The following is a 72089-nucleotide window of genomic DNA, read 5'->3' as shown; positions in this document are numbered from 1 at the left end:
GAACTTTCAGCATAAATATAAGGTCTTAATTAGTAAGATAATTAGAAACACAGATTTTTTCATCAGACGGGTCCAATCCTAACAAAAACTTGATGATACAAATTAAGTGAATGATTGGTCATGTTTTTAATCTCCATATCTATTTTACGCGAGTTTTCTTTTTCTTTTTCTTTTTTATCTTTTTTTTTTCTTTCAAAAGCCACAAAGATGCCGGTAAAAGTGGCGATCGGGACAAAAATTAAGGGGCAGCCAATGACGATCAGAAATGTCCACAAATGATCTATTGAGACCATTTAATCATTATTTTTGGCCAAAATTGATGCTAGAAAAACCCACATCTGTTGTAGTGTGGTATGTAATCCTTTTTTATTTTTCTTTGAGTCTCCTTCAAACTTTACTTATTTTTTTAAATTTAATCTATTTTATGCACGTCTTTTCTTTTCTTTTTCTTTTCTTTTCTTTTTTTCTTGTTCTTTATAACAATCTAGCTAGCTCCATCTAGTTAATGATAAATATATATATATATATATATATATATATATATATTGTTAAAGAAGGAAAACTACTATATATAAATGTATATCATGTCTCTAATTGATAGATATGTTGATAATAATATCTTTTGTGCTTGAAGTTATGTTTGTAATAGTACAATCTATTATATAATAATACAATCTATTTTTGTATATTGATATATATCACAATCTATTATGAAAATATATAAACAAATTCTTTATCATTTTGATAATAATCTCATGCCCTCCGAAAAGGTAAATTTCTGGATTCGTCACTGTCCAAATTAGTGTTGGTACGGGGGACCAAAACAAGATTATTCGATGTATTGACTTGTCCACTCCAGTACTTCGTCTACTCGAGGTTATAAAAGAGACAAGATATATATCTCTTTGGAAGTTAAAGAGTTTCAAATGTTTGGTTTGTTCACATTTTTCTACGTAATTTTGGCACTTCGTCAACGGCGGCCTTGCTCAAAATTCCAGTCCAACAATCGGCTTCGCAGATGCTACCAAGTTTTTCCATTCACGTGGATTGAATTTATCCAGTACTGTCATTTCAATTGGCTTCGCACTTGCTTATAAAATGATTATTAGGTGAAATTATGTGGCAGTGGTGCGCTTTGAGAATAATATCAGGACATCAAAACACGAATAGAGACTTAAAGCATGCAGTCTCGCCTCAGCAAATCAGCACATTGAAAAAACACATGATGAACATTCAAACCTGCACGAACAGAGAATTAATTTATGCAACAACTCCCAGCACGTACAAAAAGTCTCACACGCATTATCGAAAGCTAGCATCCATGACGTTCTCCTAACATTTTCTTTCCTTCTGAAAATGTGATTACTTTTCATCTTAATTTCTTGAGCCGACAATCAATACTGAAACATTATGACTTGATCAATTAAAAACTGATAATAATATTTTAATTATATATATTCTAATATTTAGAGGGAACGGTAGATATAAAAATAAATCAAATTAAAAGATGACTTCATGATACAATTTTGGTAATCATGGATCAAATCTTATTAATAAATGAAAATTAGATAAAATTATATGATATCCTCTAACATTTTTTTCTCTTTTCGAAACTAGGTTTCATACTCAATCTCTAAATTATTGAAACTAAAATAGTATACCTTATCATTAAGGGGAGAACATAATAAATAATACTCAATTATAACAATTAAGATATATATAAGCTCAAATTTTCTGTTATTGTTATGATTGATTCTGGATCGGATATGAATTGTATCCAAGAAGGATTAGTTCCCAGTAGATATTATGAAAAATCTACTGAAAAGCTATCAGCGGCAAACGGCTCTAGAATGAAGATCAATTATGAGCTAAGCAATACTCATGTTTGCCAAGATAATATTTGCTTTAAAATCCCTTCTGTTCTAGTCCGAAATATGTCTGATAAAGTCATATTAGGAATTCCTTTTATCTCTGCTTTATATCCTTTTATTTCTGACAAAGACGGTATCACTACTGGTCCTTTTGGATAGAAAGTGAAATTTACCTTTGCTTCAAAATTTGAAATCGACACTGATAAGAGTTTAAAATCCTTGCTTTTAGCAAAAAACCAACATTTGAATTCCCTTCAACAGGAAATCAAATACAAAAAGATCTCTGAACATTTGTCTAATCCTCTGCTTCAATCAAAAATTGCTGATTTTAATCAGAGATTAATCTCTGATGTTTGTTCTGATCTTCCGAATGCTTTTTGGCATAGGAAAAAACATGTTGTTTCCCTTCCTTATGTTAAGGATTTCTCTTAAAAAACATTCCCACTAAAGCTCGTCCTATTCAGATGAATAGTAAAACTTTAGAATTATGTAAACAAGAAATCAAATATTTGCTTGCCAAAAACATTATTAGACCTAGTAAGTCTCCTTGGTCATGTGCTGCTTTCTATGTCCAGAAATATGCAGAAATAAAGAAAGGTAATCCTCGTTTAGTGATTAATTACAAACCTCTGAATAAAGTCTTAGAATGGATCAGGTATCCCATCTCCAACAAAAATGACTTAATTCAGAGATTGAGTGATGCAATAGTTTTCTCCAAATTTGACCTTAAATCAGGATTTTGGCAAATTCAGATCTGTGAGTCAGATAGATACAAAACCGCTTTCACTACTCCCCTTGGTCACTACGAGTGGAACGTGATGCCCTTTGGTCTAAAAAATGCCCCTAGTGAATTCCAAAATATTATGAATGACATTTTCAATGCCTTCACGCATTTTACCATTGTTTACATTGATGATGTTCTAATATTCTCCAAATCCATTATGATCTCTGGAAACATTTGCAATCGTTTCTTGATATCATCAGATTAAATGGTCTTGTTGTTTCTGCAAAGAAAATTAATTTGTTTCAAACCAAGATTCGTTTCCTTGGTTATGATATTTCAGAAAGCAAAATTAGACCCATCAATCGGGCTATAGAATTTGCTAACAAATTTCCTGATATCATCATTGATAAAAATCAATTACAAAGATTCCTTGGTTCTCTCAATTATGTCACTGAATTCTACCAAAACATGAGAAAACAGTGTAAACCATTGTTTGATCGTTTGCATACTAATCCTCATGTTTGGACAGATATTCATACCAATCTCATTAAACAAATCAAGGCATATGTCAAGACTCTTCCATGCCTTGGTATCCCTACTCCCGATTCATTCAAAATAGTAGAAACAGATGCCTCAGACATTGGTTATGGTGGCATTCTGAAACAAAGAGTTTTACTAGATTCTTCTGAACAGATTGTTCATTTCCATTCTGGAGTCTGGAACCCTGCACAGCATAATTATAGCACTATTAAAAAAGAAATACTTGCTATAGTATTATGCATATCAAAATTTCAAAGTGATTTATTAAACAAAAAATTCCTGGTACGCATTGACTGCATGGGTGCTAAATATGTATTAGAACAGGATGTTCAAAACATTGCATCTAAATATATTTTCGCCAGATGACAAGCTATTTTAAGTGTTTTTGACTTTGATATTGAGTATATTAAAGGCTCTGATACCAAAAAAGAGCGGAACATGAAAGAAAATGAAAGATAAAGAGAAGATGGAGAATATGAGGAATAGAATATAAAGAAAATGAAAGATAAGCACGAAAATAAATAGCAAGAACTAAACGTGAGCAAGAATATGTTGTGCAAAAAAGAGCGGAACATGAAAGAAAATGAAAGATAAAGAGAAGATGGAGAATATGAGGAATAGAATATAAATAAAATGAAAGATAAGCACGAAAATCAATAAAGAAAATGAAAGATAAGCACGAAAATAAATAGCAAGAACTAAACATGAGCAATGACAATGTTAACTCGTGAAAACCATTTAGGGGGAATGGAATGGCAAATTAAAGCAATCTAATTTTCTGAAGAGTTCTCTTCATTTTTTTCAGAACTAGAAGGTTGCTCATCCTCAGAAGAGATGTTATGATCAAACTGTTTATCAATTTTAACACATAAAAGCTCTTGCTGTAAAGCAGAGTTTGAATCTTTGAGTGTATTGACCTCAGTCTTGAGTTCAATAATCTCTTTTTTGACTAGATTTACTTCATTTTGTAAATCTTGGGTGGAAACTTCTTTAGGTTTTTTCTTCTGAAACCTTTCTAAAGTTTCTTGAAAATTGATCCTTTGTTTAGGAGGCTCTGACTCAGGATGAGTCAGTATGTTCTTGAGCTTAAGAAGGTATTCTTGTTTAAGTTCTGGATCCTGAATTTGCAAAATCATAGTTAATAAAAGATTTTCTTGTTCTTCACCCTTGGATTAAACATTAATTGTTTTTCCTGTAGGTTTGCAACAAGAGTCAGTGCAGTTACAACCAAGCTTTATAATGGGAGAATCAGAAGATCCAGTTTCTGAGTGATATTCTGAATCACTAGAACTGAATTCACTCATGTCAGAGGAAGAAGCTTTCATTTCCATGAGTTGGAATAACTCTTCTTGATCAATGACACTAATATTCAACGCATTAAGCTTATTTTTGAACTTGTTAGGTTTCTGGGTACATTTATCAGCAAAATGTCCCTTCTTCCCACAATTAAAACATTTTCCTTTTGAAGCATTTTGGAAATTCTTCTTTTTAGGAAAGGATTTCTTGTTAGGAGATTTTTTGTAAAAATCATCACGGGGTTTTCTCTTATAACCACCACGAGGTTTGGAAAACTGTTTATAAACTGCTTGGGCTTTCGTCTAGAAGGAGCAATAAGAGGAAGGCCATATTGTTCACAAAATGTTCCCATTTCGTATTTGGCTTTCTTACTATTTTTCAATTGTTGACGAAGCATACGTTGATCATTGCACATACTAATACCAAGTTTCTTAATTACACTGAAAATATCACCATAAGTGAAATTATCGTAATTAAGAAATCCTGAAATATCAATAAGTTCATCCTTGACTTTGAGAGCAAAAAGATGAGATAAACCATCGATGAATTTTTCCTTCCAGTAAGGCTTCTGACTGTCGCTTCGAAGCATTACTCTGGAGGTAAAAACATCTTAATACCATCTGTAGTCAGACATCTAACGGCATCGCAGATTATTTAAATAATCAGAAACACGATTTGTAATATTAGAAGGAGTACCAATAAAATGCTTAATACTAGTATAGATTAAAGTATTAACACCATCAAAAGGAGTAGAGTTAATAGCAGGATCAAAAACAGGAAGTCCATTGTCATCTTTTTTGACGGCATGTTGGATTGCTTCTCTGGTCTCCGGAAAAAGGTGTTTATCCCACCAGTTACGGATCATTCCAGTAAAACCAGTGGTTAAGATAACAACAATATCAGGTTCTCTAATATTATTATTAATGTAAGCATTTACAACTAAAGACATTTTACTCATGGTATTTAGTATTTCTTGTTCAGAAATTCCATCAATATTCCATTCGTAAGTTTTATCAGCTGAATAAGAGGATTGAGATTGGAAGATCTTTTCTTCGAATTGTAAATCAGGGGGGGTAGGTTTTGAATACCAATTTCTTGTAAAGCTCATTGGATTGGGTTTAGATTCAAGACCAGCAAGTTTGAAATGATTCTGGTGGAAATTCTTTTCGAGTAAATCAATGTTTCGTACAGTTGAAGAATCACTTTCGGATGAGGCTTCATCTGTAGTTTGAATAAAACCATCTTCTTCCTCTTTGTTGGTCAAAGCATTAGAGGATTTTTCTGGTTTACTAGAGGAGGGTTTTTCAATCTTAATATTTTTAAGCATTTGATTAATTTGATCAAGGGTTCGGGCTTGTTTGGTTTTGGGATCAAAGATTGGCCTTTTTCTGTTAAAACAAGCAAAGAATTTTCAATAGACTGAGAAACAGGTTTTGAAGATTGGATAGAAATTGGATTTTCTATCTTTTCTTCGATTCTATCCAGTTGTTGTCCTATGGTTTGGAGATAAGTATTAGAAAAATTATTCTGTTGGATAATTTTCTTAGTTTCAGACAAAACTGTGTTAGTTTCACGATCATTGGACTCAGCATTAGGTGCTTTGAAAGGTGAAGCAGTTAAATCAACACCTAAATGGGAAATAATAATTGCCTCTGAAGGAGGGTGACTGGACTTAACAACAGTCCTTCATTCTTCCTTGACGAAATCAGTTTTTAAAACATTCAAACTATTTTTGGAAACATAGTAATTTTCAAAGAAATCAAAGAAGAGAATATGTTTTTGTTTGGTATTCATCTCTTCTTTTCATTTGCGTTTAACACGTGATTTTTCAAGATCAGAAAAAGTCGCATGATAAGTTTTTCTCTTATCACGGTTTTCTTTTGAATTGTAATCTTTGAACAAAGAAATTAGATCTATCTCAAAATAATTTCTATTAATGACATTAAGCTGACTAGGTAAAGGAGCAATAGAAGCAGCCATATCTGAAGCTGTAGGAGACAATGTTGAAGCATCTTCATCATCCTTATTAGCTTCTTCCTTTATGGATTTGCCTTTAGATGTTTCAACAGCTTTGGCTGAATAAAAGGCAGAGGTAATTTGAGAGGACGTAGAAAGCCCTCTCATTTTTAAATCAGAATTATTTAAAACAGGTTGAGCAACTTTTGCAGAATCCTTAAGAAAGATATTGAGATTTTGATCTCTTCTTTCACAGTCTTCTGCTGCAGGATTAAAAGAAGATCTAGATCCAGCAAAAGAGTTTCTTCTGAAACTTGTCGCCGGAGTATGATCAAAGCTAATTTTGACAGTACCATCTAAATATTGTTGAATATAATCAAGATCAGGTTTGGTAGTTAAGATGGGAGCAGGTGAAACTTCTTGGTTTAGGATCCATTCATTAGGAAGAGAAATATCTTTCCAATGAATCATTGTTGGAACCTTCATGTTAGCATCAGGGGTAGAACTTTGGATTAACAAAGTTTTTCCTCTTGTAGATTTTAGAACAGTTTTGGGATTTAGAGTTGATTTTAAAACCCTGTAATAAATTCGGTAAATAACAGCAAGGGGTTTGCTTCCTTTGACCATATCATAACCAGAGGTAGCAATGTCTAAAGTTAAAGCTTTTAGAATATTTGGATCATTCAAAGCAAATGGTAAGTCAGGAAAACAATCAAAGTAAACAGGACCATTGAACAAAGAAGATTGAATCATACCAAGAATGCTATATATGACACAATCTTAATCATCAAACCAAAATAAGTTTTATATGTTCGTGCATTACAGATTTTTTCTAGCTCAAAGATATAAAATGCATGTCAACATTAATTAATAGTTTAGGGTGCAAAATGTAAATTACATCTATTAATTAGAGTGTGAAATGTATTTTCCCTTCTTTTCTCTTTATGAAATGGAGGATAATTTACTTTTTTAATACCTTATATCCAAACAGAGAAATTGATAAAAACATGAGATAGGGATTGACAAGAGCCAAAGCAACAGAAAACATTTGGGTGAAGAAGCATAATATCATGGTCATTCTACAGAGAAATAGTTTTTGTTAGTCGAAGTAAATCAAAGGGGAAAAATAATAATTATAATTTATTACGTGTTTTTTAAGGGGCCAACGCTTTACGGTCTAAAAACATCAGGAGAAAGTAGACTGATCCGAAGCAAATAGTTCAAGACTTCATGCTCTATATAAAGGTGTGCTCAAACATCATGAGTTCTGCAGAATTCTAAAAACTTCTCTATATTTGTAAAACTCTTGTACTCAAAGATATTCAAGCTGTGACTTTCGCCCAAAGTTCCAACTTGTAATTAAGTCTTTTCATTTATCAGTTCCAAAACTATATATTTCCTCAAATCTTATTATCTTTTTGCTTGTTTTCTTATGTTATGGTATGGTTTACATTTTGAATCCTCCGTAATAATACTCCAACTGATACGAGAGTAAAGACCTAATACTTATGGTGACAAAATTTGGCTTAAATAGGCCAATTGATCTGTTCAAAACAATTATAAACATGTCAATATCTTGTCTACGCGTGCTTCACTTGAACAATCTGTATAATTAAACAATTTTCTTTAACTATAATTAAAAGAGATTTAAAGCTCTAAGACCAGGTTAGTATTTTTTTATTTTCTTGAAACTCTCAGTAATTTAATGTTAGTACGTTGGAATGGATTCGTGGAATATGGTTTTTTATTTATTTATTTAGATGAATTTTATGTGATAATAATTCCATTTTGCTTGGATATTTATATTAGCGTTGAGAAGTTGGAAATGGGTACTAATTTTGGTTATGGGCATCCATCTTCAAATTGATTTTGCTGCTGATCTAGTTTTGAATACGTACATATATTTTGATACAAGTTATGTTTTTTTAAGATATAAAATTATGTTAATAAGTTCAATTCAATCCATTTAAATAAGAATTCAAAATGGATTCAAAATGTTTTTAAAATTATGTTTTTCTTTTTTTCCCCCAAGGAAGAGGACAGTATTGCTTAATTCCTTCTAAAGAGCCAAGTAAGATTTTTTCCGATAATTTTACAAATTGACAAAAATATCCATCATTTCTGGTGAAAATCATAGCCGCTAATTTGACAAAATTTTGTCACAAAAAAGTCTATCAAAATTTATTTTTTCTAGCAATGGATATTCACCACAAATAATCTATTTTTCGCCGCAAATACTTTTGTCTTTTCTAGAATAATTTCGCATTTTGGAACCAACAAAATTTATTCCTAGTGTGTAGTTGTTTTTTTTTTCTGATATTTATTTCTTTTATGATAGGTAATTGCTTACTAATAAATTTAAATAAGATAAATTTGGGGAAATTTGTATTTGTTTGCCAATATCATTCAAATTACCTCAATGTACATATTAGAAATTCACCACTTTTTCGTCTTAAGTTTTACACAATACCATCTAACATAACACAATGGAATGTAAATTTACAAGTGGAATTCTTTCTTCATGGGTTCAGCTTTGATTCCATCTTTGACAACTTTTGAAATGTTTTTGCTCTTTATTTCTTGATACCTTAGTTCAATTCTATGAGAAACAAGAATACAAAACAGATCATGAGGTTTTGGATTTATATCTAGATACTAAACATGCCTAGTGAAAGAAACAGAATTATGAACTAAACAAACCTAAAAAAAACAAAGAGAACACACCAAAAAATATAGATTCTAATGTTAGGATTATTTTATGCAAAATTTTTATAAATATTCTAACACTTCGATTCTTCATAATGAAATATCTATACATGCTCAACTTCCACGAAGAACTCTCGTTCTATCTACTTCCTTCCAGGCCAATCTTCAACCCAACACACATAAAGTCAAACATATTCCTAATTTTGACCATGTTTTTTCACATAGCCCTACACTTGAATGCAGCTTCTACGATGGGATGGTGGAGGTCCTATACATGTGAAGAGAGATTTTATAGCTCATCTCTCACTATTTTGATCGGTATATTTGTGATGTTATGTTTGGTCATCAAGAAACAAAGAAAGGCTACAGCAACTCCATTGCCACCAGGTCCCTATGGCTTGCCAATAGTCGGGTACCTTCCGTTTGTAGGTACAGAACTTCATACAAAATTTGAGCAACTGTGTGGGATCTATGGCCCCATTTATAAGATTTGGCTTGCAAATAAATTGTGCATTTTTATCAGCTCACCCTCGCTAGTTAAAGAAGTTGTTCGTGACCAAGACGCAATATTTTCCAATCGTGATGCTAACATAGTTGCACGTACTCTCACATATGGTGGAGTTGATGTTGCTTTTTCCCCGAATGGTCCTGACTGGAAGATGTTGCGGAAGATATTTGTGAGAGAGATGTTAAGTCCAGCAAATCTTGATTGTAACTACGCTTTAGGAGAGAAGAGGTAAGGAACACTATTAAAAATGTGTATGACAAAATAGGCACCCCCATAGATTTTGGGGGTCTGCGTTTGTAACGGTGATCAATGCCATCATGAACATGTTGTGGGGTGGCACGCTACGTGGAGAGGAAGGGGCTAAGTTTGGAGTAGAGTTTAAGCATATCTTTGGGGAATTAGTGATGATTATTGGAAAACCAAATGTTTTGGACCTTTTCCCTGCTTTAGCAAGTTTTGACTTACAAGGGATCAAAAGGAAAGCAAAGAGAATTTCTGAAACCATTGACAAAGTACTTGATTATGCCATTGACAAACAGATCAAGAGTTTAGCCAAAGCCAAAGAAGAGGGAACGACAAAGACAGGACAAAAGGACTTTTTGCAAGTTCTCTTGGAACTAAGGGAGCAGGAGGACGGTGCACCATCAATGAGCATGACCCAACTCAAGGCTGTGGTTTGTGTGTGTGTGTGTGTGTGTGTGTGTGTGTGTGTGTGTGTCTGCCTTTTTACTTTTGTATTTCATTAGTACTTTAGAGCTGAACACGAGGGGTTGAGTTTGCCATTTATAACTTTAACTAATTCATGGACATCCAAACTTTATTTTGGTTTGTTTGTTTTTGTTTTTCAATTGAGTGGATCACCTTACTCTTGTTTAAATAGGATGTGGTGGTGGCTGGATCCGACACCACAACAACCATGTTAGAATGGGTGATGGCAAGGTTGTTGTAGCATCCAGAGATAATGAGAAAGGTGACTGAAGAATTAACAGAAATCATGGGATTGGGCAACTTAGTTGAAGAATCTCATTTGCCCAAATTACATTATTTAGAAGCGATTATTAAAGAGACGTTCCGTTTGCACCCATCTAGTCCTTTCCTAATAGTTCGTACTCCAAGTGAATCTAGTATCATTGGAGGGTACCATATACCCAAAGGTTCTAGTATTTTCCTACATGCTTGGTCTATACAAAGGGATCCAAAGTATTGGGACAATCCATTGGAATTTAAACCTGAGAGGTTTCTAAATGATGCTTATGGTAGGTTTGATTATTCGGGCAACAATTTTAAGTATCTTCCATTTGGATCAGGGAGAAGAATATGCGCAGGGCTTACACTAGGGGAAAGGACACTCAAATACATCTTGCTTCATTTTTGCATTCCTATGAGTGGAAATTGCCACATGGTTCAGAGATAGAATTTTCTAACATTTTCGGTGTTACTACCAAGAAGAAGAATCCAACCATTGCAATTCTGACCCCAAGGTTATCCAAGTCTGAGCTCTACATAGAATAGTACAATGAGAGAAATATACTCTATTGCTTTCCATACCAGTACCTTGTATAAGGCATGTTTATGCACAATAACTAGGAGGTTTTGATGCTTTTCACTTCCTACAATATAGACAAAGTAATGATGGTTTCCAAATAATGTCATTTTGCTTGTCTGCAAAGAGGCTAATAAGTACACTCACCTGTATCTAGTTTTGCACAATTATTGGCCTATGAATAAAATCTTACTTTGGTGTTTCCTTTTCTTCTTCTTTTGCCCGTCTGGCTTGGTTTTATAGTAAATAAAGTTTTTTTAGGTGTTTTGTATTGTAATATTCATGTAAATGAAGTCTGCATGATCATCTTCGTCGATTCTAAAACATTGACACAGATAAAGCATCTCCATGATTTTTTTCCCTTTATTATGCCAAAATGCACAGTGCAGTCTACCAATCATGCGTTAAGATACACACCTTTAGAAATGGAATTGTTTTTACCCTAAAGCAAAATAGCCAAAACTTTGGTTAGTTGTATAAAGAGAGAGCAATAAGAGTAGAGAGTATCATGGCTAGTACTAGGAAACCTTCACTATCAGAACCTCAATTCCAAGTCAGCAAGCTGTGTTCTCTATTCATTCATTAATTATATTTTATTTTTCAATTGGCAAAAAGGAATTTGTTTCTTTCATTAGTTGCCAACAACTTCTTTTACGGCATCCCAAATATTCAGCTAATCAATGTTAGAGATTGTTGAGAAAATATCAACCACACAAAATAATGCGTAGCATATGTTATTAATATAGGAACTTTACAGAGTTCTATTAAGACTCTGTTACAATGGAAGCACTCGGGGAAAACATAACAAAGTCTAATTGATCATATTTTCTAAATAGGATCATAAATCTAAACCGCTTAGTCAACCTAATCTGAAATTTTTGAATTAACCGACCCGAAGTGAAACAGAAGGAAATGGAAGAATTTCGTTTGAGTTTTGAAATGATTCGGCTAAATTGGTTAATACTTGTTAACTGAATTTGACGACCAAACATCACCATTTTAGTCATTTACTCAAATTTCTTCCTTCCAGACTTCCAGCAGACACTCAGTCCTCTCCCTCATGATTCTCTCAGTCTACACTTAGCCCTCTCACTCTTACTTTTACTCGCTCACACTCTTTCTCACTCTCCTCTCCCTTGTTGCAAACAGTCTCCTTTCCCTTGGCCCTTGCAAGACTCAATCGAAGCTCACTTGCCTTACTAGCTCTTTCTTTGTGTTAGAGGCCCACTCCTTATCACAGATCGTAGCTCCTTGCACAGATTGCAGCTTACTCGATATCTAACTCTCTCGCTCTCTTTGTATCTCGGTCTCTCAATCTCTCTCTCTCTAATCGAAGATGGATGATCTAAACCGTTAGGGTTCTTGAGTTTAATATATTGAAGAGCTCCATTTTTTCTAATTAATGAGACTAAACTAATAATGCATGTACAAATTAAAGCTACCCCCCTCTCTAGTCTCAATAGTGCATCTACAAAAGTCCAAGAATTAAAAATACCATGCATTTTAATGGGTCCACTAGTGCATTTTAGGTCGATTTTGTGCCATTAAAAATTTATCGAGAATTGGTTAGAAGGATTTTTATTTTTTTTGTATATAATGGTAATCAAAATTTTTTCTTCTAGTATACTTATAAAAATAAAAAGTTTAAAAAAAAATCGGGTCAGAATACTGATACTCTTAAAAGGTACCCATAAGTAATTAATCAAGTAAAAAGAAACCAGCTTTTTCAGTTCAAGTTAGAACATGTTTTTTTCTAGTCAAGTGAATATTCCTACTTTTAAATTTTGATGACTTATCACAATCGGATTCTTTATCCTAGCACAAGTCCAATGAAGTGGAAACTACATTGAGCTTGGAATGGATTGTTGTAAAGTTTGATGAAGAAAAGGGCTTGGTAAAAATATATGCTAGGAGATAGAAACTTGGTCTCAGTGAGTTTCTTGGCAACCATGCCTTGATAAAGTGAAAATCAATTTCTACATGCTTTGTACGAGCATGGAAAACTAGATTTGTTGACAAATACGTTGCATGCTCTTATGTTGTCACACCATAAGATAGGGGATTGTGAGAATTTAATACCAAGTTCCTGGAATAAGGATTGAAGCCAATGATTTTCAGCTGTTATATTGGCCAACACCTTATACTCAGCCTCGGTGCTTAGCCAAGCCACTGTAACCTTCGTTTTGAAGTTCCCTAAAATCGAATTCTATTCTAAGAAAATACAAAATCCTTTAATTGATCATCTATCATCACTAGAGTCTGCCCAATCAGCATTTGAAAATGCTTGTAGAATAAAATTTATAGATTTTCAAATATAGAAACCATAGCTGATTGTCTATTTTAAATAACGAAGAAGATGCTACGTCGCCTGCCAATGGGAAAATTTTGGTTTGTGCATGAATTGAGATAATTTTTTGAATGTGAAAGCAATATATGGGCAAGCTACTAATAAGTATTGTAAGGCCCCAACTATGATACAAAACAAAGTAGTGTCACTGAAACCCTCACCATGAAAGGCACTTAGATCGGTGGGACCAGTTATTGGAGTGCCAAATAGCTTGGCCTCATGCACTTTTGTATTTTTTAGAAATAGAGTAATATATTATAATATATTATTATATTTATATTATATCATAATATACAACATATATTCAATAAGAAATGTTCGAATGTGAGCAAAAGAAATGTTCAAACGTAATTTTGCTCATGTTCAAACGTTTCTGTTCATGTTTGAACATTACTCGTACTAACATTCAAACGTTTAATGTATATAAGCTGAAAATTGAAACTTTTAATATCATTTTGATGTTTATCTCCACGTTTCACTGTCTCACGCCACCACTAAACTGTTGCCGTTGTCAAACCCCACCACAATTGTCACAAAAAAGTAGGCTTCCCTATTTTTTTCTTTTACAGGAATTTTTTACAAGTTTTCGTTTAAATTTTCTATAAACCAAAACTTAGTGGTGGGCGGATTTCCAACTCCATTTTCCAGCCACCACAAGTTACCATTGGTCAAATGGCCACCGTAGAAAAGCTTCTTAAAGTTTACACTTCATTTCTACAATGGCGTATGGCTACTTAGGTTGTCAAATGTGATTTTCAAGAATGGTTATTCCGTACCATAACATTTGAACTTTTCATCTAAACCTTTGAATGTATGACATTTCAAATACTTAGCCGTTTTGCCTTCCACATTTGAACGTGTATTTAGTATGTTCACATATACGTTCGAACATACTACTTTTTAATTTCATCATCATTTTGCCTTCCACGTTTGAACATGAATATTGTACGTTTGAACGTTAATTTTTATATTGGAATGCATAATGTTTGAACGTACCACAATTCAAATTCTAGTTGTTATGCCTTTAACCTTTGAACGTGTGTATTATATGTTTGAACGTTAAACATATACGTTCGAATGTTTTGTTTGAACATTCAAACATATGTTATATTATGTTCGAATGTTAATATAGAACAGTTTAAAATTACTACGACAGATGCATCAATTATAGTACTAATATCTTTTTTTCTTTTCTATTTTCAGGATATGACTCATCCTTTGCATACCAAGAAAAGGGAGAGGGAATGAGCCACTCAGAACCCTACTCAGATCGAGGCTCATACAGTTAATATATTTCTTTTCTATTTGATCTGAGTGTTGTTTACAAAATTCTATCATATTTTGTATTTTACTTTTAATATATGTAAGGAATAATATTATTTAATATATTTATTATTTTTTAACTTCAATTCTCAATCTTCTTTAATGTTAGATTTTTCAACTTTCATATTAAATCACTGCATTTCAAATATATATAAATATATATTTATGATAAATATATATTACAATTTTTTAGACTTGTTCACAAATTATGCACTATAAGAACCACATAATTTTTAAATTAGAGTCATATTTAATTTAAATATAAAATTAACATTCGAACGTTAATAACTAACATTCAAACGTTGGCGCCAAATATTTCACGTTTGCACATAAGTAGCCTCAATGTTTGAACGTCTATGTGATGCTCGAACATAAATTTTCCCTCCATTTGAACGTCAAAAAAATCTCATCTATCTTTAGTGATGGTTTTCAAAAACCGTTACAGAAAATGCTTTTTAGTGATGGTTTGGACTGTCATAATTTCTCGACTGTCACTGAAAAGCAATTTTGACATTATAGTGCCTAGCTTTGGCAACATTTTATGATGATTAGCTGTACTAAGATTATGCTACCATTTGGCTTGAACTCATATCATTATTATTAATGAATTGGAATGTTTTTAGTTATTCTAACATAAATTTTATTTTGTCACCCTTAATTCGCTTGGAATATTGCATTCTCCTAGTTACATGTATAGGATGTATGGCATGTTAACTGTCATGTATGGGGGTATGTAACCTTGTGTTACAGGTCCCAACACTCTTAGTCTTCATTCCATCCCAAGCAGAGGTTGGGGTTGTCACACCTCGTGACTCCAAGCGAAGACATCCCGGTGCTCCATAAGGAGCTATTGCATGACACCCCTCATTTCAAGAGTCACCCTGGTGCCGATCCTAGTGGTGGCTTCCAAGCAGCTCAAGTCCAAAAAGACCAACTCTAGCAGCTTGTTTGGCTCCACTTTCCTAAGCGCTTACTCATCCTGGATCTCACTATCTGCCGAGATGCACTCAGTCAAAGGTGGAAGGATGTTCTGCAAGTTCTTCATTTCTTCCTCTGTGTCGCCTCCCCCTCCAGCATTCCTAGAGCCTTTGCATTTGTTGTTGCTTCGCTCTATGTCATTTTCGGCTCATTGCTGGCCCCTCCGAGCGCCTCATTCTCCTTCCTTACTAGTTGTTCCATTGCTGCTAGTCTTGCTTCCATGTTTGTCGACGTCACTTCTTATTGTCCCCAAGTTGTCTAAGAACGGGTTGTCTTAGGCATACGAAGGACGTCTGAAGTCTACAGAGATCCCACAAATGATGCCATTGTTAACGTCATGTTTCATACAACTTTGGGCCATGCTCCAACAACTTGGGTCTTCAAACTCTCACTTGCACACTTAGAGAAAACACAGAGAGCCGGGAGCATTGGTGGAGGCCGGAAAGTCTCTGATACTTAAGTTAGTGTCACCTTAATAGTTTGTGCAGAGATTAGAAGAATCAAAGAGAGTTCTTCATACCTAGGGATTGATTTTTATACTAGGTTTTGGGGGGTGGGCTGCCCATATCTTGTGTTAGGGGGATATGTCCCCTCAACTATTCCTTTGGTCATAATCCTTTAATGCAGCATGGCTCTTGGGGTGGTGCAATCAATGCAACATGGCTTCCTGTCTCTTTTGTCATGCAGGTGCACTCAGTCAGACTCCTCCTCACTTGTTGTCAAAAGATCAAGAGCTACCAGCTTTTCCCGTCTACCTACCTGCGTAGGCTCTCTAAGGCTAGATGTCATAGGGGGATGCCGAAGTGATGTGTCCCCTCCTTCCTTACATTTTGGAACTTCTCTTGTGATTTTGGCCATGGGCCAACCTCAGCTTCAAGGCTGAGGAATGGGCCAAGAGGCCTCCTAGCCGAGCCGAGCTTCTCATGTTTGGACTTGTCTTCTAAGCCTTCAACCCAAGAGGAAAAGTCCCCTTACAATATTCATTATTTTTTCCCCTTTGATTTACATTGATTAACAAAAAGTATTTCTCTCAAGAAGGACCATTATGATTCTTCACCCTAATTTTTTATGTTGGTTTGGCTCGTGTATCCATATCTCGTGTTTTTATCAATTTCTCTGTTTGGATATAAGGTAATAAAAAAGTGAATTATCCTCCATTTTGTAAAGAGAAAAGAAGGGAAAATACGTTTCACCCTCATATAATTAATAGATGTAATTTACATTTTGCACCCAAAACTATAGTTGATGTTGACATGCATTATATATCTTCTTGCTATAAAATATATATATATATATATATATATATATATATATATATATATATAAATATTTGTAATGCACGTATAAAACTTAGTTTGGTTTGATGATTAAGATTGTGTCATATATATTATCTATTTTAAATTTTTTACATATATCTTAATTATTATAATTGAGTATTATTTATTATTTTTTCCCCTTATAGGGTCTAATATTTTAGTTTCGATAATTGGGAGATTGAGGATGCAAACCTAATTTCGAAAAAAGAGAAAAATGTTAGAGAATATCATTTAATTTTTTGATTTATTAAGATTTGATCGATGATTATCAAAATTGTGTCAAGTCATCTATCTCTATAATTAGATAGAATATAATAAAATAATTGTTATCCTTTTTAATAGAAGTCAAACTGTTTCAATATTTTTATTTGTCAGATGAAGAAATTAAGATGAAAACCACATTTTTGAAAGGAAAAAAATGTGCTGCAGTTGAGAACAACTTGTACTGTTATCCACTCAGTAACATATCCCAAATAGATAATGATCTCAGTTTTTTGGACAACGAACATGATGGCGAAGAAAGCAATGATCTCTTATCCAGCTAGTGGCCGAATATAGAAAATTTTGAGGATGTTGACTGCTAACGCCCATCTTTGTGGTGGGGCCTTTATAAAATAATTTTAAGAAAGATGATGGGAATTACCGTTCGTTTAAAACTTTTTTCCTTTCATGTCAGGATACAAAAGATTTCATGTTTATAAATTAAAACGTGTTTCTTAATTTGAAAAGAGTTACAGCGGTAAATATTAAATTTTATATTTAAAATTCATTCGTACAAAACATTGTGCCTAGGTTATTCGTCCTAACACGTACACGTACTGCTCATCTTGTCCCTAGGATGGCACACAAAAACTAAAATTAATCGAGGACTCGTAAGCATTACTTCATATAGTTAAAATAGATTAACATAGGTTTTCGGTCATGCATTCGTCACTCCATACATACTATACATAAGACATTCGTTCATTTAAAACATTTCGAGACGGAGTTTTTCTTGAAAATGATTTTCTTTTGTAAAATGTTTCTTTTCTTTCATAAAACATTTCCCCATGCCTCGTGCCTTCATTTCTTAAAGAGTCTGAGCATACATGAATTCTTTCTTAACATGCATACATTCTTTCTTATCACTTTTATTAGTCGTTACACACTGTTACGCCCTGTGTATTGGGGTTATTGGTCCTTTAGACCCAAACTCCACTCATGGCCACGGGTTAGGAATCCCTTTCCGTCAGGGTGCAGCACTAGGTACACTACCAGTACTACTTACCCAGCATTGCAATTTGCCCATTCATTTGGTACCCATTCATTCATCCATGTGGCCGTTACATATTTTCATACATTAAAACTTTCAGTCATTTCATTCATTCAGTCTTTTCTTTTAGTCCTTTCGGTCCTTTTCATTTGTTCTTTTCAGTCCATTCAGTTCATAAACATCATTTAAAAGCATAGACTTAAACCTCGACATTTAAAAGCAGTCTTTGAAATCATGACGTAAGCATAGTTTAAAACATGAATCCATGGCATCCTTAAACATCATCTTTCAACGCATCATTTAAAACATTATCTTTCATAGGGTCATTTTAAAACTTCAATTTATAGGGACATTTTAACACATTTTATTCACGTCCTTTAAAACACTACTTAAAGCATGAGGCATTAGCCTCGCATTTCATTTCGTGAAAATATATCAAATACTTACTACATATAACATCCATTCACATACATTCATTTAATACTTTAGGGTGCATAAAAAGGGGCTACCAACAAGGGCTGTTACATGCATATACTTAATACTTTGGGGTGTATAAAAAAGGGCTGCCAACAAGGGCCGTTACATACATATACTTGAAAACTTATACCTAGCATTCTTTCTTAAAACATCATTCGTGTCCTTTCGTAAAGGAAAAGCATTCCATTTTCATTTTCATATCTTTTAGAAAACTTTAAAGAATATGAATATAATACTTACCTGGACTCTATGCCATACTCATTTCATGCAGTTCATTCATGTGCGTGTCAGATGACAACCTACATGCATACACATAACCTTAACGTCATTCTCAATCTAGTACATAAGCAACTAAACTAGAAATAGAACTACATCTCGCTTGGAAATGCTCTCCTTCTATCTCGTTCCCTTACGTGTCCCTTACCATGCTAAAACCTTTGGGACCACTTACAGTCACTACCTCTTCCAAACTCAACGTTCTACCTCAAGTGCTCATCTCCATGATTTACTTTAGAGTTAAAACACTAAGACCTTCGTCTTACTCTCCCGTTAACCTCATTCCAATGCATGACTCAGACCGACTAAGTCACGCATCTCAATCATAGATGGTACACCCGTCACTTCCTTCACGCATCCTAGCACACACTAAATCCTCATTCCCACCCATACATGCCATATGACTTTAAGCCAACTCTGAGACTTAAACATCGTGTAACCATGCTTAGAACAAATTACCCATTATATATGGTAAATCTATCTAGTACACGTGTCTCACCAGATGCACATGTACTTTACCCCCTTATCACCTAAGATCAACTTATATCCCGTTGAACGCCTGCTTGTATAAATAAACTCCATACTCTGATACCAACTTCTACTCAAACCCGGTTAGCAGGACCTTCCTACTTCCAGGCCCTTTACAAGTTCATCCCAATACTTACACGACAAGACCCCATTCACACTATACCCCCATCTCGTCACGTAGCTCGAGACTAACCTCAAGCCACACCGTGACACCCATCACTATGACAGGGTCACTTCACGACTACTTCGGGACACTGTTCCATAGTTTCCAACACTACCCACACGTTCTACGCTCCTCAGCTACACCATCCAACCTTTGTGACATGCCATCTAATGCATCACGACTTCACTACACGAAGTACACTTCACGCGAACTCCCTTCCATTCATACTATGCCGCACACTACTACGACACATGCCACACAGTGCATTGCTACACAACATGGAATACACGCCACACGTACTCCTTCACAACACCACACTACACCACATCACTACTACAGCACATACTTCACACCCACACTTCATAGCACAGTCCACAACACTACATAGCACACCACATAACTACGCCCAACACTTTACTACACAGCGAACTCCACAAGCAACCAACTAACTTCCAACATAAATAATGAGGGAGAGAGGGTTATACCATCGTCGAGCTTAACCCATGCGTTACTCGCTGTCCAGCATGGCCAGTGGCGTCAGAAGCCACTAGCTTGGGCGGTAGTGGTCACCGTTGTGGTCACTGACGTGACCTTGGAACGGGGGTGACCTTGGAACGGGGCTACTTTGGGTGGACAGATCTAGGGTTTTGGCTACTAGATCTAGGTTGTACGAGGGTGGCCAACATGGTGGGAGTTCATGGGTGGCGGATAGCCACATACAGTGGTTGTTCACGATGGCGGTTAGCCACATACATTGGTTGTTCACGGTGGTTGGGGGTTGTTTGGGCGTGCAGTTGGTGGATCTGGAATGGGTGGCCATGGGGAGGCTCATGGTGGTCTCGGAATGATGATGAGAGGTGGAGCACAGAGGCATCTAGCCGTGAACAGTGGGTCCGAAAGGGATAAAGAGGAGCTGCATGAGGGGAAGGCCAAATCGGGGGCATGGGCAGTTAAGGGTGGCCAGTGTGTACTTGTGACACTGTCAGAGCGGCGGGGCTGCAGCAACGGTGCTGGCCGTGCAATAGGAAGAACCGTGCGTGAAGGCTTCATGCAATGGAGAGGGAGAGGAGGCTATAGGGCTTTGGGTCAAGGGGAGGAGGAAGAGGGTGGTCCTAAGGAGGTCATGGTGGGGCGCAGCAGGGAGCCCAATCGACGGAGGTGCCATTTGGCGGCGCATGGTGGAGAGAAATGGGTCTTTACCCATTTCGAAAAGGAGGGAGGAGAAGAGAGAAAGAGCTGCACCATAAGGGGTTGGGTTTATTGCGGTGGTCACCAATGACTACTAGAGGTGCACTAGTGGCCGAGGACAAAGGGCTGGAGAAGCAGATTGGATGAGAGGGGGAGGGGCTTCCATCAAGTATAAGGGGAGAGGGAGGAGAGAGGGAAAGGGAAAAGTGAAGAAAAATGCAGAGGACTTGGGTATTTAATCTAGACTCTTCATTTTGGGATCTTCAAAACGATCTAACGATGAGGAATTAAAACACCGATTTAGCTTAAAAACATTGAGAGGAATTAAGATATAATATTATTTAACTAAACTTTAGTTTATAAAATATAATCTTCATCCTTAATTAAATGATGAAGTTTTATTAATTACTTTTAAAAATTACTTTTAAAAGAATAAAACCATATAATTAATTTAGAGTTTTCGACATAATTTAAATCTCATAATATTTTTAAATGATTAAAATCATTTAAGTAAAATAATTTTTCACAATTATAATATTTTTGGAACTCTTCAAAAATATTATAATTATCTTATTTAATATCAAGCTTGTTCCAATAATATTAGATATACCCCATATAAATATTTCTAGAATATTTAAAATATTCTAATGATTTAAAACACTGGACTTACTTTAAAATTACTTGATATCTTTAAAAACACGCTATCGAGATTCGACATACAGAACAAGACTTGTGACCATAAGAGAGAATGAGCAGGATATTACACGACATGATATTTAGAAGTTGTGATTCAATTTTTGTGCTGGGGTCACATTTTTTTTTTCTCCTAAGCAAGCATGAATATATATATATATATATTAAAAAAATTGAATTACAAATATATCAAGGAAAATCCTTTCTGCTATCAATAAGCAAAATACTAAAAGGAATGATATCTACTGGAATGCTATCAAACAAAAAATTTGTAGCTGCCCATTGCGCAACTAAGTGTGCAAGTCGATTTTGTGATAGATCAATTTTGTTATATCTCCATTCAGGGTGAAAGTGCAAAGAATATGCAATGTCGTCTAAGATGGTGGATATTTGCCAAACCACTTCCGATTTGGAGATAGAAGAGATAACCAACTGAGAGTCCCCAACTAAAGTGGTTGAATGAGAGTTAATAAATTCTGCCATTTTAAAAGCCAATTTTGCCGCAAGAGCCTCTACCAACACGGGAATAGTAATAGGGTTTTCCTCTATCCAGATTAGAATGACTTCCCATTTCAAATTTCTGCTTACTGTCGAGGCCAAAGAGAATGAGTTTCTAACCACTGCATCAAAAGATATACAAATTTGGTTTAGAGTGGGATTCTTCCATTTCTACTCTAATTTGATGCTTCTTCTTTTTTTCCAAGCTGTAGATTTTCTTCATAAGAGAAATTTAGCTGCTATGATAACTTTTGGGAAGATAAATCTTTTTGGTTGTGTACCAATTCATTTCGGAGCTTCCAAATAAAATCTAAAAAAGGCCTGCAAAAACTTTGAATGGATGTTCTTCTTGTGAGGTTAGACCTAGTCTGTGCATTGGGTTTAAGATGAAACGCAGTCAATCCTTCATTAAAGTTAAACCCATGGAAGTGAGATTCAATGGACATTTGCTCTGACTCCAAAGTATTATATGGGGCATTCTACAATGTGAATGATTGTGGGGCATTCTACCCCAATTCTAGATATTTGCGCTGGGGTCACTTAGTAATGGAGAAAGGAAAAAAATGTGAATCATGTTGTAGTCTTTTTTTTTTTTTTTAAATGAACCTCTGTAACCTTTCATTAAACTTTCTGAATTACATCTTTGTCACTATTTAGAACTCCCACAATAAATTCTAGGACCTCCTCAATCCATACTCTTTCTTCCTCCATAACTATAGCTTTTTTAGCTAAACTATGTGCTGCCATATTCTTGGCTCTAGGTACAAACTGTATAGACCAATTTGGTCTACTACTGAAGTAAAATCTAATGTCTTCCACTATAGGACTAAAATTGAAACAAGCATCCTCATCGCCATTCACAACAAGAATCACTATCTTTGCATCCCCTTCAAAAGTGGCCCTTTGTATGTTAAGTTCTGCACATATCTCTGCTGCTTTTCTCAGTGCTATGCTTTCTGCTACTGTTGCTTCGATCACGTTAGGCTTTTGATCACACACTGTTACCATAGCCTCACCTTGTTCATCCCTTATCATAATCCCTATTCCCATTCTCTTCCCCTTCAGATCCATAGATGCATCCCAATTTACCTTTACATATCCCCTTTCTAGTTTCTCCGATCTTACCATTTCTATGTTTATTTTCTACACTACACCTCTTTGAGTTAAAGCCACTTGTGAGTCACGAAATTCATGCAAAGCTGCCTTTGTAGCACTAAATGAATTCTTTGGACAAGCCATTCTCTTTTCAAAAATCCAGTCATTTCTCCTCAGCCACACTTTTCTCAGTAAAACTGCCATCTCCTCCAACTAGTTCTTATTTAGCCTGTCCATAAGTTTCTCCCAAAGGGACATAAAATTTGGCTCAGATCTGGCCCACTTTTTGACACAACTTTCATCATTTCCCCACAGGTTGTTAGCTGCTGGGCATTCCCATAACACATGCATAATTGTTTCTTCTTCTGCCTCACACATAGGACAGCTTTTTTCTTCAATAACCTTCCTCTTATACAGCTTTTGTGGGTAGCAAATTATTTGCAGCTCTCCATATGAATAGTTTTGTCACTCCTGGTACCTTCAGCTCCCAAATTCTGTTCCACCTATCATCCTTCCTCTCTTCTACTGAACTTTCTCCTTGATTCCTTTCCCTTAGTTCCAGAAGTAAGAAATAAGCACTTCTAACTGAGAAAATTCCTTTTTGAGATGGACCCCAAATCAGCTTGTCCTTTGTTCCTCTACTGCTCAAAGGTGCACTAAGTATTTTTTCAGCTTCCTCTGGTACAAAAATTGCTCGAATCTTGGCTTCATCCCATTCACCTTTTTGCACATTAATCAGCTCCTCAACTTTAGCATCTTCTTTCAGTAACTTCACTAGGGATTGAACAGCATAAGAGATAGGGCTTGGCACCCACTTTGACCCCCATATTTTAATCTCCTTCCCATCCCCTACTGTCCATCTCACCCTTTCTTTCAAAAGGTTTCTAGCTGACCATATGCTTCTCCATAGTAGGGATGGTTGTGATCCCAACTTTACCTCCATAAAACTCTCTTTTCTGAAATATTTCTCTTTGAAAATTACTGTTGCCAGGTTAAGGGGATACTTTAGAATCCTCCATCCTTGTTTAGCAAGGAGAGCTGTGTTAAAGCTTTCCAAGTCCCTAAAGCCCATGCCCCCTTTTCCTTTCTGCACACTCAGCCTTTCCCACTTCCTCCATATCATTCCTCTTCCCTCCTGCTGTTTTCCCCACCAGAACTTAGAAAACATCCCATTAATATCCTTGCATAGTCTACTCGGGAGTTTAAAAACCCCCATGGTATAGGTTGGGATGGATTGCAGGACAGCTTTAATAAGGACCTCTTTCCCAGCTTGGGATAGAAACTTATTTTCCCAACTAACTATTTTCTGCCAAATCCTTTCCTTTAAACTTCTAAAAGTGTTAAACTTTGACCTTCCTACAATAGCAGGAAGGCCTAAGTATTTTTCATATGTTCCACACACAAAATTCTGGCCAACTTCCTTTATAGCTTGTTTGTCAACAGGATGAGAGTTTTTGCTGAAAAATACTGCAGTTTTTTCTTTATTAAGAAATTGCCCTGATGCCTTTTCATATACTTGCAAAGCCCCTTGAATTCTCCTCCATTCTTCAATTTTTGTCCTGCCAAATAAGATGCAATCATCTGCAAAAAGCATATGATTGATGCTTGTCCCTCCTCTAGCCACTTGCACCCCTTTTATCATTTGCCTCTTCTCATAATAATCCAACAGACTACTTAATCCCTCAGCACAAACAATGAACAAATAGGGTGACAAAGGATCCCCTTGTCTCAACCCTCTTGAAGGCCAAAATTTTTTACCAGGGGTATCATTGATTAGCACAGAATATGAAGCTGTTTTAACACACTTCATCACTAAATCCACCCATTGAGTGCAGAACCCAAGCTTAAACAACACAGCCTCCAAAAACTGCCATTCAACTTGATCATAGGCCTTAAACATGTCTAGCTTCATGGCCATGCTTCCCACTTTCCCCTTCTTTCTATTTCTCATTGAGTGTAGTAGCTCGTAAGCTACCATAATATTGTCATTAATCAGTCTACCCGGCAGGAAGGCACTTTGTTTTGGAGAAATTATCTCGGCTAGAGCACCTTTGAACATGTTTGTGATGGTTTTAGAGATTATCTTGTACAAGACATTGCACAGACTGATGGGTCTGTACTCTGTCACTTTTCTAAGGGATTTGGTCTTGGGGATCAAGGCAAGATAGGTATAATTGAGGTTAGGGTCCAAAGGGCTACCATTCAGGATTGCCAAGGCTACTTTGATAACTTCTTCTGATACTATGCCCCAGTGGTTTTGATAAAAGCACGGTCCAAACCCATCTAGGCCTGGTGCTTTCAAAGGTGCCATCTGTTTCACTGCTTTCTCCACTTCTACTGCTGTGAACCTTCTTGTCAACCTCCCGTTCATCCCCTCAGTAACTCTTCTGTCCATACCTACCAAGCAAGAATCAATTTCAACCTTGCTTGGCTGTGTAGACTGAAAAACATTGCCAAAATACTTCCTGAAAGCTTCTTCCACCTGAATGTATCCACAAGCCATATTGTTGCTCTCATCTTCCTCTTCCTTAATGAAGTTTCTTTTTCTCCTTTGATTAGCACATGCATGGAAATACTTTGTATTTCTATCTCCATGCTTGTTCCAGTTTGTTTTTGCCCTTTGTTTCCACTAGAGGTCCTCTTTTTCTAACAAGGCATGCAGTTCTATAGTTATTTTCCTTATCTCCTCCATGTTTTCACTGCTTTCCTAAGCTTGTAATCTCTGTAAAAGCTTTGTTTTTTCTTCCACTTCTTTCCCATTCCTCTGTTTCTTCATCTTACTCTAGACCTAGAAGGCCCTTCTACTATTATTCAGCAAGCCTATGACATTTTGGTTCGGTGATCCATTATTACCCCAAACTCTTCTTAACACCATCTCACATTCCTCCTCTAAAGCCCAACTTGCCTCATATTTAAAGTTTTTTGCCTTCTGCCTACCTTGAGTCTCTCCCCTTTTATCTTGTTTAAGCAAGTGGACTAACAGTGGCTTATGATCCGAGGTTCTGGCCACCAACACATCCACCTAGGCCTCATTGTACATATCCATCCATTTGGAGTTTGCCACAGCTATATCCAATCTTTCTTTTGTAAAGGTTGAATTAGCATGTGAATTACTCCACCTGTACTTTTCTCCCCTCCATCCCAAATCATGCAAATCACCCTCACTCATCACTTCTCTAAACAGCTCCATTTGGCTCTCGAGCCTAGCCTTCCCTCCCCACTTCTCATCTTCTGTCAATATTTCATTAAAGTCCCCTACTATCATCCACCCCTCATCACCCTTTGGTTTCAAACTTTTAAGCATTAACCATGTATCTTTCCTTTTTGCAATTTCAGGTGCCCCATAGAAGCATGTAAGCAGCCATTTACTCTTCCCCTCCTCTATCACCCAGGCACTAATGTGCCTTTGTGAGTAGTTTACAATTTCCAGTTTCAAACTTGAGTCCCATAACAGAATTAGACCACCCCCTTTTCCCACTGCCTCAACTGTAAAACACCCTTCACAACCTATCCTTCTCTTTATGCTTTCACTTTTTCATATATCTAAGCTTAGTTTCCATGATGAAAACTAAGTTGGGCTTATTTCTCTCTGCCATAGAGCAGAGGTCTTGAACTGTCCAAGGATTCCCCAATCCTCGGCAGTTCCAACTTAACATTTTCATAATGGTTGGCGGGGCTGAATCTCAGCTTCCGCCATTACAATAGGAACTTCAATTATACCACTCCACTTCCCTTTTTTATTAGCACCCGCACCTTTTTCCTCTCCCACTCCTCTCTTTTTTTTGGTTTTTTCCATTATAGGTGGTCTTTCTGTTTTGTGTTTTTATCGGGCCCTCCTCTTCCATACACCTATTTTTCCTTTCTTGCTTCTCTCTACCCTTTCACCCTCTTCCTTATTCAACAGTTCACTATCCACCTTCTTCCCCATGATCTCTAGCTGAACTTCAACTTCCTGTAACCCATTCTCCATCTTTTCTTCTTTGTCATTCAAAGTAATCACCATAGCTGTTGTTTCCTTTTCATTTCCCCCCTCAACATCACTACCCATGTCTAAATCCCCCCCATCCTCCCCCTCCTTTGTTTTTTCACTCCCCTTAGTCACACTCTTCTGCTCCTTCCCATTATTCCACATTCCTTCAATACTTCCTTCCCCATCCCTACTAACCTCTTCTTTGTTACTTCCCCTACTTCCCTCACCTTGATGTCTGTACTCCTTCTCCTTCCACCACTTATTCCCTTCTTCACTTCTCTTTGGTACATTCATAAAGAAGTTATTTCTGTAAACCTGCGTAGCCCTCAACCACTGGCCATACCGATTATCTCCCCCAGCCTGACTTCCCCCTTCTTTACACTCATCTTGCCCATGCTGAATACAACCACATAAGAAGCATATTCTGGGCATTTTTTCATAGCTAAAAGGAATCCATATGTCTTTGCCTTTAACCATCAGAGTTCTCCCTCTTGCTAGAGGTTGGTTAAGATCCATGTGAATCTGGACCCTCAAGAACTTCCCCCAACCACTATCATCTTCCTGCACATCCACTCTTTCCACTCTACCCACCGTGCTTCCAATCTGTTCTCCACGTACTTCCATCATACAAGACAGCGGCAAGTTATGAAACCTTACCCAAAAACTTTCAGAGTTGAAGTTCACTTGTTTTAATGGCGTAAAACCATCAAATTCCTTTAATACTAATAACTGGTTATCAAACAGCCATGGTCGGCCTGACCAAACCTTTTGTTTATCAGTAATATTGTCAAACACAATAGCAAAGATATTGGGACTCACCTCAGTGAACTAAGCTTGCTTGCTGATTCTCCAGACTTTGGCCAATGTGTTTTCCACCACCTCCTTGCTAATCAACCGATTTGAGCAGAATTTTCCGAGTAGAGTCCTCTGTTCTTTCATCAACAAATCACTCGGTACATCTTCATCAATCTCTATCACCATTTTTTCCTCGTCTCTCAGCTTCAGTTCCTTCCATTTTTCCTCCAAGTCTTCCATCCCTTTCGTCTCCTTCACTGCCTTTCAGAGAATAACCTGCCCCTTTCCGTCGTATCTTCCAGTACCCCTCCGCACCACAACCATACTCTGCTACCAGAGAAGCTTCCCGTATTGGTCTGGACCACCTCCAGATTCCTTTTCCATTATAACTGCCTTACTTTTCCTCCCACGCTTCCCACTCCTTTTTCAGAGAGAAAAAGAGCAACTCTAGTTCTTACCTTTTGAATAATTGCTATTCTGGTTTATTATGTTGTAGTCTTTGTCTGCGCTGGGAGTTGCATAAATTCTTTGTTCGTACTGGTTTGAATATTCATCGTCATGTGCTCATGTGCAGAGCCGAGATGCACGTACCACCAACCGCCCCGTGATCATTTCTCTAACTAAATAATAATAATAATAATAATAATAATAATAATAATACAAATATTAAATATCTTTTAAATATATCACTCATGTGTTTTTATTTTTTTATTTTTTTTTTTTATTTTTTTTTAATAGTTAATGAAGTAATTAGTAGTAAATTTATTATTAGTGTAATTATATTTTATTAAATATTTTTTAAATATATTTATATATTTTTTAAATTTAAAAAAATAAAAATATATATACTATTTTATTAATAATTACTTCCATAATCATAAAAAAATAGAACATAAAAAATAAAATAAATATCTAAACAATAATTTCGAGGGGGCAACTCAAGGGTCCAAGTATTATTTTCCTTGGTAATAATATTTGAAAAATAAAGGGATATTGGGTAGCATTAATTAGAGCCATTATAAAAATTATTTTGAAGAGTACTATTTTTTTTTTCTTTTTTTTTACCTTTTGTGTGTATGTTTTTTAAAATCTTGAGGTGTTTTTAGATGTATGTTTGGGAATAATAGTTCAAGACTTCAGGCTCTATATCAAGGCGTGCTCAAACAAGAGTTGTGCACATATAGTTCTAAAAACTTCTCCATATTTGTAAAACTCTTGAACTCAAAGATCAAGCTGTGACTTTCGTCCAAAGTTCCAACTTGTAAGTCTATTCACTTCTATTCATTTATCAGTTCCAATACTATTTCCTCAAATCCCATTACCTTTTTGCTTGTTTTCTTATGTTATGGAATGGTTTCATGGTATACGATTATCTTTTTGAAATCACTAATTATAAAGCTCATCATATGTGCAAAGGGAGATGAACAATGAAAAATCATTGGTTTTTTTTCCTTTAGTTACATTTTGGGGACGGGGCTTCGAACTCTAGACCTCTATTTTGGAGGCTGAGAATTATGCTAATTAAGCCACAGGTCTTTGGCGGCAAATTGCTTATCACATATTAATCCCTCGAAAAATACCACACGCCTCTATTATTACTACTCTTTCGTTGTATATAATACATATGGCCTCCTAAACCCATTTTACGCTGGAGTTTCTTTCTAACAAACTCGCATGATATATCGAAAAATAGTACTCTAACTGACAAAAAATTTGTTTCTGACCCATATAATTATTAGTGATAAGGTTGACAATTTTTTAACATGATTTGTAAACCGATACAAGAGTAAAGACTTAACACTTATTATAACAAAATTTGGCTTAAATGGGCCAACTGATCTGTTCAAAACAATTATAAACATATCAATATGTTGTCTACATAATCATTTCTTTTTAGGCGCACGCATATTTTATTAAACAAATTATACGGATAATTACAGCACACCCTGTATCTATTTAGTATAATGAGTCCAATCAAGATTGATATATTTGACTCGTTTAATTAAAATAGTTAAATTAAGATTGAGCAATATATAGTTAAAAAAGATTGATATGCAGTTTAAATAGTAAGATGAGATGAAATAATTTTAGATAAAAGTTAAATAAAATATTATTTTTTAATATTATTATTATTTTTAGATTTAAAAAAATTAAATTGTTTATTATATTTTATATAAAAATTTAAAAAAAATATATAATAATAAAATGAAATAAAATATTCTACCTGACTCACCTCTATATATATATACTCACCTCTAGTAAACAAGAATCCAATTCAAATTAGTCCCAAACAAAATATTTCAAAGTTAATTTGAATATTATATTGTAAAGGTAGTCCAGGTTCGGAGAATTTGTCAAAAGCTGTTAGAAAATTTACAAAAATAAAAATAATAAAAATAATGAAAAAAAAAAAAAAAAAAAAAAAGAAGGGAGAACGAGGGAGCCCAAACCTCCACAAACCACCTAACTACCTAAATGAACTCTAAATCGTACGTCCACATAAGCCCATGCAACTCAAACGGTAAGTGACCACGTGATTTCCTTCTTCACTGATCAATGGTAAAGCGTAACCTCAGTAATATGTGAGCATCATTTTATGAGAACTTTTTATAAATCTAATACCTCGATTTTCCGTAATGAAATATCTATACGTGCTCAAATCCCACCGATAAGTCTTGTTTTATCTTCTTCCTTGCCTTCCAAACCATGCTTTCTACCTAACACACATCATACAGATTCCTAATTTTGACCCTTTTTTTTTTCACTTCACCCTACATTTGAATGTAGCTTATGCGATGGGATGGTGGAGTTCCTATTTTGGCGATGAGAGATTTAATTTCTAGCTCAACTCTCACTATTTTGATCAGTATATTTGCGATATTATGGTTGGCCGTCAAGAAATAAATAAAGGCTGCAGTACCTCCAATGCTGCCAAGTCCTGTGGCTTGCCAATAGTCGGATACCTTCCATTTATAGGTACAAAACTTCATACGAAATTTGAACAACTATGTAGGATCTATGGCCCCATCTATAAGGTTTGGCTTGGAAATAAATTGTACATTGTGATTAGCTCACCCTCGCTAGTTAAAGAAGTTGTTCGTGATCAAAACACAATATTTCCAACCATGATACTAACATAGTTGGACATACTATCTCATATGGGGGAGCCAATATTGCTCTTTCCCCGAATGGTCCTAAATGGAAGATGTTGCGGAAGATATTGGTAAGAGAGATGTTAAGTCCAACAAATCTTGATAGTACATTCGCTTTACGAAGAGAAGAGGTAAGGAACACTATTAGAAATGTGTATGACAAAGAAGGCTCCCCTATAGATTTAGGGGACCTAGTATTTATAATTGTGATAAATGCCATCATGAACATGTTGTGGGGTGGCACGCTACGTGGAGAGGAATGGGCTAAGTTTGGAGCAGAGTTTAAGCATATCTTTGTAGAATTATTGATGATTCTCGGAAAACCAAATGTTTCAGACTTTTTCCCAGCTTTAGCAAGTTTTGATTTACAATGGATCAAAAGGAAAGCAAAGAGAATTTTTGAAACCATTGATGGAGTACTTGATTATGCCATGGACAAACAGATCAAGAGTTTAGCCAAAGCCAAAAAAGAGAGAACGACAAAGACAGGACGAATGGACTTTTTGCAAGTTCTCTTGGAACTAAGGGAGCAGGACGATAGTACACCATCAATGAGCATGACCCAACTCAAGGCCGTGGTTTTGGTATGTGTATGAGTGCACGTGCGCGCGTGTGTCCATTACTTTAGAGCCAAATAGGAGGGGTTGAGTTTATCATTTATAACTTTAACTAATTCATAGACATCATAACTTTATTTTGGTTTTTTTTCTATTTTTTGTTTTTCAATTTTTAGTTGAGCTGATCACCTTACTCTTGTTTAAATAGGACATAGTGGTGGCTGGATCTGACACCACAACAACTATGTCGGAATGGGTGATGGCAAGGCTATTAAAGCATCCAGATATAATGAGAAAGGTCACTGAAAAATTAACAGAAATTGTGGAGTTGGACAACTTAGTTGAAGAATCTCATTTACGCAAATTACATTATTTAGAAGCAGTTATTAAAGAGACGTTCCGTTTACACCCACCTGGTCCTTTCCTATTGCTTCGTTCTCCAAGTGAATCTAACATCATTGGAGGGTACCATGTACCCAAAGGTTCTAGTATTTTCCTCCATGCTTGGGCTATACAAAGGGATCAAAAGTATTGGGACAATCCATTGGAATTTAAACATGAGAGATTTCTAAATAATGCTTATGGTAGATTTGATTATTCGGGCAATAATCTTAAGTATTTTCCATTTGGGTTAGGGAGAAGAATATGCACAAGGCTTAAACTAGGGGAGAGGACACTCAAATACATCTTGGCGTCATTTTTGCATTCCTATGAGTGGAAATTGCCACAAGGTTCAGAGATAGAATTTTTTGACATTTTCAGTGTTGTTACCAAGAAGAAGAATCCAACCATTGCAATTCCAACTCCAAGGTTATCCAAGTTTGAGCTCTATACATGATAGTACAATGCCAAAATATACTCTATTGCTTTCCATACCAGTACCTTGTATGAAGCATTTTTATGCACAATAACTAGGAGGTTTTGATGCTTTTCACTTCATGTAGTATAGACAATGTAATGATGGTTTTCAAATAATGCCATTTTGCTTGTTTGCAAAGAGGCTTATATGTACACTCACATGTATCTAGATTTGCGTAATTATTGGCCTATGAATAAAATCTTACTTTGGTGTTTCCTTTTCTTCTTCTTTTGCCCATCTGACGTGCGTGGTTTTATAGTAAACAAAGTTTTTTTGGGCGTTTTGTATTGTAATGATCATGTAAATGAAGTCTGCATGCATGATCATCTTCATCGATTTTGAAACATTGACACAAATATAGTGTCTCCATGATTTGTTTTTTCCATGAGTATGCCAAAATGCGCAATGCAGTCCACCAATCATGTGTTAGGATATACACCATTAGCAATGGAATTGTTTTTACCATAAAGCAAAACAGCCAAAACTTTGGTTAGTGGTATAAAGAGAGAGCAATAAGAGTAGAGAGTATCATGGCTACTAGAAAACCTTCACTATTAGAACCTCAGTTCAAAGTCAGTAGGCTGTTTTCTCTTTTCATTCATTAATTATATTTTATTTTGCAATTGGGAAAAAGGGATTTGTTTCTTTCATTAGCTACCAACAACTTCTTTTTCGACATCCCAAATATTCAGCTAATCAATGTTGGAGATTGTTGAGAAAATATCAACCACGTAGAATAATGTGTGGTATGTGTTATTAATATAGGAACTTTACAAAGTTCTATTAAGAGTCTGTTACAATGGAAGCAATAGTGGAAAACATAACAAAGTCTAATTGAGAATATCTTCTAAACTTGGATGAGTTATCATGATCGGATTCTTTATCCTTAACATCCCCTTGCCAGTCCAATGAAGTGGAAACTACATTGAGTTTGGAATGGATTGCTGTAAATTTTGATGAAGATGGGGGCTCGATAAAGATATTTGCTAGGAGACAGAAACTTAGTCTCCATGAGTTTCTTGGTAACCATGTCCCTGATAAAGTGAAAATCAATTTCTACATTCTTTGTACAACCATGGAAAACTAGATTTGTTGACAAATACGTTGCATGCTCTTATGTTGTCACACCATAAGATAGGGGATTGTGAGAGTTTAATACCAAGTTCTTACAGTAAGGATTGGATCCAATGAACTTCAGCTATTATATTGGCCAATGCCTTATACTCAGCCAAGCCACTGTAGCCTGCCTTTTGAAGTTACCTAAAATCGGATTCTATCCTAATAAAATACAAAATCCTCTAGTTGATCATCTATCATCATGGGAGTCCACCTAGTTGACATTCGAAAATGCTTGTAGAATAGTATTTATAGATTTCAAATATAGAGACCATAGCTAATTGTCTATTTTAAACAACGAAGAAGATGGTTTGTCACCTGCCAATGTGAGAATTTTGGTTTGTGCACGAATTGAGATAATTTTTTAAATGTGAAAGAAATATATGGGTGAGTTACTAATAAGCATTGTAAGGCCCCAACTGTAATATGAAATAGAGTAGTTTTACTAAAACCCTCACCATCAAAGGCACTTAGATCGGTGGAACTAGCCATTGGAGTGCCAATTAGCTTGGCCTCATGCATTTTTGTATCCCATTTAGGGCTTCAGACATTTATAACCTTTGTGGTTAGGCTATAGCCGAGGAAGATAGAACGGATGGACCAGCGCTGCAATTTGTGACAAGTATATGGTCATAGGTTGGGTAAACAAACGCAACCAAAGACACGAAGAAAAGAATAATCAGGGTCACTATGAAAGAGACGTTGAAATGGAGACTAAGAGCATTAGCAATGGATTATTTATCTTCATATGCAACATTATATCTTTTGAAGATTGATTTTGAATATGAAGAAAAATTTCTACATTGGATTATGTATTTTTTGATCAAATAATAATAAAATAATAAAGAGAGAGAAGAGAAAAAAGAAAAGAGAGAAAAAGGGAGAAAAGAGAGAGTTGGGAGGAGAGAGAAAAAACAATAAAATATAGTTTGAAGAATGAAAATGGGCTCTTCATCTTTGAATAAGAACTATACATAGTTATTTATTGTTGAACCCAAGGTTTCAAGTTTCATGTAATTATAAATCTACACATGGATTTTGATGATAACAAATGAATTCAAAGAATAAAGGAGTTTCAAGTTCAAGTTGTTCACACAATGGAGTCAAGCACATCAAAGAACCAAGCATGAGCAAGAAGGAAACAAGTTCACATTAAAGTCATAGAGTAATGTTGTAAATCTCTTAAAATTCAAAATTAGGATTAATGCTCAAAATTAATATTTTATCATAAAGCATTAAAATACATTTTCCACATGTGCATGAATATTTTTAAAAATTAAATTTGAAAATTTTGAAAGATGATTGATTGTCATCTTTTGCATGTGCATGCCTTGATTAAAGGGTTGAACTTTGAAAATATTAAAGATGATTGATTGTCATCTTTCACATGTGCATGTTTTATTTGAATATTTTCAAAAGTGATTGATACTTTTTTAGACTTATACAAAAGGTAGATGATTTTGTTTGAAAAATTTGAAAAGTAAAGTGTACTCATTTTGTCATATGCAAAAAGTAAAAGATTAGGTTTGAATTTTTTGAAAATGAAAGTGTGCTCATTTTGTCATATGCCAAAAGTAAAAGATTAGGTTTGATTTTTTTTAAAAAGTGAATGATGTTGTCTTTGACAATTGAAAAAGAAGAACATTTTATTTGAATTTTTTGAAAAAGTGAATGATGTTGTCTTTGACATGTGAATCTTTTTAAATTTGAATATGAAGTCTCATATGCCTATAAATAGATCATTTGAGAGCTTCACATTCATAACACCAAGAGCATACAACATTCATTCAAAGTTTTCATTCTCTCTTTTCTAAGCATTGAGCCTTAATCCTTATTCATTTTGAGAGATATAGTTTGAACTGTATTGTTCTTATTTCACTCATTGAGGAGTGTTTTCTGATAACCTACCCACTATCAGCTTTTGTATCAGAAAAAGGGTGTGTATAACCCTTGTGCGTGTAGAAAGTATTCTACACGGGGAATAGTTGAATCACCACGTGTAAGGTGATTGCAAGTGTAGAGGGTGTTCTACACGGATCCTTTGTAGCGGTGTTGTTCAAATGTGTAATAGGTTTCTATCTCCACCTGAAGGAGGTTGAATAGTGAATTTGGGAATCCTCAAGGGGTAGCTTGAGGCGAGGACGTAGGCAGTGGGGCCGAACCTCGTTAACATACTGAGTTTGCTTCTCTCTTACCCTTACTATTTATATTTATTGTTATTTCATATTTTGTTTATATTTTATATTATATATTTGATTTATAATTGTTATTTTTTTAATACAACTTAATTCACACCCCCTCTTGTGTTAGTCATCTGGGCAACATTTATAATTATAGATATGAATAAACCAATGCAGACCATTTTAAAGACATATTCTTCAAATTTAAAGATGAAGATGAAAATGAATAACCCATTGCCAATGCTCTAATTGTGAGAGATGAGTGATGGCATGTGATTAATTATATAGCAGGCAGTGTGAAATGCATCATCCCAGACGAAAATGTGACTATGATTTAAAAGAGTCAAACCCGTTCCAACAATGTGGCGGAGTTTCAACTCAATAGTGTCATTCTGTTGATGAGTGTGAGGGCAATAATAACTATGCAAAATCCCAAGAGAGGGCATGAAGGATAATAAAGGGTGAGATTCAGCGCCCCAGTCGGATTGAACAGTTTTAATTTTACAAGTAAAGAATCGTTTGACATAGGGTTGGAGTTTGCAAAAAATAGTGAGAACATCATTTTTGCAAGAAATAGGGTAGAATAATGTATAGCGACTGGAATGTAATAACGAAAACCATTATGTGAAAGAATAGGGAAGGCCCCCCAAACATCACTATAAATTAATTCAAGTGGTGCCGAGGCACAATTCTGTGACTCAAAAAATGGTAATTGACGACTTTTAGAACTAAGACACATAGGACATGAAAAACTGGACTTAAAAAGGACTACAAGGAGAGAAAACTAAGATAAGACTTGACGAACAATTTTTAAAGCTAGATGACCCATCATGGAGTGGCATTAGGGAAGCGGGGTTCGTTCTTCAACAAGCACAGAGGCATGAGAATCCTTATTGGAATCAAGAAATGAGTAAAGCTCATTCTTACTTGGCCCGTGTAGTAGAATGGTCCCCGTTGCTCGATCCTTCGCAAAAAAACAAAAGGGATGAAATTAAAAAATAAAAAATAAAAAGTATTAGTAGCTATGGTAAATTCTTTAACAAAAAGTGATTTTTTGTTGATTTGAGGGACATGAAGAATATTATGTAATAGAAAAGAATATCCAAGGGTAGAAAGTGTAGATGTGACATGGTGAATGATGGTTAAACCACCGTCGTTACCAATGTGAATTTAATTTGAACCACTATATTATTCACCATTGACATTGAGATCAGATAGATATGAAGTCAAATAATGTGTCACGCCAGTGTCATGATACCAGTTACAATATGTTGATCAATAGGGACTGATACAATAAGACTGCATAGAGGAGAAGTCACTTTGGTAGGACTCATCGTAATGGTGGTAGTGAGAGCAATATGCCCCGCTTTTACTTGATAGATAAGTCGAGCACCAGACATGCCATTGGGGCCTCAACCATGATTTGACCAGTTGGAGGCAGAACTAGAACCACGACCAATAGACCCAAAACCAGATGAACAACCATTACAACTACCTCGAGAACCATTGAAATGAAATGCGACTTAAACACCAGCCACAATGAGATCATCAAATGTTTGATGATGTTCCATGAGATCATCAGCAGACCTTGGCTTGATAAACAATCACGCTGGCTCTCGCATCAATCTTCAGGCGAACTTCCCAGTTTACAAATGCCACTTCCTAGCGACTCGCAAGGATTTATGAAGATCATAGTAAGGGAGTACATCCCCAATTGTCTCAAGCCCGTCATGTAAGCCACATCCATGCAACCCTCTACGATTTATGAAGACCAAAGTCAGAAGCACATCCCCTCAGCATCCCAAGCAGATCACGAGCGCCTCCTCCCCCCGAACTAGGAAGGATGGATTGAATTTCTCCACTAAGTTCTTTAACCCTATTATTTTTTTTATCAAGTTGTCGCGATAGAATTTAATAATGAAAAATGCATATACAATTTCTACACAATTCGTTATTAAAATATTAATTTATTTTAAAGTTATTTTAATTTTATTTTATTTTGATGATTTTGAATTTGAAAGATAATAATATCTTAATAGTGAGTTGTATAAAAGTTGTAGTTGGGTTGTGTGCATATCAAAATTATGGAGTTTGAGGAAAAAACCTAAGTCCAAAAATCACCCTCAATCATGCATGAACTATTAGAATATAAATTATTTTAAGATATAGCTCTCCTTATTGATACGTTATCAATCCTAATTTCAGCACAGGATTCCTAACTTTCCAAACATAATGGGTAGTTTTTTGATAGAGTCAAATAAAGAAATCAGGTGACAGAGCATGTGTTGGAATAAATGGATATTATATTCTACAGAAATGCTAAATATAAGCGTTTTGTATAATACATCACTTACTAGGAGAGATCTATTGTATTCATATTAAAGATATTATATTTTTTATAATTTTTTATATAAATTGATGTAACTTCCACATTCAATCATTTGTTTAATGTTCAATTGATAAATTTGCAAATAAATTTATTTAGTTGTGGCTTGGTAGGAGGCATTGAAGAATGGACGTTGCTACTATGCCGCGCGTCTAGCATTGTGTGAGTTCTATAGTGTATTTGTATTTTTTAAAATATTTTTAAATATTTGTAAATATATATATATAAATTTACTAATAATTATTTTTTTAACTATTAAATAAAAAAATATTAAAATAAACCAACGGTCAAACTGAAAGATCAGGAAGGGCAAACCGCATAGGATCTTTTTCTTTGAAAAATACGTACTTACTGATCAATCAGCAGATAAAGAGTAATGTTACATACAGTTATTTTTATGCATTTTTTGTGCATTCTACTGATATGTATACAACCAATCATATCATTAGAGTGTATAAAAGAGTCTGTAAAAATGACTGCACATAAAATTTTCTGCAGATAAATTATTGGGAAAGAAGATGGAAAAAGTTATCCCATGGCAGTACTGCTTCAGTAGTCTCGTCTCATCGTATCAGCACATTGAAAAAACACAACATTTCAAACCACGTAAGAACAAACGATAATGTTAAGATGACTATTAAACGTATCTATTAAATATGTATATTAATATAAATAAATATTTTTAATTCTTAAAAAATAAATATATATACTCATTAATAATTATTTATTTAATTATTTAAAAAATAAAATAAAAATATATGAATAGACATATTTAATAAATTATTTAATAGTCATATTATTATTTTTTAAGAACAAAGATGCTTTTCATCTTAATAAAAAAGCTTTCGTCACTAAATCGAGTGCATGCCTGCTGTGAGTCCATATAATTCAGCCAAAAAAGGTTAGAAATTCAAGGATTTTTTTATAATAAAAAAAAAAAATACATGGACTCAATTTGTTTATAATTTGAATTTTTTTATAATTATTGTTGTTTTTATAAAATAAATTCGAATTTTTTTTATAATTATTGTGTTTTTTCTAAAGCATCTTAACTGTGCTTCTAGAAAATTCAAATTCAAAGTTTCCGGCCCGAAAATCCGGCCTCCAAAATCAAAATCAAAATCAAGACTTCACTCTTGTTCACTTGTCCTGATTTTCACAAAGTTCACAGGAAATCCGACTAGATAAATCTAATGCGATTGAGAATGCATACGTCATTGATAATTTATCAAAGGAATTGAATACAAAAGGCTTTCGATTTATTTACGTTTAGATGTTGAGGTAATTTTAAATAATTTGAATTAATTTATAAATAATAATATTTTATATTAGATATATTTAAATATAAATAGATTGAATATGTATTTGAATATATAAAAATTAAGATGAGTTTAATTTTTTTATTAAAAAAATAATAAATTTTATTAATAATTAATTTGAGATAGATTGAGATAATTTTAATAACTAAACATATTCTAATATTCACGATCTATAAACCGATATGAGAGTAAATTAAGAATTAATACTTATTGTAACAAAATTGGCTTAAATAGGCCAACTCTATTAGAAATGATTCATAAACATATCAATTTCGTGGCAACTTTGTTAACTTTCATAATCTAGATAATTAAAATGTGTTTTTTTAATTATAAAATAAAGCTCGAAGACCATGTTAGTTTTCTTTTCTTTTTTTAACCCTCAGTAATTTAATGTTAGTAACTAGTGTTTGTTCATGTAGATGAATTAATTTATGGGATCATAAATTCATTTTGCTTGGATAATAAGTGTTGAGAAGTACTTGGAAATCATGTGTAAAGGACACTCAAATACATCCTGGCTTTATTTTTTCATTCCTTCGAGTGGAAATTGCCACAGGGTTCAGATATGGATTTCACACTTTCAGTATTATTACCAAGAAGAATCCAGCCATTACAATTTCTACTCTAAGGCTATCCAAATCTGAGCTCTACACAGAATAGTATGAAGTAAGAACTAATGAGGATGTGATGCTTTTCACTTCCTTTAGTATAGACAATGTAATAATGGTTTCCAAATGATGCCGATGTGCTTGGCCTATGAATAAAAACCTTAGTTTGGCATTTCCTTCTTCTTCTTTTGCCACTAAATGACGTGGTTTTATAGTCAACAAAGGGTTTTATGGGCATTTTGCATTGTAATGTTCATGTAGTGGAAGTCTACATCATCTTCATCTGTTCTTAAACATTGAAACCGATCAAGCGTTCTCCATGACTTTTGTTTCCCGTGAATATGCCAAAATGTGCAGTGCGATATACACAATTAGCAATGGAACTCTTTTTACAATAAAGCAAAAGAGCCAAGACTTTGGTTAGTGGTATAAAGAGAGAGAGCAATAAGAGTAGAGAGTATCGTGGCTATTAGGAAACTTTCACTATCAGAACCTCAGTTCCAAGTCAGCAGACTGCTCTCTATTCATCCTTTAATTATATTTTACTTTGCGATTGGTAAAAAGGAATTTGTTTCTTTCATTAGTTTGCCAACTTCTTCTTTTACAAGATTCCCGCGTATTCAGCTAATTTCTGTTTGAGATTGATTGATGATCTTTGAGAGCCAAGACGTGTGAATTGTCTAATTCCACCACTCCAAGAATGTATAGGCTTCTTAGCTAGATTTATTATACCATATATATGCTTAACGCCAGAACCACGGACTTCTGAAGTTTTAAAAAACTGGAATCTCGATCAAAGATTCCGAAATGGTTCTTGTCCGAGATAGCAATTCATTTATTTATAAAATTAGGAAAATATATACACATAGATATTAATAGTACACCAGCTACGTTTACATGGGAAAAAAAAAAGAGTCCGGCTATGCTACTTCGTATTTATTGAGTTCTGAAAATAAGTAGCATATGGATACACCAAGTTGTACTGCTATGCTACTTCAAATTTACATATTTAATAGCAAAGACCAAGAACTACTTCCTCTCAAAGTTTAAACTGTAGCAGCAGGATTGCAAACAGGGAGATCCTTCTCAACGTTACTTCCTCAAAGTTCAAACTGAAGCAGCAGGCTTGCAAACAGGAAGATCCTTCTCGACATTAGGTGGGAACCGAAGAATAGGATTGCTCTCAAAGAAATTTACCGGCTTTAGATCAAAGCTTGATGACACAGTTGGCATAATAGGGAAATCCTCCTGACATGGAATGTGATGGAAGCCTAGTGTGTACCATAGAACAATGTCCTTATTCTCAATTGGCCGATCCCTGCAAGATCAACTCCATTAATAAGAGTATCTCAGCCATTGAAATATTGAATAGTCGAGTTGAATTGGGTATATCAGCATCTTCGAGTTAGGCAAAACTCCAAGCACATTAGATACAATCTGCCATTGAAACAGATGGAAGAATGCCATGTTGTGTGGCAAGAAGTTGATGCGACAAGCTCATATTTCAAATCATATTCCTTATAAACATAAAATACTTTCCATAGTTCAAATATAAGAGTATAAATTCTCAAATAAATAAACAAACCTGTCAGACCATGTTGCTAGGGTGTCTTCGCCATGGCTCTGGTAAACAAACAATCCACCTGCCCATTGCTCACTTTGATTGTATGGAGTGACCCATATTTGATTGTTTGTAAAAGCACCCCGTTTTTGTGGATGGTCTTCAAGATCAAGCAAACTAGCAGCTGTGCCACCAGGAACAACCTTATATCCAACCGGGTTCCCAACCCGCGTCTTCTTTGAAGGGTTAATCACGTGGAACTCAGATGGGTCATAGAGTTTAAGCTTAATTTGCGCATCCTTCTCAGTCTTGGCCACATTTCTTACGGCTTTCAAGTAGCTTTTCCTCGGGGATTCACCCGACGATGTCTGTTGCCTCTTAATATTTACATTAACAAAGGAATTATCTGAGCCATCGATATCCATATCGAGATAGAATGTGATGTAGTGGTCATGCATAACCCCAATTACATTTTCTGACAAAAGAGTGCCATAGAGATTTTCTTGGTTGGGAATTTGGTTAATGTGGTTGTAGGAGGTACCTTTCACCATCAAAATGCCACTAAGTCCAACCTGAGGTTAAAAATTAATAGAAATAAGAGATTGATTAGATTACGAATGATAAAGACATCAGAGTTGCAAGTGTACCGCCAAAAAGAAGGTAACATCATTTAGCTCAGCACCATATATCCACTTGTTACATGGGAACCAAAAATAGGATCTTGAGAGGATAGATAAATCATAGACATCATTCGAGGTCGTTCGTTCCTTTCTTAGGTAGGGGCATTCTATTCTAACATTAATGAAATAATTAGATTTGTGTCTTCCCAGAAATTTAAGCTATTTGAAATGATATTTAACATAGTATCAGAAAATGATTTAATCACTTTCCAATTGATTTACGAAAATTAACAAATTTGTTAAGGGAAAAATGGTCATCGATCTCTGGTTCATATATCATCAGCTTAAACCTTAAACAACTTCTAAAACAACCTTTGATCTTCTTCTTTTTTTTCATATCTACTAAAATTGCACTTTAAAAAAATATGCACGAAATTAAAATGACTTGTGACATACCTTAACTCTGATTAGCCCATCTGTTTGGAACTCCCAATCAACAATGTAATCATAGTTTGCGACCGATGCCACCATTCTAACCACCAACGTCACCTTCGGCCTCACTTCTCTAATCTGCCAAAAGAAATTAAAACCAAACATAAGAAGTTAGGCATCATAACACGTGGATTCGCATGCCAACAGACAAACTAATAGAAGCCACATGATTGCTTACATCCATACCCGTGATCGGGCTCTCCGAGTGGCGCCAACCGATGTCGCCGGCATAGCTCTCGAATACGCAGATCATGTTAGATCGAACGTACGGTGTCCCATCACCCGCCGCAAACACACCGTCCATGTAATGCGCGTTCCGTGGACAATCGTTAAGCGGTTCGAGCGGCATGGCTTGCAACCCGAACCCGTATTCGCCCGCATCCATATAAGTCTTGAAATACCATGCATCGGTGGGGTCCATGTAAGGCACAAACAATTCAGAAGTAAAGCCTTTGTACATGACGTCCCTTAGCTTCCCGGTATCTGGGTCCAGGACCCTGGCCCGAGAAACTATTACGCCGGCTCTCGCGTCGGGTTTCAGGTGAAATTCCCAGTTTGCCCATTTGACTAGGTGTTCGTCTTCGATGGTAAAACTCGGACCCTTTGGTTGCTCAATGGATATCGGGTTCGGTGGGTTCATTGCCTGATGGAGCTCCTGAACTGAATAACGATAGTCTGTGTTGGCGGCCTTTGGAATTGGTATCTCCCTGCCCTTATCCGATATCTCCACCACTTGTTTGGTGTCCAGGTCAACAAGCACGGTCAACCCTTCGATTGGTCTCATGTAGAAGTTCGCAGTGCCCTCCATGGAGTAGCACTGTACCTTAATCAACCTCCTGTTCTCCTCAGACTTCCCGTACCACCCCGTCGAAATCGGCAGGCACGCGAGGTCCGCAAGATCAATTCCTCGCTGGACAATCGTGCGGTTGAAGTCCGCGTTGGCGAGCGGAGCAAACGGAGACAGGGTCATGTCCTCCATCGTCATCGTGGGGTAGCCGGAGTGCAAGCCGGTTTCTCGCACGACCACCTGGCCGGTGCCGAGATCGACGGTCAACACGTGTGACTTGCCGCGGACACGTGCCACAACTGAGGCCTTTCTCGGTAACAAGGGGTCGCCCTTTTTCCATTTCAGGACGAGCGGTTTCTCGGGCTCCTCGAGGTCGATCGAGTGGAGAGAGTAGCTGGAAGACGCGAAGAGCTCGTGGGAGGAGAGGATGGAGCGGACCTTCTTGAGTTCTTGGATAGTCAGGGGGTCTAGAGGGTGGTGGGGTGTGTCTGACGCATGGTTGTGGTGGCGCTTGCGGTTCGGAGGCTCTTTGAGCAGGTTGGTTTGTTTAGTTTGGATGCGGTTCTTGGAGGTGCACCACGGTGAGTTGGTGGCACAATCAAGGAGGTCAGTCATGCGTGGCGGCGCGTAGGGGAGGTGAACAAAGGTGAAAAGTAGGACAAGGGAGATACTGAGAAAAAGAAACGAGAAGCGGAGGACGGTTCTGGCTTCCATGGCCTATCAGTTTCTCTCCCCCCCCTCTCTCTCTCTCTCTCCGTGGAAGGAGGAAGGAGCTTGACGGCTGCGTTGAGAAGGCTCTCAGTGACTATGTGGGGCAGCGAATGATTGGAATTGTGAAAGACCAGCTTGAAAATTTGATACGGATATACATACCCGGAAGGTAGAGGACCATCCAACTGTGGACTGTGGAGTGAACAGTGGCATCTTAAAAGTAAAGAATCTTTTCTTTTCTTTTTCTTCCCCATCCTTTTTTTTTTCGCCTTATGTTTGAAGAATCAGGATTTTTATTTCTGCGCAATAAACCAGAAGTGTTTAAAATAAACAAAAAAAGCAAAACAAAACAAAAAGCAAAAACAAAGTGGATTTTGTATAGGAAAACACTGCTTAGCATATTTTTCACCAAATTTCTTAATTCATATGTTCTCTTTATATATTTAGGCATGAATTTTAGGGATTTGATCTTTTTAATTAAATCATTAAGATATTGTCATGTTAAATGTTTTTTCATCCATTTAAGGTCAAGTTTTAATGAGGGGTTAAAGTAACACGTTTCATTGTTTGATGGTCAAATGTTTTTCTTTCCTAAAAAAGTGTTAGTTTGAGAAACTACCTAAGGCCTGGTTTAATTAAATAAAAAGATGCTTATATTTCATTATATTTTATCTTAGGAAAATGTTAGGGGAGTTCCTTAATCCTACGGCTCATGTATTTTAATCTTTTTAATTTATGTTTTACTTAATAATTAAGAAAATAATTATTGATGAAATTATATAATTTTTTATTTTTTCTTAATGATTAAATACGTTAAAAGAATATTTACAAAAAAACTGATAAAAAAAAATATCCTCAGATTTGTGCTAGCAATACACCCAGAGGTAAGTGTTGGGCGGCCCTCCAGCACCATGCCTTATCTTAATATCTAACCATTACAAATATAAACACTTTTCAATTTCCAACTTTTAACTTTTTTATCAAATTATTATCTAATCCTAATTATTATAAATTTTTAAAATTTTTAAATAAAATACAAATAATAATTCAAAATTTTTAAATTTCAAAACAAAAATTATATTAAAAAATTATATTCTAACAATATTTTAACTTTATAATATTTTTACTCTATTTTTTTTCTCCTTTTTCAAAACGTCATAAAATATTTAGACTCAAATTATTTCACTATTATTTACAAATCAACTCGCTACTATTCACAAATTATCTTAACTCATCTCATTCCAACTCAATTCACTTTCCAAACCAAACCTAAATCATAATTTATCAATTTTACTTTTATCACATATCTCATTTTCTATATAATAAAACGAACCAAGTGATTGATGTGACAGGCATTTTTCAGATATTCATATGTATAACATGGATGTGACATTATATCATTTAAGAATCTTTATTACTCATCATTCCACGTACTATACTTATTTTTATTTTTTTGTTTTATTCATCTTAAACTGATTGAGTTCTTTTACTTATCATTCATACTCTACATATTTAGTAAAGGAAAAAAAATTAAAAATTAAAAATATTATATGTAGTGTATGGTGTGAAAAGAGAAAAGCTGCGCAGCGGTCGGGCTGCTTTTCTCATTTTAACAGCCCACCTATCAATGCCCGACACGTAGGTAATTACAAAAATTTCCCGTGTAACTCCTCTCACCCGATCACCCGATTAGGAGACCCCCTCTTCGTTCTCATTTCTTCCCTCCCCAAGGATTGAGGTCTCACCCAGACGGCTGCAGCGGTTGACGAGCAGACGGCTACGGACCCAGGCGATTACGAACCCAGACGGATCTCATCTCTCTCTCTACGGGCCCAGACGACTGCCCAGACAGATCTCATCTCTCTCTCGGTAACCTCTCTCTCTACCGACCCAGACGGCTACCCAACTCGACCCAAACGAATCTCATCTCTCTCTCGGTAATCTCTCGCTCTATGGACCCAAACGGCTACCCAACTCGACCCAGACGATGAACAGATCGAGTTAGACGGTGACGGAGACCCAGTCGGTGACGATTTATCAGCAAGTATTCCTAGTCGAATTCAGTGATGCATCTCTCGGTAATCTCTCTCTCTCAAAGTCTGTCTGATTAGCATGAAGCCATGTAAAATGGGGTTTTTTCGTAACAACCAATCTACTCCAAAACTTAGATAAACTTCACTCGGCTTCAACGCATCTGATTTATTATTCGAAAATGTCCTCAAATGCCTTACCCGTAACAAGCAACAGGTTCCACGATCATGATGAAGAATCCGATTTTGTGAATTGAAATACTTGGCTCGAATAAACGTAAATGCCTCGCTCGAAAAGCTCAAGAAATCTAAAATGAAAATAATGTAGGTGGGTTTCTATCTTTGATGGAGAAGAGCGGCTTGTGTGTGGTGAGGTCTAGCTAAATTAAGTTATAATTGCTTACGTGTCATGCATTGATAGGAAGGCTGCTAAAATGAGAAAAGCAACCCGATCACTGCACAGTGCTACTCGTGTGAAAATAATAAATAGAATTTTTCCATTTCCAATAATTGCTTATGAAACCAATGTCGTGCTATTTGAACATTCAAATAACAATATGAGTCTCGGAGATGTAAGTTTGGCATAATTATTTTTTTAAAAGAAGTACGATATATCATTAAAAAATATATTTTGATGTATATAAAATCTATCTATTTTTTAAAGGACAAATATATAAAAATGGTACATTTTAAAATTGTATATATTATTTTTCTATAAAAATAATTAAACGAGACAATTAGCATAATTTTAAAATTTTGAAATTGATTTGATCGAATCCATAAGGTCATAAATAACTAAATAATTTAAAAAAAAAAAAAAGGGCCGGACAAAAAATATACTGGAATTTAGTTGTAGTGGACAATACGAGGATTCCAACAAGATACATTTTATTATTTATTATTATTTCTTTCCGGATGGGATCAAGTAATGGAATCTCGTTTAAGTTCTAAGTGGAGTCGCCCATGCTTTATAGTTTATAGTAAGAGCAGTGCTACATCCACCGAGGACGTAGCACGAGCTCAGTTTCGAGAAGTGCCTTATTTATATATATATATTTTTAAAAATAACAATTTTTTAATATCATTAAAAAAATATTTATTTAACCATTAAGTAAAAAAATATTCGGGATACAAAGTCGAGACTCCCATTCGCTAGATTTAGCATTTCTATATTTATTTTCAAGATTATTATTATATAATAATTCTCTGATTTTTGTCCATTATAATATTAAAGCCTCACCACTCTTTAAAAGAAAGAAAATGGACATTAATATATAAGATTATATGTATCCAATCGGATCGAGAGGACGGGCCAACCGGCGAAGATCCACAAGTTGTATCAGCAAAATTTCAAACATCAATCTTCATAACAATTACAACATGGTAGCGTACAAAGAGTAATTACTCCAGTGATGGCCTATAGCAATTTTGGTTGAATTTTCAAACCCCCCCATACCTATCTATCTATCTATATATATATATATATATATATATATATGGCCACCGCATGTGAACGAAACAATTGTCCGCTGAATTATTTTTGGAGATTTTTTCATTTGACTTTTTAATATGAAAGAGGCGGCTATTGAGTAACTCATTGTCGAAGAAAACTGGTGCTCCAATAGAAAGGAAACTTGCAACGCAAAATCACATCAATTACCTTCTCATATCATTGAAAATTAAAAAAACAAAAAACAAAGGATGCCCTTGCCCATACGGCATTCCAGCCCAGCCCAGCCCAAAGGGCATCATCGGGAAGTAAGTGTCAAAGAGCAAGGAGGAGGGCGCCAGCTAAAAGAACAATAAGAGAGGCAGCAAAGCAAGCGAGATACTTTAAAGAGGAATCGGATAAACTTGATTTCCTCGCCTACCATGTACGAGATACAATAAAAGGGGATATGAGATATGAGGAGAAGGGATTATGAGAACACAGATGATCGTTTTCAACTGCAGAACGAGAGCTTCAAGGTATTATTTTTTCTAGAAAAGAGGTATCCGATCTTTATTATACAAAGAGAAATAAAAAATTATGAAAAACCGAAAAATATTTATATTATAATAAATTTACCCTCCAAATGATAAGTAGACATACGACGGGGCACCTTACCACCACTCCAATTTTGTCATCATGGGCTTCAAACCGCCTCATCTAGTTATTAATGGCACAAAATTATATATAAATTATGAAATGTACACATTTGTAATAATATAATTTATTTTAAAACTACATTCATTTTAGTTAAAAAAATATTAAGATAAAATTTATATTAAGAAATTCATTTCTCGCTTTATTATATCATTTATCTTTATCTGATGAGGGAATTACTACTAACATATTAGGGTAATAAGTTCAATTTAAATTTTATTTCCATCTTTCTCAAAATAAGTAAAGCAATTAAATGATATAAAAAAAAAAACCAATTATGTTAGAAAAGATAAAATTAACAAGAAAGAAAACCAAATAAATAAATAAATTTTCTTGTATGTATATAACCTCTAGCCATCAGAAAAAGAGATCAAAGATGCCGCATGTCAAAAATGAAGCTAAGCTTTCAAAGCTTTCAACAGTACGATAAATACCTAGAACTACCTCATATAATTGTTCACGCAAATAACAAAGCTTTTTCTAACATAAAGCATAGGGTTTGGCAAAAGTTATAAAGCTAGAAAGAGAGATTATTGTCACAAGGGGAAGGGAAATCTTGATAAACACAGTGGCTATGTTGATCCCTGCATATTCTATGAGTTGCTTCAAGCTACTTGAAGGATTTTGCAAGGATCTTAAAAATATGATGTCACAGTTGTGGTGGGGACAAAAAAATGAGGAGAAAAAAACTCATTGGGTGAACAAGCCAGAGTAAAATGTGTGAACCTAAAAAGGAAGCAGGAGCGATGGGTTTCAAAAATCTGAAAACTTTCAACATAGCTTTATTAGCTAAACAGGGATAGAGAATAATGAGTAAAAAATCCACTTTGCTGCATAAGATTTACAAAGCTAAATACTTATACTTATTTTTTTGAAGCCAAGCTGGTCACTCACCATCTTATGCCTGGAGAGATATATGGGAAGCTAAGAAATGGTTGAAACATGGTTGTAGATGGAGAGTGAGGAATGGAAGAGACATTAATCTTGGGACAAATTATTAGATGGACAATAATACACTTGCTACCCTTTTACCATGACTTTACTTCTCTCATTGTATTTAAAATTTTTAATTTTTTTATTATTATTTTTAAGTATTTTTTAACATCATTAACCATTAAGGAAAAAAAATACAACTTCACTAATAGTCACTTTCTTAAAACTTGCAACAAAGTTTTTTGGAGGTTGGTTTGGATATTCATCAAAAAGTGGAGTGTCTCATTGACAAGAATACAAGTTGGTAGGATATAGAAAAAGTTAACCATATCCTCCCAACTAGAGCTGCAACATAAGTATTCAAGATTATCTTCAGTTCAAGTGAGCAACATGATAAGCTAATTTGGGAACTAGAGAAGAATAGGGTATACAATGTGAATGATGCTTATAAATTGTTTCAAACAATGGGAAAAGAAAGCAAAGAAGGTGAAAAGCTCCTATGTCGAAGAACAAAAGCATATATGGGTAGGGGTGTAACTGGTCCGGTTTGGTCCGGTTTTGAACAAAATTTAAGACCGAACTGGTATATACCACTTTTGCATTTTTCAAAATCGATTATGCACTGATTATTTTCCTAAACCGGTACTCTGGTTTTACCGGTTTTCGGTCCGGTTTTAATATACTATATTATATATTATATAATATATATAATATAATATAATATAATATATAATACTATAGTGATAATATATTGTAGTAAATTATAATTGTATTATAGACTATAATGACATATTATAATATATAATATAATGATATATTATATTATATTATATTATAATATATAGTGATATAGTATAAATATAACTATTAATATGCACTATATAATATTACTATAACTATTAATACAATAAGAAAAATTATATAAAATTTTAAAATTTAATATTATATTAATTAGTAATTTATCATATAGTACAAAACTATTTTATATATAGTTATATATTATATATAAATATTCTATACAATATAAAAAATTAAAATATATATATAAATCGGTCCAGTCCGTTTTAGAAAAAGAAAAATTAAAACTCGACCGATTTTAACCGGTTTTAAGAAAACTAAAACCGATACCGAACCGAACCAACATCGGAACCGGACCGATGCCACCGGTTTGGTTCGGTCCGGTCCAGTTTACCGGTTTATCGGTTTTTTTTTACACTCCTATATATGGAAAGTGTTGTGGAAGTTACATTTCTCAAACAAGGTGAAAGTTTTTACTTGGAGAGTATGCAAGAATAAGCTACCCACAAAAGCTAATTTAAAGAAGATGGGGGTACTAATGAATGAGAGCTGTCAGTTTTGTTGTGATGAAATGGAAGATCTTACACATGCCTTATATTACTGTCCAACTATGAAAGAATGTTGGGAGAACCCGAGTTTATACATGCAAACTAAGGCAAGAAATATAGAATTTGTCGATATAGCGAGACAGGTGCAAGCTAGAGGTAACAAGGAGCTGGAAAAGTTTTTTCTTATTGCTTGGGGCTTTTGGCATAGAAGAAATCAAGAAGTTTATAAGAATAAAGATGATCTAAAGTGAATGATGTCTTTATCTTTATTGACAGATCATAAAGAGGTTAGGAATTGTGCAAAGCCGACTAGTAGAGTTAAATGCAGTTGGATACCTCCCCCACAAGGAGTCTTGAAGCTCAAGATAGATGGAGCTATATTTCATGATCAGCAAAAAGCAGGGATGGGAATCCTACTTAGAGATGATAAGGGAGAAGTTATTTTGACCGCAAGTAAGAAGGAGTTTGCAGCCAATGACCCTATAGAGATTGAACAATTGGATATTTTCGGAGGACTTCAATTCTACCTTCATTGGGGCATAATTGATCTTATCGTAGAAAGTGGTTCACTATTAATGGTACAAGCACTTCAAGATAAAAGAGAGTTTATGTCTTTAGTGGGTAATCTTATTAAAGAGACTAGGTTTGAAAGTTCTGAAATTTTTTCAAATACAAAATTCACATCTCATCTTATTATTACAACTTTTTCATATTTCCACTTAAAATATAATAAACAATTCAATTTTTTTAAATCTCGATTCAACTTTTTCAAATTCTAAAACAATAATAATATTAAAAAATAATATTTTATTCAACTTTTAACTTTTATCTCAAACTAAAAATTCTCATATCAACATCCGAACCTAACCTAAAAAGCTTATGAAGACCTTCAGGAACTGCAAAATACAGCATATTAGACACATGGGAAATGAAGAGCACACAGACTTCCAAATATGCTTGGCATGTGTATGATCTTATTTTTTGGGAGGAGCCATTCCAGATGTAATTTCATCTGTTATTTGGATTGAGAAACAATGTTTGTAATGCTACAGTATTAATGAAGAAATCTTGTTATGAGATTTTTTTTTTTTTTTTTTAAATGGAAACCGAGGCAAGAAGTCTAAGAATATAATAAAAATCTACAAGTATTTCTTGAACTTTGATCTTCTTTCTTAAAATGTAATCTTCCTGATGAGATCTTGAAGAATTAAATTAGGTAAATTCAGTCATGTGATTCATCAATTAAATAATTTATATATAAGAGAAACAGCCTGACTTTAATTAGAAAACAAGGTTCCTCATTCAAGTGTTCTTGTAAAAAAGGCTTTGCCTTCTTTCCAAGTTATACTTTTCAGCTTCTTGCCACGACTGTTTCAACCGAACGTCTTCTTCTAAATCACCTTCCATCTTAATCATCTTTTCTCTCTATTTTCCTTTCTCTTTCCTTTCATTAAATCTTATGACCAATTCTAGCCCTTAAAATAAGTAATATTGTGAGTGTGATTGGAGAAGACAAACATCAAAATGAAGAATAACCTTACCTGTAAGGAAAACCTAATCACATATGGCTGATGCTCCAAAAATACTAGTTAATAGTACAATTGAAATCATATTAAAATCATTATAAAGAGTAAGAATTTCTCTTCTAAACAATGTCGAATCTTATAGACCACTTACATTTATTATCAGTGTAAAATATTCACTACAAGAGAAGCGGGCTTTTGTGACCGATTTTGTAGAAAATAGTCCTTTTGATCACTAAATTTTAGTTACAAAAACCCACTTCTCTTGTAGTGATTACAGCGTTCAATAACAATAATTATATAAATATAAATATTACAATAACTAGACGAACTAACAAAATTACCTAATTTCTTTCACTTGCCAAAGCTGTACAAGAGGTGCAAGCAAAGTTGCAAGTCATGAAGACTCACTCGTTAGGTCATGAAGCCACTCAAACCATAAACTCACAGATATCACCTCTAGGCATGGACGCAAACATAAAGAGCCTGGTTTGAGAAAAATTAAATGAAAGAGGATGGTAACATACTAACTTTCTTATTGATATATGTTATTTTATTATTGCTTAATTAAATCTAAGCCTTTTAAAAAAAAATTGGTTGGAATTTTATTTTTAAGTACCACACTTATTAATATAAATATAGTATTTATCATCTCAATATATGGATGTAGTAAAATGGCAACGCAATTTTTTTTTTCTTAATAATGGTTAGAACAAATTGTATATAATATAATATCTTAAAATTTTTATCTTTCCCCCTAGTCCAAACAAGCATGAGTATCATTTCACAATTTACGAATAATAGTAAAATAGTTTGGTAATGATATGGAGATAGTTTGAGTTGAATATTTTTTAGATTTTGGAAAAATAGACAAAAGGTTGAATAAAAGCTATTATAAAGTTAAAATATTGTTATAATATAATTTTATAATATTATTTTTATTTGGAGATTTGAAAAAGTTGAATTGTTTTTTATTTTTTGTTTGAAAGTTTGGAAAAATTGTAATGATTAATTTGAAAAATTTGTAATGATTAGTTTGAAAATTTTGTATTTAAATTATATTTGGAAATAAAATGAGATGAGATGAGATGAGATGAGATAGAAATTTTGCATTTAAATTATGTTTGGAAATGAGATGAGATGAGATGGAAATTTTGAGATGAGATCTATTGCCAAAGTTTTGAGGGAAGTGAAGAAAAGTAAGGAAAAATGAGGGAAAAGAAAGGAAGATGAGAGAGTTGAGAGGGGTAGAGTTGCAAGTGTCAAGGCCTTAGGACCTCTCGTTGGGTTTTTGGTGAGGAGGTTAGAGGTAAAGAGTGAAAGAGAGTAAAAAAGAAACTGAAAAACAAAGGGACGGCCAAACAGCACTTCATTGTTGTGTTGTACCTATTACAATTAGTGTAGATGTTAATGAGATAAACATAACCAAACAAAAAACAAAAAAGAGAGCTCCAAAGGAAGGGATTAAAACACTTAAACTACAAACCATCTCTCAAATTTCTCATACCATTTTAACAAAGATTTTTCAAAACAAAAATCGAAGGTCGATTGATACACGAGAAAGAGAGTGATACCAACTCATGACAGAAAAAAAATAATAATTAAGAAAATGGCATTGAGGGCGGATTCGATTAACCCTAATTATACCTTCCAAACATTTTACCTAAATAAACGTCTTATCATATAAAGATCAAAAAAATTAAATATTTATATTTATTTATGTGTAATTATTAATCAAAATTAGTGAAAAGATGAACCAAAAGTATAAACATTAACATACATCATATTTAGAAATAATGCTTGTAGTTATGAGTGTACAACTAGCGTGTAATCACTTTAAAAAAATAATAAATACAAAATTTTTATAAAAGAAAAATTAATTTTTTAATAATAAATTTTATATTTTTTTTAAATAATTATACAGCGTTGGCACACTTTACGATTATATATAATATTATTATTTTTTTTTATTATTTGGTGAAGAAAACACGGCATTTCCCCGACTCGGCAAACGTTCCCAATCTGCCCTTGTTTGAATTTTTCCCTTAAAGCGACACCCTGTTTCTGAAGAACGCCGGACAGCATCGTCGAGCTATAGCGCAACACATTCCCAAACCCATTTTCTCTCCAACCAAACACGCCATAATCCAACCCCAACCCGCCCTCCCCCCCTCTTCCCACACGAACCCAGAAACATTTTGAACCCTAACCCACGAATATCCTCCCTGTAATAAGAAATTTAAGGCCAATGTCTCAGCTCAAGACCACAATTTCCCGCCTTGATGATCTCCCCTCCACCCCCGGAAAGTTCAAACCGGACAAACACACACCGTACGTTCAGCGCCTTCGGTTGCACTCCAAAATTACCTTCTGGTCCTTCTTTGTGGCCTTCATCCTCCTTTTCTTCTTCCTCACCCATCCTTCGGTGGCCCCACCTTCGTCCTCGCGCCGAGCCCTCGGGTCCGACTCCTGGGGCGGCCGCGAATGGGAACGTCGGGTCAGCCGCTCGGCACGCAAGCGGTCCGACTCCGGCCTCACCGTCCTAGTCACCGGCGCAGCCGGCTTCGTCGGGACTCACGTCTCTGTCGCGCTCAAGCGTCGCGGCGACGGCGTGCTGGGCATTGACAGTTTCAACCATTACTACGATCCCAGCCTTAAGCGCGCCCGCCAGAAGCTCTTGGAGCGTGCCGGGGTGTTCGTTGTAGAGGGCGACATCAACGACGCGTCGCTTCTTCACAAACTCTTCGACGTCGTGGCGTTCACTCACGTGATGCACCTCGCCGCGCAGGCGGGCGTGCGCTACGCGATGCAAAACCCGGGCTCCTATGTGAACAGCAACATTGCCGGGCTGGTCAACCTTCTGGAAGTGTGTAAGTCAGCGAATCCACAGCCTTCGATCGTGTGGGCATCGTCGAGTTCGGTCTACGGATTGAATTCCAAGGTACCGTTCTCGGAAAAGGACAGGACCGACCAACCGGCGAGCCTTTACGCAGCAACAAAGAAAGCTGGTGAGGAAATTGCACACACTTATAACCATATATACGGGCTTTCTATCACAGGGTTAAGATTTTTCACGGTGTACGGACCTTGGGGTCGCCCGGACATGGCGTATTTCTTCTTTACAAAGGATATTCTAAAGGGTAAGCCAATTACGATATTCGAGGCTTCTGATCATGGGACGGTGGCCAGGGATTTCACCTATATTGATGACATTGTAAAGGGGTGCTTGGCTGCCTTGGACACGGCGAAGAAGAGCACTGGAAGTGGTGGGAAGAAGAAGGGTCCGGCGCAGTTGAGGGTTTTTAATCTGGGGAATACAGCACCGATCCCCGTGACCGAGCTTGTGAGTATATTGGAGAAGCTTTTGAAGGTAAAGGCTAAGAGGCAAGTGTTGCCGATGCCCAGAAATGGGGATGTGAAGTTTACCCATGCGAATATAAGTTTGGCACACAGGGAGCTCGGATATAGGCCTACAACTGATTTGGAGACGGGGCTAAAGAAGTTCGTGCGGTGGTACCTTAATTATTATTCCTTGGAAAAGAAGAAGAGTGCCTGGTGAAATGTTTGAATCTTTGCTGCCCCTACAAGTCATTGTACTTTCTCTTCTTGACATGAATTACCTGCCTTTCGCTCTCATTTTCCGCATTTATTATAATCTCGATATTGTCATGAAAGGGATTTAACGTCCATTGATTGGCCATTGATATGCATTTTCTTTAAGGGCGTGGCAGGTTTATATCAAGAGAAGACTTGAAGAAAATTTTATTTCTGTTTACCACAAATTGCTGCTTTATTTAGGGTGTTAAATTTAGTTCAGCGCTTGTACAGTCCATGACCGGTGGTAGATGACAAAGATATCCAATTTGTGGACTTCATTTCATCATCTCGATTGCAATTGAAATAAAAAAAAGAAAAAAAAAAACATTTTTTGCAATGGGAATTTTTACCCTTATATCCCTTGAGAGATGTATGATATCTATATTTATGTTTCCGCTATTTTGGTATGGATTGACTGCACCATGTGTTTATAGTTCACTTTCTGTTTCTGATTGGAAAGACCTTGAATTCACTTGTGCAATGGTGCTTCTATTACACTCTTCATCCTCTTGATGCGTAGATTTTAATTTCTTTTTTCCTTGTTTTGATAAGTAATAAGAAAATTTTATTCATACGAATGAAATAAGCATAGCCCGTGTACACAGGAAGTTTACAAAAGAACACCTAATTACATTCTAGCTAAGGAAAGAAAGTCATGGATATTGTTTCCATCAAGTACAATGGCTGAAACCCACAGCATTAAAGTGCGCATAAAAAAATTCTGAAGCTCTTCCATTGTGTGCTCCCTATTTTCAAAGCATCTCTCATTCCTCTCTGACCATGTACACCACATGATATACAATGGGATCATCTTCTACACTGCTGCCACTTGGGGACAGCCTTGAAGCTCCTTCCAACAAGCCAATAATTCCACCACCCGCGGAGGCATTACCCAAGCAATATCCATTCTTCTAAAAATCTCATTCCATAGCCCCCTTGTGACCTCACAATGCAATAGTAAGTGATCTACAGATTCTTCCTGTTTTTTGCACAGATAGCACCAATCCATCACTATGATTCCCCCCTTTCTCAGATTTTCCGTAGTCAAGATCCTCCCAAGAGCAGCAATCCATACGAAAAAAGCTACCTTAGGCACCCGTGATCTCCAAATCCTCTTCCATGGAAATGAAACATGGCCATGGGTTGACAAAATCTTGTAGTAGGTCCTGACTGTACATTTTCTTTTTTCTATTTTACTTTTTTGTAATATGCTATAGTTGCTGGGAGTGCAAGTGCTCTTTGATCAGTGTTGTTACATGAACATTCCACTCTGGCATAAATCACTTGGCCAGTCTGTAGGCTATGGCATCCAATGTGTTGGATGCACGGTATTGTGAATTGTACACTTTTATGCCTTTGTACTGTAAGGCAATTAAGAACAGAAGAGAAACTTTTACTTTAGACATAAATTAGGATCTTTATTGTCACCCTCTTGGAATTGCTTCTTCAGGTGACAGGGTAGGCTGTCCGTGTGCAGTTTGGTGGCTCTACTGATCTAATCGGTTCCTACCATTTTGATTGGTTCCCGGGGTTAACATTCTATACGTTAGTTTATTCTTTGAACTTTTTTGTGTTGGTTTTAGTCTCACGTTCTACTTGATTGAAAAGAACTATTTGCTCATCTCTGATCAGAATGTCAACACATGGGACAAGATGCCAAAGTCACAGGATGTAGAAATCCTTGCATTCCTTTGATGGTATATTTTTATCTTTGCTCAGAAGATGTTGACATCTTTGCAGGGATTGCCTGTAGAAGCAGGAGATCTAATAACTTGGAAGCTTGAAAAATTGTATGACAGGGCTACAGCTTTCATTTTTGGGACCAATTAGTGGGTTGAATACAATCGTGCTGTTGGTAGTTTAAGAAGTAGTTCAATACCTTGCTGGTAGAAGGGGATCGAGCCATTCGATGGCCTGTTCTTTTCTTTGGGTTGGTTTTTGTCATCCTTGTTTGCTATTTTCTCATTGTTGTTGGCTTTTCTGAGGTACTCTAGCCAGTGGAGTTTTTCACTTTCTTTATGTTTTTGCACATTTGGATTCTTAAATTTTTTAGCTATGAGAAACTTGTCCAAGATCAAAGAAAGATTAAGAAATTAGAGTGTTTGCAAACCAGGTCTGACAGATGCTGGGGAATGCCTGCTCATGAAGCCATGCACGGATTCTTGCAGCAATGTCTCCAAAATGTTGGACTGCATACTGTTTTTGCAATGCTCAAATGGAACAGTGCTAACCAGCTTACTGTCACTGGTATGCAAATCAGATTATATACTCCGGGGTGGAGGTTAGAGGTCCTTCCTATAGTTCAAGAGTTCTAGTACTGGGGTTGCGGTCCGTCCATTAGTTCGATGATTCTTCTTCGCCGTTTGGTGGATTTCCTTCCCTCTGAGTGGGATATTGCGCTTATAGCATCTTGCTCCTGAATTCTGAAACCGAGCCATATCTAACAAGAAAGGGTATTCTAGAGGGTACGTCCGAAAAATTGCTGGCAATATCTGGACAATCGTTTGGTTGGGTTAAGCTGGTTCGGACAGATGAGACACAGAATTCTCAAAACTTCTCATATATTCATTCTCAAATATTATTCAGTAAAAAAATATTTTTTAATTATAAATTTTCAACTGTTTCATGTGATTATTAAAATTTTTACAAATTTCAAAACAAACAAAAATCAATAAATTTTTACAAACTTCAAAACAAAAATAATAAAAGAAAACATATTCAAACAATTTATATTTTATAATATCTGTATACAACTTTATCTTTATTCTCTTCTAAAACACAATAAACATTTTAATTCCAATCATTTCATTATTATTCATGTAATTCTGACATACTCCAATGTTCAAAGGAGCCTTGGGCCTTGTTTGGATGGTAGTGTATTTTTAGATATTTTTAACTATTATTTTTCAAAAATCCATCAAATACAAAATATGTTTCAATTTTAAATTTTCAACATTTTCGTCTAATCATTACAATCTTCTCAAACTTCTAAACAAAATATAAAAAAAAAAAATTACAATCTTTTCAAATATCAAAACAAAAATTATATTAAAAATCCTATTCAAATAATTATTTAATTTTATAAATTTTTATTCAATTTTTCTCATTTTCCAAGACAGACCCGTTTGGATATTGAACTCATTTTATTTCAAGTCATATCATCTAATTATTATAATTTTAAATTCTTATAAAATATAATAAATAATTTAAGTTTTTTAAATTTTAAAATAACAATAATATTAAAAAATAATATTTTATTTAATTTTTATTTTAACTCAATTCATCTTAAGGTACTCTCCAAATTACACCTTAATAAAATGTCTTAATTCAAATTATTTTATTACTATTTATAAATTATTTTACATAAATATTCTAACCATCCAAACTAGCCCCACTTTCCGCGAATGGTTGATCTGGAACGAAGCAAAGCAATACCTAGTGGCTGTCCGCGTGGGAATGTTGACCAATGAAATGGTCGTCGAACCCCTCAATCAGACCCAGCTCCACTCACTTTCAGCGAGTTTTCTCGGTACTTTCGTGGATTTTAATGTGTTAAAGGTTTATAGCTCGCAGAATGGGGAGGAAGGAAAAGAGATCATTTGTTAAGAATGGCCGGAAAAACACGAGGGGGTAAGGCCTTTCTAGAGAATGGAAGCATGCTATTGGAGAAGCTGGTTGCCGCTTGTAATGGTAGGCCTATTCCCATCCGTATCTTCTCTTACCATGAGCTCGTGTCTGCAACCAACAACTTTGATTCAGGGCTTGTTCTACGTGTTGACGCGTACTACATATGGTACAAGGGTTCTCATGAAGGGCGAACCATTTCCATTAAGAAACATGGAAGTAATCCCTGTCCAATCGAGAGTATCTTCACCGACATCGCTATTTCTGCAAAGATAAGGCCTCACAAGCATGCTGTGAAGCTAATAGGATGCTGTCTCGAAACTCCACTTCCCATTTTAGTGTATGAATCTATCACGAATGGGACTCTTGCTGCTCGAATTTATGCCTCCGATGATGATGGAGTTCCCCAACAAAGACGGCCAATGGCGTGGCAGAGGAGATTGAAGATTGCGAGGGACATTTCTCATGCGATTTCCTATCTCCATACTGCCTTCTCCAGACCCATAATCCATAGGCAAATATCCGTGTTTTCTATCGTCTTTGACCAACATGATGTTCCCAAATTGTCAAACTTTTTTGATTGCATAACAATTCCCAAGGGTGAAACCTGCGTATGTGTTTCGTTTTCTGGGTATGGCCGAGGTCATCAATGCCCGAACTATGTTCAAACGCCCTACGTAACAGAAAAGACTGATGTCTACAGTTTTGGTGTACTTCTTTTAGTTCTTTTAACAGGACGACGTGCTCCTCACATGGTAGAGTCCGTAAGAAATCGAAGAATAAATGAGATCGTAGATGCTGCAATCTTGGCAGAGGGAGGAGCAGATATGGAGCGACAATTGCAAGCAGTGCTGCAGTTGGCTCTCGCATGCGTAGACTTGGAACCAGAGATAAGGCCAACTATGGTTGATGTTGCAAAAGAACTGCGGCGGATTGATAGGTTGGACTGAATGATTATTTCTTTCCCCTCTTATATCTAAATTCTCTTGTAAACATCAATTCGATAAGAGGTATTTTATGCCTCTACAGTTCTACTTAATCACCTGCGATGAATAATGATTATTCCCAAAGTAGATGATGGAGAATGGCACTGCAAGGAACCCCTCTTGTCGAAACTTTTGCTATTGAGTTGGCTGGCAACAGCAACGTCTGTAAATTCTGAAACTTTAGAGGAGCATGAACATTCGTGTGAGCTGCATAATTCCGGCTTAAAGAATAGCCATCTCTTGTTGAACTGTGCAGGACCCAAAAGTATAAGTAGATCCCGAAAATCGATGTGCCACACCTCCAGCCGGAGGGAAATCCGATTCACTCAAAATCACTGCCCCATGTAAGAAACAGAACTTGCGACAATTCAGTCTCAAATAATTGAAGTAGAGAGGGTACTTTGCATCAGGTTAAAATTACATGCCCTATCCAAGAAGAGAAGCATAGATGATTTTGCACCAGACTTGTCAGTGAAATACAGGGCATTGGACTTGCATCAGAATCAAGGCTAATGCAACTACACCTTTATCTATCTATAGGACCATACAACCTGTTTTTAAGATACATGCAATTGAACATATTATTACAAGATTTACAAGCTAAAGATGTAATTATTTCAACTTCCTCAAAAGAAATCAGCTGCATAAGGCCCGGCTTTCTCTGTTTTTGGTACTGGCTGTTTACAGGGTTGTAAAATGGCAAAAGGCGTGCTTTCATGTATCGATGAATTCTGTAACACAAGGAAGTGGGGGTGGCTGGGACTTTGACTGCCTTGAATCATGTATCGATGATCCAACTCTTTAATTCTGTCATTATCCGATAAATGCTAGCCAAGAGAAGGTAAGTGAACTTACCGGTTTCCCACATAACAAACTCATAAAATACAAACAAACCACCATCAGTCATCTACATGATTGTGAAGAGACGGCATCAGGATTCGAGTCCGGATCTGACCAAGTACTGCTGTCTTCGTTTTGCATGCAGTCTTCAAAACAGATATCCTCAGTCTCATCCTCGGAATCATTTACAATATTATGCTTCGAGTATGGATTGTATGTCCACTCCAATCTCTTCAGTGATTGTGAGGAAACCATAACATCAGCAGAGTCCAGCTCCCACCAAGCGCTGCTATCCTCCTCTTGTATGTTATTATCATCAACTCTCCCACGAACAATTTCTTCAAAACCCTTATCCTCAATATCCTCAACATCATCCTCAAAAGCATATACCTTTTTCTCCACTTCAGACTTGTATGTCCACTCTAACCTCTTCAAAACATCCCGGTCCCTCCATTTCCCAAGGACCGATCCTGCCTGTTTCTTAGCCTTTCCCATCAAAACTTCCATCCATGAAAATCCCACATCTGCAACCCTCTTCAAAGCTCCATCGTTCATATCCCCAACAACAACTGTCCTCAGACATCTCAGTTTTGCTTCCTTCAAAACATCCACGAAATCTGAATCATCTGATACAAGCAACATACACTCAACCCTCCTTCCGTCCATCATATCTACCATATGACTTTTTAAGGCAGCATCCGCCTCTTGTGGATTATCCGGCACAGTTCGAACCCAAAACCCTGCCCGCTTCAACTCATCGGCCAAACTATACCCCAAATTGGCGTTCAAAATGCCCCTTGAAGCATTCTTATACTTCTCCATTTTCATGGAATACTTGGCCACCAACTTCACTCTCCTCGCCCCCCTCGCTGACTCTATCTGATTCAACCTCTTTATATGCTCCGACTCATGTATTTGCTTAAAATGATTCACAAGCTTCTCATTCGTGTAAAACTTTCTCCCACAAACTCGACAGAGATGCGGCTCAACTGCCTTAGTCAGCCCCCTATTCTTCAACGGGTTCGACTTCTTCCTCCTCTCTCTCCGATGCTCCCTAACAACTTGCGGGACATAGGCAAACGCGTGGCGATTTGCATACGCCACCATGTATCTAACATCCCCAAAAGAAGACGCCGCCGCCTTTAGCTTGGCAGCGGCTTCGTATGGTGGGAACGAGTTCGGTGGTTTATTGTCCAGATCCCAGAAGATTGCCACATTGTTGTGGGCAATTTTTGGTCTTGAAGAGCCTGATGATTCCGAATGATTAGAGTATTCAGAGTGAAAAAATACACTCAATGGAATAAAGGGGTTTAGGGTTTGCAATCCTTTAGATTGTATCGTGCAGAAAAAGCTTCGAACTTTGAGAAACACAACCATAGGTAGATGGCTGTCTTTCTTTTAATGTTGAATACTTGAATTACAAAAAAGAAAAGCGAAAGGAACAATAATTGGGAAGGGAGGGATGATTGAGATTGACTAACCTTCTGAGATTGAGCGTAGGGAGTGGGTGGTGTTGTTTCAAGGTGGGTTCCAATGGAGATTCGGAGTGTACAGCGGCTATCATGACTGGTTTGGATATTCATGAGAGGGGTTTATGCTCTATTTGGAAAACTGGACTCAAGAGTTCGGCCCAACTCTTTTTCCTCCTGTTTTGGTGTTTTGGAAATCAAGACCTTCGGCTCCGTGACTAGAGTCTTTCGGATTCATTCGCAATTATTTGTACGTCCATGTATGTAATTTAAAAGTGAGAAAAAATTATTTATCATTATTTTTATTATTTATATAATTTTATATTAATATAATAATAAATTTATAATTTATAATTAAAATATAATAAATAATTTTCAATCATTTAATATTATATTATAAAAAAATAAAAAAAGAATATAAAATAAGTAAAGAGTAACATTACCCCTTTTTTTTTTGAAAATGTAAATCCATTCATCATAACGAAGTTATAAATGTGACCTATCAATACAAGAAAATTCCGACTATAAGCCAACCTACGCATCTGCTCTGGAGTACCTGTCACAACCCCCAGGAGATTTGCCCGGAACCACACCTCGGCACGACCCATGGAGGGTCAGGACAGTCACATGGCTAGTCTACTTGCATGGCTTAGCTCAAACCATGACACGCAGCGGGCGAGCATGGAGACTACTGACCGCGCGCAGACCATGCATGCAGGCTTGCGCGTGCCCTTGAGCGTGCATCTGCGCGCATGCATGCGTGCCCCCACACTACCTAGCAAGGCCAGTGGCGTGCCCCCACAGGCACGCCATCCAGCGCACGGCTCCAGCCGTGCCTTGCAGAGCAGGTTAGTGGCATGCCTCGTGGTGTGCCATCCAGCGCATGGCTCCAGCCCATGCCTTGCGGAGCAGGTCAGTGGCATACCCACCAGGCATGCCATCCAGCGCATGGCTCTAGCCCATGCCTTGCAGACTCAGCGCCCAGGCCACCAGCTTAGGCCATGCCGTGCACCATCATGGCTTACCTTCAGCAAGCCATGCCCATTATGCCGTGCACCACCATGGCTCACCTTCAGCAAGTCATGCCCACCACCATGGCTCACCATCAGCTAGCCATGCCGCACCACCCTGGCTCACCATCAGCCAGCCATGCCGCGCACCACCATGGCTCACCACCTAGTAAGCCATGACCGCACCACCTAGCCATGGACCAACCTGACCACCGTGCACCACCTAGCCCACCATGGGCCATGCATGGCACGGCTAGACTTGGTCCATGGCCATTATCTTGTTATTTACTTTATTTATTTAATTTGTTTTATTTATTTATTTTCTAGGGACCTATTGGGGGTTTCCAATTTGTTTTTCTTATAAATAGGACCTCCTTCATTTGCTTTAGCATCTTTTGGCAAACTCCTAGAGGGAAAACTCTTGTTTGAGAGATCACAAACTGGTGTCTTTGCACTTAGGCTTTTTGGGTACAATTCGTGAATCCTAAAGAGAGAATCACACTTTGCAATTCATGAATAAGTGTGATTCAATCTATCTTGTTCTTGCAACTTGGTGCAATTCGTGAATCCAAGTTGTGTTTATCAATCTATGAGGTTTATTCATTACTTGTGCAATCCGTGAATCAAGTATTGATTATTCTTTTTATGTGTTTGTTCATTCAAGTTCATTAGTATTTTGCTATTGTTCTTGAGCGTTTTTCGTTGTTCTTGAGTGTTCTTCATTGTTCATGCATGTTCTTCATTTTGTTCATGCATGTTCATCATTGTTCTTGAGGTGTTCTTATTGAATTTGGCTCATTCAATCCGCCCAAGCCCCAAAATCACCCCACACAAGTGTTAGTCCACTTTCCATATTGGATTGCTCCATCTTTCATGCCTTAGCCGCCCACCCCAATTGCCAATCAAGGTTCCTATAATTTAGGAACCCTAGTTAACCCATTCCATACTCCATAGCCGGCCATACGCATCATCCATCATATCTCAAGATTTTAGGAGAGTCATCTCCAAGATTTGAAGGAAATCATCTTCCAAGATTTTAGGAAACTTCCTAAAATCTCTCCTCCATCAAATTTCGGCCAGCCCTAGCCATTCTCTCCACATCACTCATCTTCAATCCTAGCCACCCATCTTACATTTTCCAAACCCTAAACACATCATCCAAACCCTAAGCCTATCTTCCAAGTGGCGCCTACACCATAGCACTCATTAGTGACGTGCGCCCATTACCCTTGAACCACACCATCACTCTTCATCTTCCATCACTCTATACACCCATCTTAGCCTAAACACTTAACCCCACCATCTCCAAGTGGTCATATTGACCACCTTTGCATGTGAGCCAAGCAAGAGAGGAACCAAGGTTCGGTCATCACAAGGCCACCATTGGCGTGGAGGACTTGGTGTTTTGGGTCTAGACCGAGGACCCCAACACTAATTGGTGCTTTCGTTGAGAGAATTCTTGTTTGGTGATTTTGAAAAGTTCTCACTTCTCCAAGAGGTAAACAACGCGATAACTCAACCTTGTGAATTTGATTGGGAGGTCCACGGAGGACCTCGACATTGTTTACTTTCTTGTTGCTTGTGAATTGTTGAATTGAAGTTTGGGGGTTGAGGTAGAGGACGGAGTTTTGTTCTTGAAGGGATCGACCACCCTAGAAGGTGGAGGATCCAAGGTTGGACATTTGCTTGTGCAAGAGGGGTTGCCCACCCACAAAGGTGGACAACTCAAGGTCGGACTTGTGAGCCCATCCTACCGCCCATTGAAGTGCAAGTTGCTGTCCAAGGCTACACCAACCAGAAAATTCAATTTGCAAGACTAGTTTGCAAGAGTTTCAAGAAGCTAGTTTGCAAGCATCATGAGTACAAGCAATCAAGAGGCCGAGTTGATCAAGAGTTCCAACCGAGAAGTATTGAGGTACTTGAGGGGGTCAACACTAGAGTCATGGACATCCTAAGTGAAGTCAACACCACTATGGCCGAACTTAGAATGGTTATAAATGCTATCACCCATGATAGTGAAGAGCATAGAAGAGCTATGGAGACTATGAGAAGAGAAACACATGAGAGTATTGAAAGAATTGAAAGAAGGCTTGTAGAAGGCCAAGCCCCACGGCAAGAGAATAATGCACAAAGGCGTGATGCTTTTGTGGATGGTGTGGAGACAAGCGTGACCGAGTCTTTGCATGATGCGGTGCATGAGCCACCAAGAGTTGAATTGAGAATAGGTGGACGTGTAGAGCATGATGATGTTGCCGTGGAAAGGTGGATTTATGGTGGAAGCCACCATAGAAGTCCTAGCACTAGAGGAAGACATCATGATGTGAGGTATGAGATGCCTAGAAATGAAGATAACCATGAGGCCGAGTATGGGTATGAAGAGGAGAGGCCTTGGGGCCATGAAAATCAAGATGATAAAAAGCCTTTGGGCCATGAAAACCGAGAGGAGAGAAGGCCTCACTACTATGACCAAAATGGAGGCAATCATGAAAGAATGTTTGATGATGGAATCCATGATGAGAGGAGGGGAAACCAGACTTATGACCGTGGACCCAAGAGACCAAATGTGGACTTCCCTAAGTTCAATGGGGGGGATCCATATGAGTGGTTGGATAAGGTGGACAATTATTTCCATGTATATGATGTTCCAATGAGAGAAAGAGTGTCAACGGCTTGTTTCTACTTGGAAGGAAAAGCTAGCAAGTGGTGGAGGTGGATAAGAGATCAATATGAGAAGGATGAGAAGAGGTTGGGATGGACCGCCTTTGAAAAAGAATTTTTGATGCAATTTGGACCCTCACCAATTGTCAACCATCATGGGCAATTGGCAAAGTTGAAACAAGAGGGAAAAGTACACCATTACATTGAGGAGTTTCGGCAACTCCAAACCTTGGTTAGGGGTTGGTCCGAAGAGGCACTAATTGGTACTTTTGTAGATGGGTTGAAACCTTGGCTTGCCAAGGAGATAAAGTTGAGGCAATCAAGAAGTTTACAAGAAGTTATGAGAATGGCGGAGATTCTTGAAGAGAGCACTCACATTGAGAAGCGTCATTCTAAGGATATGGGGAGCAAAGTTTCAAAACCTTTGCAAACCAAAATTCCTTGGAAAGACAAGGAGGGAGAAGCGAGTGCATCAAAACCAAAGTCATATGAAGTGAAGAAGATGTCTAGAGAAGAGGTCCAAGAGAGGATAAAGAAGGGTCTTTGTTTCAAATGTGGTGACAAATGGAGTAAAGAGCACAAGTGTAGGACCGGGCAAGCATATGTGTTGCTTGAAGATGAAAGCAATGAAGTAGAAGATGAGGCACATGAAGAGACATCTAGTGAAGAGTTGGAGTAAGAGGGGGCCGAATCTAGTGAATCACTAGAGGAGGCCGAATTGTCCTTGAATGCCATTTCGAGTGTACCTAGACCCGCATCAATGAGAGTGATGGCATGGGTAGGGAAATTTGAGGTGACTCTTTTGGTGGATAGTGGATCCACCCACAACTTTGTCAACTCTAATATTGTCACCAAGATTGGGTTGAAGCCGTGTGTCATAGATCCATTTGAGGTGAAAGTTCCAAATGGAGACAAGTTGAAATGTGAGGAAATTGTTAGGGAAGTGAAGATGAACATATAAGGGGTGAGGATTGTAGCCGATCTTCATGTCTTGGCACTTGGAGGTCTTGATATTGTATTGGGAAACGCTTGGCTTAGAAGCATTGGGAAAGTGTTGAATGATTATGAGAAAATGACCATGGAATTCAAGATTGGGTCAAAGAAAAAAGTGTGGACAACATTGTCACCCAAGGAGATCAAGTCTTGTGAAACTCTTATGTTTGAGAAGTTGTGCAAAGGTGGAGCCTATTGTGTGGCCAAGGAAAACTACTTGTGTAGTGTGGAAAATAGTGAAGAAGAAGGAAACAAAGATGAATTAGAGGGGCTGCCCGTGGAAGTAAGAGAAGTGTTGGAAGATCATCGGGGAGTTCTAGAGGTGCCTTCTAATTTGCCACCATCTAGAATTTCTGATCACTGGATTGTGCTTGTTGATGAAAAAAAGCCGGTGAATGTTCCACCTTACCGTTATGCTCATTTTCAAAAATTGGAGATAGAAAGGCAAGTTGATGAAATGTTGAAAAATGGCTTGATAAGGCCAAGTACTAGTCCTTTTTCCTCTCCCGTGCTACTAGTGAGGAAGAAATATGGGACATGGAGGTTTTGTACCAATTATAGAGCCTTAAATGAGGCCATGGTGAAGGATAGGTTCCCTATCCCAACCGTGGATGAGATGCTTGATGAACTTCATGGTGCAAGAATCTTTTCCAAGTTGGATTTGAGGGCCGGCTACCACCAAATAAGAATGAAGAGTGAAGACATACACAAGACGGCCTTTAGGACACACTCCGGGCACTTTGAGTACCTTGTTATGCCCTTTGGATTGTGTAATGCTCCTTCCACTTTTCAAGCCGCCATGAACACAATTTTCAAGCCATTGTTGAGGAAGTTTGTGTTGGTCTTTTTTTATGACATCTTGGTTTACTCCAAGACTATTGAAGAACACAAGAGCCACTTGAGAGTTATGTTGAGGATCTTGGAAGAACACCATTTCTTTATAAAGGCTTCCAAATGTGCTTTTATGGAGAGGAAACTAGAGTATCTTGGCCATTTCATCTCGGGGGAAGGGGTGAAAGTGGATCAAAGGAAGATTGAGGCCATGGTTGATTGGCCACTACCTCATGATGTTTCGGCCTTGAAGGGTTTCTTAGGGTTGACCGGCTATTATAGGCGGTTTGTGAAGAACTATGGGCTTATTGCTAAGCCACTTACATCCTTGTTGAAGAAGGATAACTTTGCATGGACCCAAGAGGCAATGAAGGCCTTTGATGAGTTGAAGAGGGCTATGACAACCACTCCCGTGCTAGCACTACCTAACTTTGAGAAACCTTTTGAGGTTTACACCGATGCGAGTGGTGAATGGATAGGGGCTGTTTTGGTTCAAGAAAAGAGACCAATAGCCTTTATTTCTAAGGCACTTGGAACTATGAAGAAAGTTTGGAGTACCTATGTTAGGGAGATGCTAGCGGTTGTGCATGCCGTGAAGGTGTGGAGGCCTTATCTTTTGGGAAGGAAGTTTACTATTGTCACAAATCAACAAGCATTGAGGCATATGCTTAAGCAAAAGATAGTGACACCCGAGCAACAAAAATTCTTGGTGAAGTTGCTTGGTTTTGAATATGATATCATCTACCAACCGGGAAAAGAGAACAAAGTGGCAAACGCCTTGAGTAGGCGTGAGGGGAGTTCTTTACTACAGGTAGATCATGGAGATGATGAGATGGTGTCGAGGGTTTCACAGTTGATCCTTGAGGGCAAGGATGTGCTTGAAGGGAGGGGGAATGTCACAACCCCCAGGAGATTTGCCGGGGACCACACCTCGGCACGACCCATGGAGGGTCAGGACAGTCACATGGCTAGTCTGCTTGCATGCCTTGGCTCAAACCATGACACGCAACGGGCGAGCATGGAGACTACTGACCGCGCGCAAACCATGCGTGCAGGCTTTCGTGTGCCCTTGAGCATGCATCTGCGCTCATGCATGCGTGCCCCCACACCACCTAGCAAGGCCAGTGGCGTGCCCCCACAAGCACGCCATCCAGCGCACGGCTCCAGCCCGTGCCTTGCAGAGCAGGTTAGTGGCATGCCTCGTGGCGTGCCATCCAGCGCATGGCTCCAGCCCATGCCTTGCGGAGCAGGTCAGTGGCATGCCCACCAAGCATGCCATCCAGCGCATGGCTCTAGCCCATGCCTTACAGACTCAGCGCCCAGGCCATCAGCCTGGGCCATGCCGTGCACCATCATGGCTTACCTTCAGCAAGCCATGCCTATCATGCCGTGCACCACCATGGCTCACCTTTGGCAAGCCATGCCCACCATGCCGTGCACAACCATGGCTCACCATCAGCTAGCCATGCCGCACCACCCTGGCTCACCATCAGCCAGCCATGCCGCGCACCACCATGGCTCACCACCCAGCAAGCCATGACCGCACCACCTGACCACCGTGCACCACCTAGCCCACCATGGGCCATGCATGCCACGGCTAGCCTTGGTCCATGGCCATTATCTTGTTATTTACTTTATTTATTTAATTTGCTTTATTTATTTATTTTCTAGGGACCTATTGGGGGTTTCCAATTTGTTTTTCTTATAAATAGGACCTCCTTCATTTGCTTTAGCATCTTTTGGCAAACTCCTAGAGGGAAGACTCTTGTTTGAGAGATCACAAACTGGTGTCTTTGCACTTAGGCTTTTTGGGTACAATTCGTGAATCCTAAAGAGAGAATCACACTTTGCAATTCATGAATAAGTGTGATTCAATCTATCTTGTTCTTGCAACTTGGTGCAATTTGTGAATCCAAGTTGTGTTTATCAATCTATGAGGTTTATTCATTACTTGTGCAATCCGTGAATCAAGTATTGATTATCCTTTTTATGTGTTTGTTCATTCAAGTTCATTAGTATTTTGCTATTGTTCTTGAGCATTCTTCGTTGTTCTTGAGTGTTCTTCATTTTTCACTTGAGTGTTCTTCATTGTTCATGCATGTTCTTCATTTTGTTCATACATGTTCATCATTGTTCTTGAGGTGTTCTTATTGAATTTGGCTCATTCAATCCGCCCAAGCCCCAAAATCACCCCACACAAGTGTTAGTCCACTTTCCATATTGGATTGCTCCATCTTTCATGCCTTAGTCGCCCACCCCAATTGCCAATCAAGATTCCTATAATTTAGGAACCCTAGTTAACCCATTCCATACTCCATAGCCGGCTATACACATCATCCATCATATCCCAAGATTTTAGGAGAGTCATCTCCAAGATTTGAGGGAAATCATCTTCCAAAATTTTAGGAAACTTCCTAAAATCTCTACTCCATCAAATTTCGGTCAGCTCTAGCCATTCCCTCCACATCACTCATATTCAATCCTAGCCACCCATCTTACCTTTTCCAAACCCTAAACACATCATCCAAACCCTAAGCCTATCTTCCAAGTGGCGCCTACACCATATCAATCACTAGTGACGTGCGCTCATCACCCTTGAACCACACCATCACTCTTCATCTTCCATCACTCTATACACTCATCTTAGTCTAAACACTTAACCCCACCATCCCCAAGTGGTGATATTGACCACCTTTGCACGTGAGCCAAGTAAAAAAGGAACCAAGGTTCGGTCATCACAAGGCCACCATTGGCGTGGAGGACTTGGTGTTTTAGGTCTAGACCGAGGACCCCAACAGTACCCCAGCACACGAAGTAGCGGACATTGTCTTAACTTCTAAATCTCTCTGAAAAGAGAAAGCACTCTGTATAAAACAAAATGACCAGCCCCTCCAACCTTCTAAGAATGTGGATTAAGGTACATTACTGCTTTGGACACTAAGTCCAAAAGCGTACTCCTAATTTATTACTAACAAAATAACATAAAACTACACAACCAAACACCAACGAAATCGAGCATCAGCGAGGGCCCGGCTGCACACCCACCCCAGACGACGGCATCAGGAGCCCAAGCACAGCACGATTACCCAGCTCGCGTGCGGACCACAGAACCTCCATTAGAGGTTGGTCGTACGTCCACTGGCCGTAACACCGACTGCCTTTCTCCACAGCACAAGCCCCCGAGTTGTGTCCGGTCAAAAAACCCCATCACCCGCTCAGTTTACAACAAGAAATACAAAACAAAGCCCAGAAAAAAAAAAAAAAAAAAAAAAAAAAAAAAAAAAAAACATTGACTGACGGACGGACGAAAACCAGAAAACCAAAGAAAACAGACGGAAGAAAAACAAAACAAAATCAGTGGTGCGTGCAACGCAACCACTCTTAGAGGGGGTCCGACGGTCGTTCGATGATCACCTGGAGTCTTAGGACCCAGAAAAGCCAGGTTTTGATCCGTCAGGTGGCTCCCCAGTGGCTCGTGACAACCACGCTCTGGTTCTGTCCGAGACTCCGTCCCGCGCGTGTGGGCCACGCTCCCTCCCTTCTAGTGCCGCGATCGGTGATCATGAAGATCGGCATCTGGCCAACGATTTGGTGGGTTGCTTGTTGACGGTCGGTGGCTGGAAACGGTCCCGCCGAAACTCCCCTCCTTTATATTCCTGAAAACACACAAAAATCCAAACAAAAGGAAAGCTAACACAAAACAACAAAAAGA

The 72089-nt window shown here is 36.9% G+C and overlaps 7 protein-coding genes and 1 pseudogene across 9 annotated transcripts; 5 read left to right on the top strand and 3 right to left on the bottom strand.

Moving 5' to 3' along the window:
• The first annotated feature begins 9344 nt into the window (after positions 1-9344).
• Positions 9345-9833, top strand: LOC122282477 (cytochrome P450 93A3-like). The gene has a single exon (XM_043094427.1). The coding sequence runs from the start codon at positions 9345-9347 to the stop codon at positions 9831-9833; it is 489 nt and encodes a 162-aa protein (XP_042950361.1).
• Positions 9834-10487: 654 nt separating this feature from the next.
• On the top strand, positions 10488-11113 carry LOC122282476 (annotated as a pseudogene).
• Positions 11114-22804: 11691 nt separating this feature from the next.
• Positions 22805-23311, bottom strand: LOC122282475 (14.7 kDa ribonuclease H-like protein). Its single transcript, XM_043094426.1, has one exon. It carries the CDS (start codon positions 23309-23311, stop codon positions 22805-22807), a length of 507 nt encoding a protein of 168 aa, XP_042950360.1.
• Positions 23312-31248: 7937 nt separating this feature from the next.
• LOC122282474 (flavonoid 3',5'-hydroxylase CYP75B138-like) lies at positions 31249-32590 on the top strand. Its single transcript, XM_043094425.1, has 2 exons — positions 31249-31779; positions 31961-32590. Exons 1-2 carry the CDS (start codon positions 31249-31251, stop codon positions 32588-32590), a joined length of 1161 nt encoding a protein of 386 aa, XP_042950359.1.
• Positions 32591-41041: 8451 nt separating this feature from the next.
• Positions 41042-44629, bottom strand: LOC122281212 (primary amine oxidase-like). Of its 3 annotated transcripts, none has more exons than XM_043092555.1 (4): positions 43072-44621; positions 42858-42971; positions 41806-42353; positions 41042-41538 (listed from the first exon to the last, which is right to left on the bottom strand). In XM_043092555.1, the coding sequence occupies exons 1-4, from the start codon at positions 44392-44394 to the stop codon at positions 41328-41330; spliced, it is 2196 nt and encodes a 731-aa protein (XP_042948489.1). In that variant the 5' UTR covers positions 44395-44621; the 3' UTR covers positions 41042-41327. The 3 variants fall into 3 exon arrangements, 2 of the variants coding, with proteins under 2 accessions (XP_042948489.1, XP_042948490.1); XM_043092556.1 differs by having other exon boundaries at positions 43080-43264; XR_006230183.1 differs by lacking the exon at positions 41042-41538 and having other exon boundaries at positions 42258-42353; positions 43080-44629.
• Positions 44630-54450: 9821 nt separating this feature from the next.
• Positions 54451-56321, top strand: LOC122281726 (UDP-glucuronate 4-epimerase 3). Its single transcript, XM_043093474.1, has one exon. The coding sequence runs from the start codon at positions 54618-54620 to the stop codon at positions 55926-55928; it is 1311 nt and encodes a 436-aa protein (XP_042949408.1). The 5' UTR covers positions 54451-54617; the 3' UTR covers positions 55929-56321.
• A 3253-nt stretch (positions 56322-59574) lies between these two features.
• On the top strand, positions 59575-60540 carry LOC122282473 (serine/threonine-protein kinase ZRK1-like). Its single transcript, XM_043094424.1, has one exon. It carries the CDS (start codon positions 59575-59577, stop codon positions 60538-60540), a length of 966 nt encoding a protein of 321 aa, XP_042950358.1.
• Positions 60541-61041: 501 nt separating this feature from the next.
• On the bottom strand, positions 61042-63102 carry LOC122281547. Its single transcript, XM_043093128.1, has one exon. The coding sequence runs from the start codon at positions 62791-62793 to the stop codon at positions 61480-61482; it is 1314 nt and encodes a 437-aa protein (XP_042949062.1). The 5' UTR covers positions 62794-63102; the 3' UTR covers positions 61042-61479.
• Between the last annotated feature and the right edge of the window lie 8987 nt (positions 63103-72089).

The sequence above is a fragment of the Carya illinoinensis genome, chromosome 11 (genome assembly GCF_018687715.1).
Source record: "Carya illinoinensis cultivar Pawnee chromosome 11, C.illinoinensisPawnee_v1, whole genome shotgun sequence".
Lineage (NCBI taxonomy): Eukaryota > Viridiplantae > Streptophyta > Magnoliopsida > Fagales > Juglandaceae > Carya > Carya illinoinensis.
Note: the sequence above shows the minus strand (reverse complement) of the source record. Positions and strands in the feature narration are given on the sequence as shown.

What these genes read in the sequence shown, in the direction of transcription:
- LOC122282477 (XM_043094427.1), top strand. Translation starts at nt 9,345, where the DNA reads ATGGGATGGTGGAGGTCCTATACATGTGAAGAGAGATTTTATAGCTCA.
- LOC122282475 (XM_043094426.1), bottom strand. Translation starts at nt 23,311, where the DNA reads ATGGTAAGATCGGAGAAACTAGAAAGGGGATATGTAAAGGTAAATTGG.
- LOC122282474 (XM_043094425.1), top strand. Translation starts at nt 31,249, where the DNA reads ATGTTGCGGAAGATATTGGTAAGAGAGATGTTAAGTCCAACAAATCTT. An exon ending in AACTCAAGGCCGTGGTTTTG is followed by an intron (nt 31,780 to 31,960) that starts GTATGTGTATGA and finishes TTGTTTAAATAG; the next exon opens with GACATAGTGGTGGCTGGATC.
- LOC122281212 (XM_043092555.1), bottom strand. Translation starts at nt 44,394, where the DNA reads ATGGAAGCCAGAACCGTCCTCCGCTTCTCGTTTCTTTTTCTCAGTATC. An exon ending in GCCCGATCACGGGTATGGAT is followed by an intron (nt 42,972 to 43,071) that starts GTAAGCAATCAT and finishes TTCTTTTGGCAG; the next exon opens with ATTAGAGAAGTGAGGCCGAA. An exon ending in ATGGGCTAATCAGAGTTAAG is followed by an intron (nt 42,354 to 42,857) that starts GTATGTCACAAG and finishes TTTTAACCTCAG; the next exon opens with GTTGGACTTAGTGGCATTTT.
- LOC122281726 (XM_043093474.1), top strand. Translation starts at nt 54,618, where the DNA reads ATGTCTCAGCTCAAGACCACAATTTCCCGCCTTGATGATCTCCCCTCC.
- LOC122282473 (XM_043094424.1), top strand. Translation starts at nt 59,575, where the DNA reads ATGGCCGGAAAAACACGAGGGGGTAAGGCCTTTCTAGAGAATGGAAGC.
- LOC122281547 (XM_043093128.1), bottom strand. Translation starts at nt 62,793, where the DNA reads ATGGTTGTGTTTCTCAAAGTTCGAAGCTTTTTCTGCACGATACAATCT.